Genomic DNA, 72,089 nt, shown 5'->3' on the forward strand with positions numbered 1-72,089 from the left:
GTGGCGCTCTCTGGAGTTCTTAGTTGTGTCAAGAGAACTGAAGAAATATAGTGAAATAACTAAAAGAAAACAGCGCTTAATTTATTTTCTTTGGAATTAGAAACAGTGGCTAGGCAGCCAGATGTACTTATAAAAACTCCTCTTTGCAATCCATAATTATCAGATATACGTTGAGAAGAAATACAGGACACAGACATTCAAACCATGCTGACCTACCAAACTTTTTTATAAGATTCCCCACAATGTGTCACCATTCTCTCTATATGCATTAATTTTTAATACTTAATCCAACCCTCTCCTCCAGCTAGATGAGTCTCCTCACTTTTTCTTTACATTGTTTTTTTTTGTTTTTGTATATAGACACTATATTTTATTTTTTGTAACTTCCCTTAACTCAAAACCAACATGACCATTGAAGCCTCATACTTCTATGAACATTATTGATTCTTCCATTCCCAAGTTTATATTCTTAAGGTCAGGTGAAAAAAGTCATAGCACATTTGGGGAACCACCCATAGGTTTGCATGCATATAGTACATGGTGTGACTAGGGCTGATGGGAAGTAAGATTGGAAAACTAAGCAGAAACTTTGTCTGACATAGTAGAATATTTAGACATAATCATAGAGGTGATGGGTAACCTTTAAAGTTTATAAGCATGATAGCAATGTGATATTATTTCACGGTAGAGAACTCTGGGTGGTGTTGTTGACAATGGATTGAAGGAAAAGGTATAGATGAGGAATAACACAAGGATATCTGTTAGGACAAAGCTGTGGTAATCCAAATTCTAATTCTAAAGGGCAAACGTTTGTTTGGTAGTTCAGACTCTAATTCAAAAAGGATTGATATTAATCAGTAAGTAGTAAGAATGGAAGAGAGAGGGCACATTTGAAAGCTATTAAGGCAAAAGTTGCTGGAATTACTGGATTATTTGATGTAAGAGGAAAGAAAGAGAAAAAAGATTATTTCTCCCAGCTCACTGATGTGGGGAGATGGTGGTGTCATTGACCAAATTGACAAATAAAGAAGGAGAAGAGGGAGGTGAGGGTAATGTAAGTTTGTGAATAACTAAGATAAAGACTTCTGAGAAACTTTTAGGTGATGATGTCCAAAATTCATCTAAGATAAACCCTAAGCTTTAATAAAATACAGATGAAGTAGAAAATGCACAGTGTTAAGAATTCCTTGTATTTTATAGGGTTAGCAGTTGCTTGAATCATCATCACAATATTGGATCTTAAAAAAATTACTCTTTAAAGTCAACATTACATGCAACAGTAGTCTCACTATATATAAAAATAAGGAAACAAAACCTCAAAGACAAAATTTGTTCTTTAAAACTTTAGATATAATAACTGAAGAACTTTGAACTTGATCACTTGTATTGCTGTGATGAGTTCCAGAAAGTAATCCCATGGCTTGGATATAGTGTTTTAACAGACAGTATTCTACTTATTATTTTTTTAAATTTAAATTCTTTATTGTTTAAAGTATAACATGAGTCTTCTTTTTCCCCCATTGACCTCTTTCCAGCCACCCCAACCCCCCATCACGTGCCCTCACCCCACTACTGTCTGTCTCCAGTGGTTATGCTCATATGCATGCATACAAATCCTTTGGTTGATCTCTTACCCCCTCACCCCCACCTTCCCTCATAGATTGTACAGTCTGTTTGATGCTTCTATGTCTCTGGTTCCATTTTCATCAATTCATGTTGTTCATTATATTCCACAAATGAGTGAGATCATGTAATAGTCATCTTTCCCTGATTGGATTATTTCCCTTAGCACAATGCTCTCCAGTTCAATCCATGCTGTTGCAAATGGTAAGAATTCCTTCTTTATTACAGCAGCATAATATTCCATTGTGTAGATGTACCACAGTTTTCTAATCCATTCATCTGCTAATGGGCACTTAGGCTGTTTCCAAATCTTAGCTGTTGTAAATTGTACTGCTATGAACATAGTGGTGCATATGTCCTTTCTGATTGGTGTTTCTGGTTTGTTGAGATATATTCCTAGAAGTGGGATGACTGGGCCAAATGGAAGTTCCATTTTTAATTTTTTGAGGAAAAGCCATACTAATTTCCACAATGGCTGCACCAGTCTGCATTAGCACCAGCAGTGCAAGAAGGTTCCTTTTTCCCCGCATCCTCGCCAGAACTTGTCATTTGTTGATTTGTTGATGATAGCCATTCTGACAGGTGTGAGATGGTACCGAATTTTCGTTTTGATTTGCATTCTCAGATGATTAGTGGCTTTAAGCATGTTTTCATATGTCTCTTGGCCTTTTGTATGTCCTCTTTCAAAAAATGTTTATTTGGGTCTTTTGTCCATATTTTGATTGGATTGTTTATCTTCCTTTTGTTAAATTGTATGAGTTCCCTATAAATTTTGGCGATTAAACGCTTATCAGAGATAACATTGGCAAATATGTTCTCCCATGCAGTGGGCTCTCTTGTTGTTTGTAGATGGTTTCTTTTGCTGTGCAGAAGCTTTTTATTTTGATGCTAACATCCTCAACAAAATTCCAACAAATTGGATGCAGCATTACATTAGAAAGATCATACGCCATGACCAAGTGGGATTTATTCCAGGGATGCAAGGCTGGTACAATATCTGTAAATTAATAAATGTGATACATCACATAAAGAAATTCAGAGACATTTTTTTTCTGGTTTTTTTTTTTTTTTTTTTTTTGAGGTAGGTTGTAGAGTTATAAACTTCCCTCTCAGGGCTGCTTTCACTGTGTCTCATAGATTTTGGATTGTTGTGTTTTCATTGTCATTTGTTTCCAGGATGTTTTTAATTTCTTCTTTGGTCTCTTTGATAACCCAATCATTGTTTAATAGCAAGCTATTCAGCTTCCAAGTGTTTGAATTTTTTGATTGTTTTTATTGTTGTTTATTTCTAATATTATGCCATTGTGGTCTGAGAAGATGCTTGATATATTTCAATCTTCTTGAATTTGGAGAGACATTACCTGTGATCCAATATGTGGTCTATCTTTGAAAATGCCCCATGTGCACTTGAGAAGAACGTATATTCCATGGCTTTAGAGTAAAATATTCTGAAGATGACAATTAATTCGATCTGATCTAGTGAGTCATTTAGGATTGCTGTTTCTTTGCTGATTTTTTGTCTAGAGTATTTATCCAGTGTTTTCTGTGAGTATTAAAGTCCCCTACTATGATTGTATTGTTGTCGATCTCTCCCTTGATATCTTCCCAGAGCTTTTGTATGAATTTGGGTGTTCCAGCATTGGGTGCATATATGTTTATCAGGGTTATATCCTCTTGTTTTATTGATCCCGTTAGTATTATGAAGTGGCCTTCCTTATCTCTTGTTATGGCCTTCACTTTGAGGTCTATTTTGTCAGATATAAGTATTGCTACCCCAGCTTTTTTCTTATTTCCATTCGCCTGAGAGATATTTTTCCATCCTTTCACTTTCAGTCTGTGTGAGTCCCTTGTTCTGGGTGGGTCTCTTGTAGACAGCATTATATATGGGTCAAGTTTTCTTATCCATTCAGCCACTCGATGTCTTTTGATGGGAGCATTTAGTTCATTTACATTTAAAGTTATTATTGATAGGTATATTTTTGTAACCACTTTTATTTATTGTGCCTTTGTTCTGTCTTCCATTTTTATTTCTTCTTTTTACACCAGTCCCTTTAGCATTTCTTGCATTGCTGGCTTGGTAGTGATAAATTCCCTTAGCTTTTTGTTGTCTGTGAAGCTCTATTTCCCCTTCAGTTTTGAATGATAGCCTGGCTGGATAGAGTATTCTTGGATTCAGTCCCTTGCTTTGTGTCACTTTGTAAACTTCCTTCTATTCTTTTCTGACCTGATGTGTTTTCTGTTGAGAAATCATTTGATAATCTAATGGGAGATCCCTTGTACGTATCCTTCTGTCTTTCTCTTGCAGTCTTTAAGATTCTCTTTGTCCTGAATGTTTGCCATTATAATTACGATGTGTCTTGGTGTGGGTCTTTTCAGGTTCATCTTATATGGAACTCTCTGTGCTTGTGTGACTTTTTCTTCCCCAAATCAGGGAAGTTTTTTGACATTATTTCTTCAAATAGGTTTTCTAACCCTTGTTCCTCTTCTTGTTGTTCTGGCACCCCTATTATTCTAAACCACATAATCATATCAATTGATGCTGAAAAGGCATTTGACAAAATCCAACACCCTTTCCTGATAAAAGCTCTCAGCAGAGTGGGAATAGAGGAATCATACCTCAACATAATAAAAGACTTACATGACAAACCTTCAGCTAACATCATACTCAATGGGCAAAAACTAAAATCATTACCCCCAACAACAGGAACAAGACAGGGATGCCCACCCTTACCACTCCTTTTCGATATATTACTGGAAGTGCTAGCCATAGCAATCAGACAAGAAGAAAAAATGAGAGGCATCCAAATTGGAAAAGAAGAAATAAAACTGTCATTATTCGCAGATGACATGATGTTGTACTTAGAAAACCCCAAAGACTCCATCATAAAACTGCTAGAAATGATAAATGAAGTCGGCAACATATAACAATACAAAATTAACACCCAGAAATTGATAGCTTTTTAAAAACTATACTTCATTGATTTTTTTACAGAGAGGAAGGGAGAGGGAGAGTTAGAAACATTGATGAGAGAGAAACATCAATCAGCTGCCTCCTGCACACCTCCCACTGGGATGTGCCCGCAACCAAGGTACATGCCCTTGACTGGAATCGAACCTGGGACCTTTTAATCCGCAGGCCAATGCTTTATCCACTGAGCCAAACATGAATTTAGCCATCTATGAATTTTTTATACACCATTAATGAACTCACAGAAAGAGAAACTAAAAAATCAATCTCATTTACCATTGCAACAAAAAAATTAAGATATCTAGGAATAAATTTAATAAAGCAGGTAAAGGACCTGTATTCAGAAAATTACAGGATGCTGAAAAAAGAGATAAAGGAAGACATAAACAAATGGAAGAACATTCCATGTTCATGGATTGGTAGAATCAACATCATTAAAATGTCCATAGTACCCAAAACAATCTATAGATTCAATGCAATCCTCATTAAAATACCAACAGCATATTTCAAACACCTACATAAAACTCTCCAAAAATTCATTTGAAATTTAAAAAGATCCAAATAGCTACAGCAATCTTGAGAAAGAAGAACAATGTTGGCGGGATCACAATACCAGATATCAAGCTATATACAAAGCCACTGTTCTCAAAACTGCCTGGTACTGGCACAAGCACAGACATACAGACCAATGGAACAAAACAGAGAACCCAGAAATCGACCCAAGCCATTATGCTCAATTAATATTTGACAAATGAAACAAGAGCATACAATGGAGTCAATACAGTCCCTTCAATAAATGGTGTTGGGAAACTTGGACAGATACATGCAAAAAAATTAAACTAGATCACCAACTTACACGATACACAAAAATAAATTCAAAATGAATAAAGGACTTAAACGTAAGGCGGGAAATCATAACCATCTTAGAAGAAGCCATAGGCAGCAAAATAGCAGACATATGTCTTAGCAATATCTTTACTGATACTGTTCCTAGGGCAGTGGTTGGCAAACTGCGGCTCGGCAAACCACGGTTCGCGAACCACATGCGGCTCTTTGGCCCCTTGAGTGTGGCTCTTCCACAAAATGCCGACTTCTGCGAATGGGCCACGAAGTTTCAATCGCACTGTATGTGCACGCCCACACGTGGTATTTTGTGGAAGGGCCATACTCAAGGGCCAAAGAGCCGCATGTGGCTCGCGAGCCGCGGTTTGCTGACCATGGTCCTAGGGCAATGGAAACTAAAGAGAAAATAAACAAATGGGACTGTATCTACTTACTTTTTAACCATTTTTAAAAATTTTCAATTGCAGTGGACATACAATATTATATTACTTTCCTGTGTGTATTGCAGTGATTAGATATTATGTAATTTGTCATCATTCTGATAAGTCTTGTACACATCTGGCACAATACATAATTATTAAAATGTTATATTCCTTATATTATCTATGCTACACTTTAATTCATCATAACTGCTCTGCAACTACAAATTTGAATTTAATCCTTTCCCCATTTACACCTAACCCCCTATACCCCTCCCATATGGCAACTGTCAAAATGTTTTCTGTATCTGTGAGTCTGTCTATTCTGTTTATTAGTTTATTTTGTTCTTTACATTCAATTGTTGCTAGATATGTATTTATTGCCATTTATTGTTCATATTTCTCCTCCTCCTCCTCCTTTTCCTCCTCCTCTCCTCCTCCTTAAATAATATTCTTCAACATTTCATGTAATACTTGTTTGGTGGTGATGAGCTGCTTTAGCTTTTTCTTTTCTGTGAAGCTCTTTATCTGACCTTCAATTATAAATGACTAGAGGCCCAATGCATGAAATTTGTGCAAGGGGCTCAGCCATCACAGCTCTGGCTGCCTCAGGCAGCCCTCGGAACCCCTTGCAGCCCCGGCTGGCCCTTGCAGCCCCTCACAGTAAAGTTGTCCTGTAGTTCAGTTGTAATTTTGATGTGGTTGCCCTCGCAGCTTGTCCAGAAAGTCATCCATATGGTTGTTCTGTTGTTAGGTCTAAGTAGCATATTAGCTCTTTATTATATAGGATAACTTTGCTGCATACAGTAATTTTGGTTTTAGGTCCTTGTTTTACATCACTTTGAATATTTCTTGCCACTCTCTTCTGGTCAACAAAATTTCTGTTGAGAAATCAGCTGAGATTTTTATGGGAGCACCTTTGTAGATAACTATCTGCTTTTCTCTTGCTGCTTTTAAGATTCTTTCTTTGTCTTTAACCTTTTGAGTTTTAATTATGATGTGCCTTAGTGTGGGCCTCTTTGGGTTTATCTTGGTTGAGACTCTCTATGCTTCCTGGAGTGGTATGTCTATTTCCTTCACCAGATTAAGGAATTTTTCTGGCATTTTTTAAAAATAGGGTTTTAATTCCTTGCTCTCTCTCTTCTCCTTCCAACTCCTGCATGATGTTGCTGCACTTGAAGTTGTACCAGAGGTTCCTTAAACTATCCTCATTTTTTTAAATTCTTTTTTTATTTTTGCTGTTCTTATTGGCTGTTTTTTCCTTTCTTATATTCCAAATCACTGATCTGATTCTTGGTTTCATCTTCTCCACTGTTGATTCCCTGTAAATTAGTTTTCAGTTCAGTTAGTCTTGTGGATTTCATGTTCTTTTTTATGTTGTTGAAGTTCCTCTACCCTTTCCCTAAGTTCATTGAGTATCCTTACAACCAGGGTTTATAAATCTGCATCTAGCAAATTGCTTGTCTCCATTTTGTTTAATTATTTTTCTGGAATTTTGTTCTGTTCTTTCATTTGGGACATGTTTCTTTGTGTCCTCATTTTGGCAGTCTCCAGGTGTTTGTTTCTATGTATTAAGTAGAGCTGCCGCATGTCCTGGGCTTGGTAGAATTTTCTAAAGTAGTAGGTGTCCTTTAGGGCCCAGTGGCATAGCCTCCCCAATCACCAGAGTTGGACACTCTCAGTGGGCATCCCTATGTGGGCTGTAGTTGAGCCTTGATTGATGTTGGCATATCAGTGGGATGAATTTACCTCAAGCCAATTGGCTGCAATGACTGGCTAGGGTGACCATAAAGTAGCCTGGATGACATATGTTTCAGTTCTTCTTTGAATGGATCTGGTGCCTTTGAGTTTCTTCCTCAATGCTAGAGCTCATAGGGTGTGAGTCCAAGTAGATTCATGCACAGCCCCTTTAAGAAGTACTGCCTGAGACTTCAGAAGCCCTCTCTTCCACTCAGCAACAATTCCTGCTGGTTTTTACAGTCAGAAATTATGGGGACTTCCCTTCCTAGCATTGGAACCCTGGGGTAGGTTGCCTGGTGTGAGTCACTCATCAGAGGAGACCTCCAAATGTGAGATATCCCTCCTGTGATGTATCCACCCCATGGGAGTGTCAGACCCACCTGTCCCTCATCTCTGCCCCTTCTACCAGTCTTGATCTGGCCTCATCTTTATAACCTTGGTTGTATTTCAAACTATTCTAAATGATGGTTTTTCTGTAGTTTAATTGTAATTTTGATGTGGTTGCAGGAGAATGCTAGTACTGTATCTACCTATACTGCCATTTTGACTGGAAGCCCCAGAAATTTGATTTTCTTTGACTTCCAGAACCCAGACAATGTGTATCTTTATATTCAGATAAATAATACATACAAACATCAAGAAAAAATTAACAAATTATATCTTTGCATAAATCAGCTACTTTTCCAGCCTGGTTGCTCAGTAGATTGGAGTGTCATCCTATACACCAAAAAGGTTGTGGGTTTGATGCCCAGTGGAGTGTGTGAGGGAGACAACTTGTCAATGTCTCTCTCTCTCTCTCAAATTAATAAGCATACCTTTGGATAAGGATTAAAATAGCAAACCACAACAAATTTTTTTTTAAAAAAAATCTAATCTATACTAATAGAAGGGTAATATGCTAATTAGGGTGGATGTCTTCTGGACGACCATTCGATCGTCCTTCTGGGCAAAGCCACAGCAGCTGCCTGAGCCACTGGGGGGGGGGCAGCCTGAGGCTCAGGCAACCATGGTAGCTGCCAGTGGCAGAGACAGTGGGGTTATGGGAGCAGCACCTTCCCCTGATCAGCCAGGTCACTTCTGGCAGAGGGAGGCCAGACTGTGGCTTAGGTTGGGGGCTGAGGCAGAGGCAGTTAGGGGTGCAAGGTAGAGGCAGGGGGGAAAGGTGGGGGTGATCAGGCCAGCAGGGGGGCAAGGTAGGGGTAATCAGGCTGGCAGGGGGGCAAGGTTGGGGTGATCAGGCTGGTAAGGGGCCAGTTAGGGGCAATCAGGCTGGCAGGCACGCAGTGGCAGTTAGGGGCAATCATACAGGCAGGCAGAGTGTTTAGGGGCAATCAGGCAGGCAGGCAGGCGAGTAGTTAGGCGCCAGTGGTCCCGGATTGTGAGAGGGATGTCTGACTGCTGGGATCGGGCCTAAACCGGCAGATGGACATCCCCCGAGGGGTCCCAGATTGGAGAGGGTGCAGGCTGGGCTGAGGGACCCCCTCCGCATGTATGAATTTTGTGCATTGGGCCACTAGTATGAATATAATTATCTTTATAGAATACTGTGCTTTGTCTGCATAATCAAAAATTACCTAAAAAATAAGTTTCCTATTTTTCCGCAAAAATATGCTTAAATACACAAAACATAAAATTTACTATCTTAACCACTTTTTTTCAGAATAAAATGTAGCTTTATTAAATGTACAGTTCAATGTATTAAATATATTAATAATTCTATCCACCATCACCATGGTCCACCTCCATATACTTTTCATTCTGTAAATCTGAAACTATAAATATTAAATAATAACTCTACTTTCCCCTTGCAACTGCCATTCTGCTTACTATATCTCTATGATTTTGACTACTCTAAGTACCTTAGATAATGAAATGGTATGGTTTTTTGTCTTTTTGTAACTAGCTATTTTAACTTAGCATAATGACCTCAAGTTCTATCCGTGTTGTAGCATATGACAGAATGTTATTTCTTTCTAAGGCTGAGTAATCCTTTATTGAACATATATACCACATTTGAAAGTTGGGTTGCTTACATGTTTTAGCTTAAGTGAATAATGCTACTATTAATATGGAGGTAAAAATATCTCTTTGAGACTCTACTTTTAACTCATTTAAGTATATATCCAGAAATGGAATTACTTCATCATATGGTAATTTCACTTTTTATTTTTTGAGGACTTGATATATTGTTTTCCCAGTGGCTGTAATATTTTACATTCCCACCAATAGTGCACAATGGTACCAATTTCTTCAAATACTGGCCAACACTTGTTATATGATGTTTTGATAGGTGCAATCCTAATGAGTGTGAGGTGGTATCTCATTGTAGTTTTGATTCTCATGTTCCTAATTAGTGATGTTGAGCATTTTTTTCATATACTTATTGGCCATTTTAATATATTACTTGGAGAAATTACTACTCAAGTCCCTTTCCCATTTTTTAATCAAGTTATTTGAACTTTTTGGTGAGTGGTAGGAGATCTCTATATATTCTGGATATTCATACTTTATCAGATTCATTATTTACAAATATCATCTTCCATTCTGTTAGTTGCCCTTATACTTTATTGATATTGTCTTTTGACCTACAATTTTTAAAAATGCCAGTCTTTTGCAGTGAGGGTTCAGGAATCTGGAGAGGAGGCTGGGACATAAAAGGATACACTAGACAAGAAATATAAATTTGGAAGGCATGGGGAACCAGTCAGAAACCTCCTCTCTAATGGAGTGGCTCTCTGAATCTCTGGACCCACGGCCTTTTATTTACTATAATATACATTTGCCCTTTAGCAAAGCAAACAGACATTTCAATGGTAAGGTTTGGTAAACAGTAAAAGATTACCAGGTTATGGGATCACCTTCAGCCATTTGGCCAGCAGCAGGGTAATATAATGCTGATTTTCAGCCCTGCTGAATATCAATGTCCATCAGCCTTCTGAAGGACTTCTTACATAATTATGACCTGCTGGTCTTAGCCTCCAGCAAAAAAAAAAAAAAATTATGAATACTAATTTATCTGTTGTTTCTTTTATTTCCTTTGCCCTAAGTATTATATCCAAGAACTCACTGCTAAATTCAATGTTGTGAAGCTTGTGCCCTGTTTTATTCCAAGAATTTTATGGTTTTAGGTCCTACTTTAATCTATTTTGAATTAGTTATTGTATATGGTGTTAGGTAAGGATACAACTTCATTCTTTTGCATGTAGATATCCATTTATTTCCAGCAATATTCTTTGAAAATAAAGTTTTTTTTACAATGAAATTGTCTTGGCACCCTTGTTAAAATTATTTTAACATGTATGCAATAATTTATTTGGGGGCTCTTATTCTTTCCATTGTTCTAAATGTTTGCTTTTATCCCAGTATCACACTGTTCTCATTACTGTCACTTTATACTAAGTTTTAAAATCAGGAATTGTGAGTTCTCCAGCTTTATTTTTTTCTCAAGATCATGTTAACTACTTAAGTTACCTTGAGGTTCTACATGGAATTTAAGATGTGCTTTCTATTTCTGCAAAAACACCATGTGGCATTTTATAAAGAGACTAGAGGCCCAGTGCACAAAATTAGTGCACTGGGGAGGGGTCCCTCAGCCCGACCTGTGCCCTCTCGCAGTCCAGGACCCCTTGGGGGATGTCCAACTGCTGGCGTAGGCATGATCCCTCTCACAATCCGGGATCCCTCGCTCCTTACCGCCTGCTTGCTTGTTCTTTACCACTTGGCTCACTGCTTCTTAGTGGCAGGCTCCTTAATGCTTGGCTTGCTGTTCCTTAGTGCTGCCACAGAGGCAAGAAATGCTTCCACTACCACTGCTGCGCTCACCAGCCGTGAGCCCAGCTTCTGGCTGAGTGGCTGCTCCCCCTGTGGAAGCACACTGACCACAAGGGGACAGCTCCTGTGTTGAGTGTCTGCTCCTGGTGGTCAGTGAGCATCGTAGCGACTGGTCGTTCCACCATAATGGCCACTTAGGCTTTTATTATATTTACTAAATGCCTGGTGCACAAAATTTGTGCATGGGGGGGTTGTAGCCCAGCTTGCACCCTCTCCAATCTGGGACCCCTCAGGGGTTGTCTGACTGCTGGCAGTTGGACATCCCTCTCACAATCTGGGGCCACTGGCTCCTAACCACTCTCCTGCCTGCCTGATCACCCCTAACTGCCTCTGCCTCGGCCCCTGCCACCATGGCTTTGTCTGGAAGGATGCCCAGAAGACATCTGGTCTAATTAGCATATTAACTTTTTATTAGTATAGATTGCATTGAATCTCTAGATTATTTTGTGTAGTGTTGACTTTTTAACAATATTAAGTCTTATAATCCATGCATATGACATGTGTTTCCATTTATTTATGTCTTCTTTAATTTTTTTAGAAATGTTTTGTAGTCTTCATTATACAAGTATTTAATCTCCTTTATGAATTTCTAATTATTTTATTATTTTTATGGAGTTGTTTTATTAAATTTCTTTTTAATTGTACATTTTTAGTGTATAGAAATGCAATTAGCTTAGCCAGTTTGGCTCAATGGATAGAGCATTGGTCTGCAGACCAAAGGGTCCCAGGTTCAGTTCTGTTCAAGGGCACGTACCTGGGGTGCAGGCTCTTCCTTGTCTCAGGCCCTACTTTGGGACTGTGCAGGAGGCAACCAGTCAATGTGTTTCTCTCACATTGATTTTTTTTCTCTCTGTCTCTCCCTCTCTCTTCTACTCTTCTTAAAAATCAATGGAAAAATATCTTCTGTGAGGATTAGCAATAAAGAAATAAAATAAATTTAACTAACTTTATGTCCACTTTGTATCCTCTTTCTTTGTTGAATTTATTTATTAGGGTAAACACTGACAGTTATACATGTTCTATTCCAATTTATTTGCCTTTATTTCTTTTTACCCTCACCTTTTTTTTATTGTTTAAAGTATTACAAATAGTAGTACATATGTCTCCTTTTCCCCCCATTGACCTTCCCCCAGCCTACCCTACCCTCCGGCACATGCCCTGACCCCAAAACCCCAGTGTCTTGTGTCCATTGGTTATGCTTATATGCATGCATACAAGTCCTTCAGTTGATCTCTTACACCCCTCCCCTGCAACACTTCCCAGCCTTCCCACTGTAATTTGACAGTCTGTTCGATGCTTCTCTGCTTCTGTACCTACCTATTTGTTCATCAGGTTATAATGTTCTTTATTATCCATAAATAAGTGAGATCATGTGGTATTTTTCTTCCATTGCCTTGCTTATTTCACTTAGCAAAATGCTCTCCAGTCTCATCAATGCTGCTGCAAATGGTAATAATTCCTTCTTTTTTATAGCAGCGTAGTATTCCATTATGTAGATGTACCGCAGTTTTTTAATCCACTCATCTGCTGATGGGTATTTAGGCTGTTTCCAAATGTTAGCTATTGTAAATTCTGCTGCTATGAACATAGGGGTGCATATATCCTTTCTGATTGGTGTTTCTCTTTTCTTGGGATATATTCCTAGAAGTGGTATTACTGGGTCAAATGGGAGTTCCATTTTTAAATTTTTGAGGAAACACCATACTGGTTTCCACAATGGCTGCTCCAGTCTGCATTCTCACCAGGAGTGAAGAAGGGTTCCTTTTTCTCTGCATCCTCTCCAGCACTTGTCATTTGTTAATTTGTTGATAGCCATTCTGACAGGTGTGAGGTGGTACCTCACAGTTGTTTTGATTTGCATCTCTCAGATGATTAGTGACTTTGAGCATGTTTTCATGTGTCTCTTGGCTTTCTGAATGTCCTCTTTTGAAAAGTGTCTATTTAGGTCCTTTGCCCATTTTAGGATTGTGTTGTTTATCTTCCTTTTGTTACTTTGTATGAGTTCCCTGTAGCAGATCAAACTCTTATGGGAGATAGCATTGGCAAATATGTTAAATAAGCCCATGCAGTGGGCTTTCTTGCTTTTGTTTTTGTTTTTTTAATTTTATTTTATTGTCTATAGTATTACAGATGATAGTACATATGTCTCCTTTTTTCCCCCCATTGACCTTCCCCTGGCCTCCCCTACCCCCCAGTACATGCCCTCACCAACCCCCCCACAGTGTCTTGTGTCCATTGGTCATGCTTATATGCATGCATGCAAGTCCTTCGGTTGATCTCTTACCTCCCCCCACCCCCAACACTCCCCATCCTTCCCACTGTAATTTGTCAGTCTGTTCCATGCTTCTCTGCCTCCCTCTGTATCTCTCTTTTTGTTCATCAGGTTGTAATGTTCTTTATCATCCATAAATGAGTGATATCATAGGGTGTTTTTCTTTCACTTCTTGGCTTATTTCACTTAGCATAATGCTCTCCAGTTCCATCCATGCTGCTGCAAATGGTAAGAATTCCTTCTTTTTATAGCAGCGCAGTATTCGATTGTGTAGATGTACCATAGTTTTCTAATCCACTCATCTGCTGATGGGCACTTAGGCTGTTTCCAAATGTTAGCTATTGTAAATTCTGCTGCTATGAACATAGGGGTGCATATATCCTTTCTGATTGGTGTTTCTGGTTTCTTGGGATATATTCCTAGAAGTGGGATCCCTGGGTCAAATGGGAGTTCCATTTTTAAATTTTTGAGGAAACACCATACTGTTTTCCACAATGGCTGCCCCAGTCTGCATTCCCACCAGCAGTGAAGAAGGGTTCCTTTTTCTCCGCATCCTCTCCAGCACTTGTTGTTTGTTGGTTTGTTGATGATAGCTATTCTGATAGGTGTGAGATGGTATATCATTATTGTTTTGATCTGCATCTCTCAGATGATTAGTGACTTTGAACATGTTTTCATATGTCTCTGGGCCTTCTGTATGCCCTCTTTTGAAAAGTGTCTATTTAGATCCTTTGATCAGTTTTTGATTGGATCATTTATCTTCATTTTGTTAAGTTGTATGAGTTCTCTGTAAATTTTGGAGATTAAACCCTTACTGGAAATATCATTGGCAAATATATTCTCCCATGCAGCGGGCTTTCTTGTTGTTTTGTTGATGGTTTCTTTTGCTGTGCAGAAGCTTTTTATTTTGATGTAGTCCCATTTGGTTTTTTTTCTCCTTAGTCTCAATTGCCCTAGGAGTTGTGTCTGTAAAAATATTGCTACGACATATGTCTGCTATTATGCTGCCTATGGAGTCTTGTAGGATTTTTATGGTTTCCCGCCTTACATTCAAGTCCTTTAGCCATTTTGAGTTTGTTTTTGTGTATTATGTAAGATGGTGATCTAGTTTCCTTTTTTGCATGTATCTGTCTAAATTTCCCAGCACCACTTATTAAAGAGACTGTTTTGACTCCATTGTATGCTATTGCCGCCTTTGTCAAATCCATTCATTTATTTTTGTTTTTACTTCCCTTGCCTTTAGTATTAAATTCATAAAATGTTTTTATTTTCATTTAGAAGTATTTATTTATTTTATTTATTTATTTTTAACTCTTTATTGTTTAAAATATTACATATAGTATTTCATATTTCTCCTTTTCTCGCCATTGACCTCTCTATAGCCACCCCAACTTCTCAGCAGAAGCCCTTAGCCCTCTAGTGTCTTTGTCCATTGGTTATTCTTATGTGCATGCATGCAAGTCTTTGGTTGATCTCCTATCCCCCCTCCCCTGCTTTCACTCTGAGGTTTGATGGTCTGTTTGATGATTCTTTGTCTCTGGAGCTATTTTTGTTTATCAGTTTATGTTGTTCATTATATTCCACAAATGAGTGAGATCATGTGATATTTATCTTTCTCCAAATGGCTTATTTTGCTTAGCATAATGCCTCCATGTTCATTCATGCTGCTGTGAATGGTAAGAGTTCTTTCTTTTTTATAGCAGTGTAGTATTCCATTGTGTAGATGTACCACAGTTTTTTAATCCACTCATCTGCTGATGGGCACTTAGGCTGTTTCCAAATCTTAGCTATTGTAAATTGTGCTATGAATATAGAGTTGCATATGTTGTTTCTGATTGGTGTTTCTGATTTATTGGGATATATTCCTAGAAGTGATATTTCAAGGTCAAATGGGAGTTCCATTTTTAATTTTTGGAGAAAACTCCTTACTGTTTTCCACAGTGGCTGCACCAGTCTGCATTCCCACCAGCAGTGCATGAGGGTTTCTTTTTCTCCACATCCTCACCACACATGTCATTCTTGACTTGTTGATGATAGCCATTTGAGAGGTGTGAGATGATACCTCATTATTGTTTTGATTTGCATCTCTCAGATGATTATTGAATTTGAGCATGTTTTCTTATGCCTCTTAGCCTTCTGTATGTCCACTTTTGAAATATGTGTACTTAAGTATTTTGTGTATTTTTCATTGGATTACTTATCTTTCTCTTGTTAAGCTGTATGACTTCCCTATAAATTTTAGAGATTAAGCAGTTATCAGATATGACATTGGCAAATATATTCACCCATGCATTGGGCTTTCTTGTTGTTTAGTTGATGGTTTCTTTTGCTGTGCAGAAGCTTTTTATTTTGATGTATTTCCATTTGTTTATTTTCTCCTTAGTTTTCCATTGTCCTAGGCAATGTATATTTAAAGATATTGCTACAACATATGTGTGATGTTTTGCTACTTGTGGATTTTTCTAAGATTTTTATGGTTTCCTGTCTTACGTTTAAGTCCTTTATTCATTTTGAGTTTATTTTTGTGTATCGTGTAAAATGGTAATCTAGTTTCATTTTTTGCATGAATCTGTCCAATTTTCCCAACACAATTTATTGAAGAGACTGTCTTGACTCCATTGTATGCTCTTGCCTCCTTTGTCAAATATTAATTGAGCAAAATGGCTTGTATTGATTTGTGGGTTCTCTGTTCTGTTCTATTGGTCTATATGTCTGTTCTTGTGCCAGTACCAGGCAGTTTTGAGAACAGTGGCTTTGTAATATAGCTTGATATCTGGTATTGTGATCCCTCCAACTTTGTTCTTCTTTCTCTAGGTTGCTGCAGCTATTTGGGATATTTTTTATTCCAGATGAATTATTGGAGAGTTTGTTACAGTCTGTGAAATATGCCATTGGTATTTTAATGGGGATTGCATTAAATCTATAGATTGCTTTGAGTAGCATGAACATTTTAATGATGTTGATTCTACCAATTCATGAACATGGTATATTCTTCCATTTGTATATGTCTTCTTCTATATTTTTTTCAATTTCCTGTAGTTTTCTGAATACAGGTCTTTTACCTCCTCTGTTAAGTTTATTTCTACATATCTGAATTTTTTGGTTGCAATGGTAAATTGGATTTTTTGTTTTTGTTTGTTTGTTTTTCTTTCTGTGAGTTCATTATCAGTGTATAAAAAAGCCATAAATTTCTGGGTGTTAATTTTGTATCCTGCTACATTGCCGAATTCATTTATTAGGTCTAGTAGTTTTTTGATGGAGTCTTTAATGTTTCGATGTACAATATCATGTCATCTGTAAATAATGACAGTTTTATGTCTTCTTTTGCAATTTGGATGCCTTTTAATTTTTCTTCTTGTCTTATCAATATGGTTAGCACTTCCAGTACTATGTTGAGCAGGCGCGTTGAGCATGGGCATCCTTGTCTTGGTCCTATTCTTGGGGAAAATGGTTTTAGTTTTATCCATTGAGTATGATGTTGACTGTAGGTTTGTCATATAAGACTTTTAGTATGTAGAGGTATGATCCCTCTCTTCCCATTTTGCTGAGAGTTTTTATTGGGAAAGGGAGCTGGATATTGGCAAATGCTTTTTCTGCATCAATTGATATGATTATTTAATTTTTATCTCTCTATTTGTTTACATGATGTATCACGTTTATTGATTTGTGGATATTGTACCATCCTTGCCTCCTTGGAATAAAGCCCACTTAGTCATGGTCTATGATCTTTCTTTTTATTTATTGTCTAAAGTTTTACATATGTCTCTTTTTTCCCAATTGACCCCCCCCCACCTCACCCAGCCATTCCAACGCTGGGCAAGCCCCCACTGCCACGGTGTCTGTGTCCATTTGTTATGCTAATATGCATGCATGCAAGTCCTGTGGTTACTCTGTAAACCCCACCACCACCACCACCTTGCCTGCTATTTGTCTCTGGATCTCTTTTTGTTCATCAAAGTATGTTGATCATTATATCCCACATATGAGTGAGATCATGTGATAATTATCATTCTGCGACTGGATTATTTCATTTAGCATAATGCTCTCCAGTTTCATCCATGCTGTTGCAAATGGTAAGAATTTTCTTCTTTTTTATGGCAGCATAGTATTCCATTTTGTAGATGTACCAGATATTTTTAATCCACTCATCTGCTGATGCACACTTAGGCTGATTCCAAATCTTAGCTATTGTAAATTGTGCTGCTATGAACATAGGGGTGCATATTGCCTTTCTGATTGGTATTTCACGTTCATTGGGATATAGTCCTAGATGTGGGATCACTGGGTCAAATGGGAGTTCCATTTTTAACTTTTTGAGGAAACTCCATACTGTCTTCCATAGTGGCTGCACCAGTCTGCATTCCCACCAGCAGTGCCTGAGAGTTCCTTTTTCTCCACGTCCTCCCCAATACTTGTCATTTGTTGCTTTGTTGATGAAGCCATTCTGACAGGTGTGATATGGTACCTCAGTTTTATTTTGATTTGCATCTCTCGGATGATTAGTGACTTTGAGCATGTTTTCATGTCTCTTGGCTTTCTGTATGTCCTCTTTCAAAAATTGTCTACTTAGGTCCTTTGCCCATTTTTTTATTAGAGCATTTATCTTCCTTTTGTTAAGTTGTATGAGTTCTCTGTGAATTTTGGAGATTAAACCCTTATCTAAAATAGCATTGACAAATATTTTCTCCAGTGCAGTGGGCTTTTTTGTTGTTTTGTTGATGGTTTCTTTTGCTTTGCAGAAGATTTTTATTTTGATGTAGTCCCATTTGTTTGTTTTCTTCTTAGTCTCCATTGCCCTAGGAGCTGTGTTAGTAAAGATATTGCTACGACATATGTCTGCTATTTTGTTGCCTATGGATTCTTCTAAGATTTTTTTGGTTTCCAATCTTACCTTTAAGTCCTTTATCCATTATGAGGATTTTTGTGTGTATGTTGTAAATTGGTGGTTTAGTTTCTTTTCTTTTTTTGCATGTATCTGCCCAATTTTCCCAATACCATTTATTGAAAAGACTGCCTTGACTCCCTTGACTCCATTGTATGCTCTTGCCTCCTTTGTCAAATATTAATTGAGTGTAATGGCTTGAGTTGATTTCTGGGTTCTTTGTTCTGTTCCATTGGTCTATATATCTGTTCTTGTGCCAGTTCCAGGCTGTTTTGAGAACAGTGGCTTTGTAATATAACTTGATATCTGGTATTGTGATCCTTCCAACGTTGTTCTTGTTTCTCAGGATTGCTGCAGCTCTCCATTTTTTTTATTCATTATAAATTTTTGGAGAGTTTGTTCTAAGTCTGTGAAATATACTGTTGTTATTTTAGTGGGGATTGCATTGAATCTATACATTGCTTTGGGTAGTATGGACATTTTAATGATGTTGATTCTATCAACCCATGAGCACAGTATATTTTTCCACGTGTTTATATCTTCTTTTATCTCTTTTTCCAACATCCTATAATTTTCCAAATACAAGTCTTTTACCTCTTTAGTTAAGTTTTTTCCTAGGTATCTTAATTTTTTGTTGCTGTTGCAATGGTAAATTGGATTTTTTTTATAGTTTCTCTTTCTGTGCGTTCATAATTAGTTTATAAAAATGCCATCATTTTCTGGGTATCAATTTTGCTCTGCTGGCAAATTCATTTATTAAATCTAGTAGTTTTTTGATGGCGTCTTTAGTTTTTTCCATTTAGAATATCTTGTCATCTTCAAAAAATGACAGATTTACCTCTTCTTTTCCAATTTGGATGCCTTTTATTTCTTCTTGTTTGATCGCTATAGCTAGCACGTTCAGTACTACGTCGAACAGGAGTGGTGAAAGAAAAATACCACATGATCTCACTCATTCATGGATAATAGAGACCATTATAAACTTTTGAACAATAATAGATACAGAGGCAGAGCTGCCTCAAACAGATTGTCAAACTGCAGCGGGAAGGCAGGGGAGGGTTGGGTGGCAGGAAGGAGGGGGGTAAGAGATCAACCGAAGGACTTGTATGCATGCATATAAGCATAACCAATGGACATAAGACACTGGAGGGTAGGGGAGGCCAGGGGATTGTCAAGAGCGGGGGGGAAAAAGGACACATATATAATACCCTTTGTAATACTTTAAGCAATATAAAAAAATAAATAAATAAATAAAAAGGTTGATAAACCTAAAAAAAAAAGGAGAAAAAAAGAAAGTGGGCATCCCTGTCTTGTTCCTGTTCTTAGGGAAAATGGTTTTGATATTTGCCCATTGATTATCATGTTTGCTGTAGGTTTGTCATATAAGGCTTTCATTATGTTAAGGTATGATCCCTCTAATTACACTTTGCTAAGAGCTTTATCAAAAAAGTGTGCTGGATTTTGTCAAATGTTTTTTCTGCATCAATTGGTATGATCATGTGATCTTTGTCTTTCAATTTGTTTATGTGATGTATCACATTTATCGATTTGTGGGTATTGTACCAGCCTTACTTCCCTAGAATAAATCCCATTTGGTCATGGTGCATAATCTTTTTAATGTATTGCTCAATGCGATTTGCTAATATTTTGTTGAGGATTTTAGCATCTATGTTCATCAAAGATGTTGGCCTGTAACCCTCTGTCTTTGTAATGTTTTCATCTGGTTTTGTTATTAGGGTAATGCTGGCTTAATAGAAAGAGCCTTGGAGTGTTCCTTCCTCTGGAATTTTTTAAAATAGTTCTCTGAATTCTTGGTAAAACTCTCCCTTGTAGCCATCTGGACCAACACTTTTGTTTGCTGGAAGTTTTGTTTTTGTTTTTTTTTTTTTTATTGCTTCAATTTCATCAGTAGTTATCAGCCTATTCAGATTTTCTGATTCTTCTTGTTAAGTGTTGGAAGATTGTATTTTTCTAGGAATATGTCCATTTCACCTAGATTGTCCACTTTGTTGGAGTAGAGTTGTTGGTAGTATTTTTTTTTTTACAACTGTTTGTATTTCTGTGGGATGGGTTGTTACTTCACCTCTTTCATTTCTGATTTTGTTTATTTGGTTCCTCTCTCTTTGTTTCTTGGTGAACCTGGCTAGAGGTTCATCAATCTTGTTTATCCTTTCAAAGAACCAGTTCTTGGTTTTATTGATCTTTTTGTATTCTTTTTTTGGTCTCTATGTCATTTATTTTCTGCTCTGAGTCTCCTATTTCTTTTCTTCTACTTATTATTATACTGAATAAAAGTGGTGAAAATGGACATGCTTGTCTTGTTGCTGATCTTAAGGGAACCATTTTTAGTTTTTGCCGATTTAGTTTGTTCCTCCATTCCCACTTTGTTTAGATTGTTTTTATTATAAATGGGTGCTGAATTTTGTGAAATGCTTTTTCTGTGTCTATTGATATAATTATGAATCTTTTTTGTAAGAGAACATTTATTTGGTAATTACAGAGGTAGAAAAAGTAATTGCTAGATGATATGGGCTGAGCAAACAAGTTATAGAGGAAAAGGAAGAGCTCTTGGAGGAAGCTAATTGTAAGGTGCCTTGGGGGAAGAGGGAGAAGGGAAATTGAAAGTCATGGGAGTGCTCCCAGGAGGGAGAGTGCACTGGGTCCTCCATCCTAAGGGTGTTAAGGATGGAGATTTTAGGGAATATCCCAGGGAATTAGCTTCATAGATTATTCTGCAGTTTTCTAGGTGTGTCCTTTCAGGGTTGTGGTCTCTGCTGATTCATTAGCTGGCACTAGGGCAGGGAGTCATTATTCAATGCTGCTGGTCCTGAGGCTGGTTTTGTTGCTTATCTGTGCTTGGAGGTAAAATAGAACTGAGGCCTAGATGTTATCTCGGGGGGTCCAAGTCACATCACCAGCGATATGCTAGGGGAGGAAAAGTTACCCTGGGGTGAAGTCCCACTCTGCAATTGATTGTCCATTGCTAGGCACCTAGGGCTTTCCATCTTGGTGACATTCTGTACCTGATCCCTCATCCTTTCTCTGCTCATGTCTAACTGCCTAAAGCACCCACCCCCTCAAAGATTTTGGCTGTGAAATCTTTCAGATAATAGGGGTATAGGATTTCTACTGTAGCAGCTTCCTGCTGAAAAGAGGCAAAGGTTTTCTTCAGAGCCAAGAGATCCTTGTTCTCTATCAGAGGGACTATGAGGCCTGGGCACAGAAAGATGTGGTGATGGTGACTAGAGGTGGTATTCCCTGAATGCGAGTAGGGCTTGTAACCCAGTGGAGACAATCTGTGTTATAAATCTTAGTATTATTGGGGCAAAAGCTAGAACAACAAGAATTATGACAATGGTCCAGGGGAAGGAAAAGCGTTTTAGTTCTAGAAAAATGAAACGTTAGTTTGGTGGGTTGTAGCCAAATACTTAAGAAAACAAAATAAATTCAGGGTCCAGTTCAATTTACAGTTAAAAATAAAATTTTGACGATAATTAATTGAATTAGAGTCTAATATTCACAACTGTGTGTTATAGAGTCTGTTGAAACACATTTCCCCCCTAAAATCACCTTTTTTTTATTACATTCAGGCCAAATCAAAACTAAATGCAATAAATAAATTGGTCTGAATTTGGTCTTTGATTATATGAGTCTTATACTTCATTTCATTTATGTGGTGTATTATGTAATTTATTTGAAAAATATTGTACCAGCCTTGCATCCCTGGAATAAATACACTTGATTATGGTGTCCAGTCTTCTTACTATATTGTAGAAATTAGTTTGCAAATACCTTTTTTGAGGATGTTTGCATCTATGTTCATAAGAAATATTGGCCTATAATTTTCTTTGTAGTGTCTTTATCTGGATTTAGAGTTAGGATACTGTTGGCCTATAAAATGAGCTTAGGCATATCACATTTTCTTGAATTTTTTGGAATAGCTTGAAAGGAATAGGTGTTAGTTTTTGCGGTGAACATTTGGCAAATTTTACCTATGAAACTATATGGTCCAGAAAATTTGTTTGTTGAAAGTTTTTTTTTTTAAATTACTGCTTTGATTTTTTTGTTTTCGCATTCAGATTTTCTATTTCTTTTAAATTCAGTTTTGGAAAATTGTACATTTCTAGGAATTTACCTGTTTCTTCCAGATTGTTCAATTTCTTAGCATATAATTGTTCATAATATTTTCTAATAATCCTTTGTATTTCTGTGGTCCCAGTTGTCACCTCTATTTTTTAATTTCTAATTTTATTAATTTGGGTCCTTTCTCATTTTTTTTTCTTGATAAGTCTGTTTAAAGGTTTATCAATCTTGTTTATCTTTTTAAAGAAGCAGCTCTTGGTGTTTTTTTCATATTTATTTTTAGACAATTTTATTTATTTATTCAGTTAGTTAGTTTTTTATTTATCTCCTAACTTTTATTATTTACTTCCTACTACTCACTTTGAGCCTTTTGTGTGGTTTTTTGTTTGTTTTTTGTTTTTTTGTTTTTTTCCTTTATAGTTCCATTAGAAGGAAGATTTTCTTGTGTATTTGAGAGTTTTTCTTATTTTTTGAGATAGGTATGTATTACTCTCAATTTTACTCTTAGGTCTGCTTACAGTGAACACGAGATTTTGGTAGGTTTTTATTTTTTAATTTTGATTTGTCTCTAGATATCTTTTGATATCATCCTTGATCACATTGTTAAACACCATTTATTATTTAATAACATCTTGTTTAGCCTTCATGTGTTTATTTTCCATTTTATTTTATATAATACACTAGAGGCCCAGTGCACAAAAATTTGTGCACCAGGGAGGAAGGGGGGGGGGGGTTCCTCAGCCTGGCCTGTGCCTTCTCGCAGTCTGGGACCCCTCGGGAGATAACGCCCTGCTGGCTTAGGCCTGCTCCCAGGTGGCAGAGGGCAGGCCCAATCCTAGGTGCAGCCCCTGGTCGGGCTCAGAGCAGGGCCGATTGGGGAGTTGGGGCGCCTACCCCTGTCATGCACAGAGCAGGGCAGATTGGGAGGTTGCGATGCCACCCTCAGTCACGCTCAGGGTAGGGCCGATTGGGGGGTTGGGGCACCGCCCCCTGTCACACTCAAGGCAGGGTCGATGGGGAGGTTGCGGCGCCACCCCCTGTCATGCACAGAACAGGGCCCATCAGGGGGGTTGGGGCTCTGTACCCTGTCACGCATAGAGCAAGGTCAATCAGGGGGTTGGGGAGCTCCCCCCTGTCATTCACAGAGTAGGGCCGATCAGGGGGTTGAGGAGCTCCCCCCTGTCACTCACAGAGTAGGGCCGATAGGGGAGTTGGGGCACTGCCCCCTGTCACACTCAGGGCCACGCAGATCAGGGGGTTGGGGCGCTGCCCTCTATCACCCACAGAGCAGGGCCGATCAGATGGTTGGGGCGCCGCCACTCTCACACTCAGGGCAGGGCTGATGGGGAGGTTATGGCTCGACCCCGTCACACAGAGCAGGGCCCGTGGGGGGGGAGGGGTTGGGGCACCGCACCCTGTCACACACAGAGCAGGGCCAATGAGAGGGTTGAAGCGCCGCACCCTGGCACACACAGAGCTGCAGGGCGATCAGGGGGTTGGTGAGCTCCCCCCTATCAGGCACAGAGCAGGTCTGATCAGGGGGTTGGAGCGCCTTCCCCTGTCACGAACAGAGCAGGGCAGATAGGGAGGTTGTGGCCCCGCCCCCTGTCACACACAGAGCTGCAGGGCTATCAGGGGGTTTGGGCGTGGCCCCCTGTCACACTGATCCCAGTGCCGGGAGGCCTCGCGGCTCTGCTGATCCCGGTGCTGGGAGGCATATTACCCTTTTACTATATAGGATAGAGGCCTGGTGCATGGGTGGGGCTAGCTGGTTTGCCCTGAAGGTGTCCTGGATCAGGGTGGGGGTCCCCACTGGGGTGCCTGGCCAGCCTGGGTCTGGGGATGATGGCTGTTTGCAGCTGGTCACACACCATTCAGGTGGGGGTCCCCACTGGGGTGCCTGGCCAGTCTGGGTGAGGGGCTGAGGGCTGTTTTCAGGCTGATTGAAGCTCCCAACTGCTCCTTACATATGGTCTATCCTGGAAAATATTTCATGTACAATTGAGCACCATATATATCCTAAAGCTTTGGGGAAAAATGTACTGAAAATATCAATTTCATCTGGTCTAGTCTCATTTTTAAGCCACTGATTTCTTGTTCATTTTCTGTTTGGAAGATCTATTCATTGATGACAATGGGGAGTGTTAAAATCCCCCACTATGATTGTATCACTATTTCTCCCATTATGTCCACTGAGATTGGCTTATATATTTAGGTGCCCCTAAGGTTGGGAGTATAAATGTTTACAAGGGTTATATATTTTAATATTTGATTAATTTTTCTATCATTATATAATGTCCATTTTTATTACATGTAGTGGAATTCATTCTTTTTTTAATATATATTTTTATCGATTTCAGAGAGGAAGGGAGAAAGAGAGAGAATTAGAAACATCATGATGAGAGAGAATCATTGATTGGCTGCCTCCTGCATGCCCCCACTAGGCATCAAGCCCACAACCTAGGCATGTGCCCTTGGCCAGAATCGAACCTGGGACCCTTCAGGCCGCAGGCTGATGCTCTATCCACAGAGCCAACCAGCCAGGGCAAATTTATTCTTAAGTAAAATAATACATGATTAACCAATAGTGTTATTTTGATTTACTTTGATAAATTTCTTTCATAACCAGTTTGAAGTTAAAGATTATATACATATATATATATATATATATATATATATATATATATATATATATATTTCAAAGTATTACAAATGTCCCCATTACCCCACTCTGGCCCCATCCACAGGCCTTCCCTGCACTATTGTTTACCCATGATTTATGCATACATGCATATAAGTTCTTTGTTTAGTCTCTTCCCACTCTCTCCCCACCCTTCTGAAATACATCAGTCTGTTACATCTTTCATTGTTTCTGGATCAATTTTCTTCTGCAGATTATTTATTTTTTTCCTTTTTAAAATTTATTATTATTTTTAAAATAAATCTTTATTGTTCAGATTATTACAGTTGTTCCTCTTTTTTCCCCCCATAGCTCCTCTCCATCCTGTTCCCACCCCACCCCATGCCCTTACCACCCCACCCCACTGTCCTCATCCATAGGTATACGATTTTTGTCCAGTCTCTTCCCGCACCCCCACAAACCCTTCCCCCTGAGAATTGTCAGTCCACTCCCTTTCTATGCCCCTGATTCTATTTTATTCACCAGTTTATTCTGGTCATTAGATTTTTTATTCACTTGATTTTTAGATTCACTTGTTTATAGATATGTATTTGTTGTCACTTTATTGTTCAAAATTTTTATCTTTACCTTTTTCTTCTTCTTTCTCTTCTTAAAGAATACCTTTCAGCATTTCTTATAATACTGATTTGGTGTTTATGAACTCCTTTAGCTTTTTCTTATCTGTGAAACTCTTCATCTGACCTTCAATTCTAAATGATAGCTTTGCTGGGTAGAGTAATCTTGGTTGTAGGTTCTTGTTATTCATCACTTTGAATATTCTTGCCACTCCCTTCTGGTCTGCATAGTTTCTGTTGAGAAATCAGCTGACAGTCATATGGGTACTTCCTTGTAGGTAACTAATTGTTTTTCTCTTGCTGCTTTTAAGATTCTCTCTTTGTCTTTTGCCCTTGGCATTTTCATTATGATGTGTCTTGGTGTGGTCCTCTTTGGATTCCTTTTGTTTGGGGTTCTCTGTGATTCCTGGAATTGTAAGTCTATTTCATTAACCAGGTAGAGGAAGTTTTCTGTCATTATTTCTTCAAATAGGTTTTCAATATCTTGCTCTCTCTCTCTTCTTCTGGCACCCCCATAGTTTGAATGTTGGTTCGCTTGAAGTTGTCCCATAAGTTCCTTACACTATCTGCATACTTTTGGATTATTTTTTCTTTTTGCTTTTCTGGTTGGGTGTTTTTTGCTTCTTCGTATTTCAAATCTTTTACTTGATCCTTGGGATCCTCTAGTCTGCTGTTGGATCTCTGCATGTTATTCTTTATTTCAGTCAGTGTATGCTTAATTTCTACTTGGTACTTTTTCATATCCTTGAGGGTCTCACTAAATTTCTTGGAGGTTTTTAGAAGATTCTTGAGTAACCTTATAACCATGATTTTGAACTCTATATCCAGTTGTTTGCTTTCCTCCATTTCTTTCATTTGTGACATGTTTCTTTGTCTCTGCATTTTGACTGCTTCCCTATGTTGATAGAGTGACTTTGTGTGCTAGGTGTCCTATAAGGTTCAGTAGCTCAGCCTCCTTAATTACCTGAGGTGGAACCTCTTGGTGCACCCCTTTGTGGGATGTGTGCACAGTCTTGTTGTAGTTAAGCCTTGATTGTTGTTGGTATCACTGGGAGAAATTCACCTCCAGGCCAATTGGCTGTGAGGACCAGCTGTGTCTACAATGGGAGAACTGCTGTGCTGGAGACACCCTTATGGGGATGGACTTGCTTCAGTGGGGCTTTGGTGCTCACTGAGTCTGCCCCTTGAGTGTATCGCTTATGGTTGTGAAGAGTTGTAATCTGGTGTGGTCTCCCACTGACCACTGGGTACAGTGGTTCTTGGATCTCAAAGGAGTTTCAAAGTCAGCCACTGCCTGAGGCCACCCAGCAGGAGCTACAGCGAGATCTGCAGATTCCTCCTCTTTGTTTCGGGTTTGGAGGTTCCCAGATAAGGCGCAGCTGTGAAGCAATGCAGGCTGCTGATGAGCCTGAGGTTTCTTTTGGAAGCTGGGGAGCTCTCTGACCCACCTGCCGTTTGTTAGGTTTTACATTGCAAAAGGACAGGCCATTCACATGCAAAAGCCTCTGCTCACAGCTTGGGTGGGGTTGTAAATTGGGTGGGATGGGGTCTCAGGGAATCACCAGGGCAGAGCAAACAGCAATGGCTGCCAGTCAGCCCTTCCCTGGAGAAGTCCCCGGTTCTCTGTGTCCCGTGGACCCGTGCAAGAACAATGATCACTGCAAGCACCTCTGAGAGAAAACTGTCCTCGTGTTCTGGCCTGATGCCAGTCCAGTTTCTCCCCATATGAATATGGGTTCCCAGAGCCTTGCCTGGAACTGGAGTTCAGAGCAATTGGGAGCTTGTATCTCCCTCCCTATTGAAAAAGACAACAGTGCACCCAGTTTCCAGAAAGTTTTATGTGCGCCTCTGTACCTCCGCACTTCCACACCTTCTCACCTCCTACCAGTCTCAATGCACTTTTCTCTTTCCTTCTAGTTTTAGAACTTCCACTCAGCCAGCCTTCTCATGGTTCTGGATGATATCTGTTTTATCTTTTAGTTGTAGTTTTGATGTGGTTGTGCAAGGCAGCAAGTACAGGTGTTTATGCCTCCATCTTGGTTCCTCTCCCTGATTATTTTTTTATTAGATTCCACATATAAATGAGATCATGTGATACTTGTCTTTCTCTGACTTGCTTATTTTGCTTAGTATAATACTGTCCAGGTCCCTATATGCTGTCTCAAAGAGGGAGATAGCCTTCCTTTTTATAGCTGGATGGTATTTCATTGTGTGAATATATCAGTTTTTAATGCATTCATTTACTAATAGGCGCTTGGGCTGTTTCCATATCTTAGCTATTGTAAAGTGTGCTGCTATAAAAATAGGGGTGCATATATTCTTTCTGATTGGTGTTTCGGGCTTCTTAGGATATATTCCTAGAAGTGGGATCACTGGGTAAAATGGCAGCTCCATTTATAATTTTTTTAGGAAATTCCATAGTGTTGTCCATAGTGGTTGTACCAGTCTGCATTCTCACCAGCAGTGTACTAAGGTTCCTTTTTCACCACATCCATGCCAGCATTTGTTGTTTGTTGATTTATTAATGGTATCCATTATGGCATGTGTGAGTTAGTAACTCACTGTTATTTTAATTGTCATCTCTCTGATAATTAGTGATGTTGAGAATTTTTTCATAGGTCTCTTGGCCTTTTTTATGTCCTCCTTAGAGGAATATTTACTTAGGTACTCTGCCAATTTTTTAATTGGGCTGTTTGTCTTCCCTTTTTTCAATTGTATGAGTACATTATATTTTTTAGAGATTAACCTCTTATCTTTTGTATCATTGGCAAAAATATTCTCCCATACAGTGGGTTCCCTTTTCAATTTGATGCTGTTTTCTTTTGCTGTGCATAAGCTTTTTAGTTTGATATAGTCCCATTTGTTTATTTTTTTTCCTTTGTTTCTCTTTCCTTAGTAGATGTAACTGTGAAAATTCTGCTATGTGACATGTCTGATATTATGCTGCCTTCTATTTCTTCTAAGATTTTATGGTTTCATGAATTACATTTAGGTATTGTATCCATTTTGAATTTATTCTTGTGTATGGTGTAAGTTAGTGTTCTAGTTTCATTCTTTTGAATGTAACTGTCCAATTATCCAAACACCATTTATTAAAGAGACTTTCTTAATTACATTTATGCTCTAGCTTACATTGTCAAATATTAATTGAACATAATTACTCAGGTCAATTTCTGTGTTCTCTATTCTGATTCATTCATCTAAATGACTGTTCTTGTGCCAGTACGAGGCTCTTTTGATTACAGTGCCTTTGTAGGATAAATTGATATCTGGTATTATGATCCCTCCCACTTTGTTCTTCTTTCTCAGAATTGCTGAGGCTATTCAGAGTCTTTTGGGGTTCCATATGAATGTTTGTAATATTTGTTCTAGAACTGTGAAATATACCATTGGTATTTTAATAAGGATTGCATTGAATTAATAGATCACTTTGGGTAGCATGGCCATTTTAATGATGTTAATTCTACCAATTCATGAACAGGGTGTATTCTTCCAGTCATTTATATCTCCTTCTATCTCTTTTTCAACATCCTGTAGTTTTCCAACTACATGTAATTTATCTCCTTGGTTTTTATTCCTAAGCATATCAATCTTTTTGTTGCAATGGTAAATAGGTTTATTTATTTATTTATTTATTTGGTTTTTATTTCTGAGAGTTCATTACTTGTGTATAAAAATGCTTTCGATTTCTCACTGTGAATTTTAAACCGGCCTACATTGCCAAATTCATTTATCAAACTAGTAATTTTTTGGTGGAATCTTTAGGTATTCTATGTGCATTATCATGTCATCTGCAAATAGTGACAATTCTACTTCCTCCATTCCAATTTGGATGGCTTTTATTATTTCTTCCTGTCTGATTGATGTGGCCAAGACTTCCAGTATTACGTTGCATAAGAATGATGAAAGCAGACATCTCTGTCTTATTCCTGCTCTTAGGGGAAATGGTTTTAGTTTTTGCCCATTGAGTATGATGATGGCTGTAGGTTTGTCATACATGGCCTTTATTACGTTGAGGTATGATACCTCTATTCCCACTTCGATGAGAGTTTTTATCAAAAATGGGTATTGGATTTTCTCAAATGCTTTTTCTGCATCTATTGATATGATCATGTGGTTTTGGTCTTAAAATTTGCTGATGTGGTAAATCACATTTATTGACATGTGAATACTGTACCAGTCTTGCATTCCTGGAATAAATCCCACTTGGTCATGGTGTATGATCTTTTTTAATATATTGCTGGGTCCAATTTGCTAATATTTTGTTGAGAACTTTAGCACATCTATATTCATCAAGGATATTGGCCTGTAATTCTCTTTCTTTGTAGTGTCTTTGTCTGGTATTGGAAATAGGATAATGCTAGCCTCATAAAAAGATCTTGGAAGTGTCCATTTGGATTGTTTGTAATAATTTCAGGATAATAGGTGCTAGTTCTTCTTTGAATGTTTGGTGAAACTCACCTGTAAAGCCATCTGGACCAGGGCTTTTTTTCTTTCTTTTCTTTTCTCCTTTTTTTCCTTTTTTCTGGGAGTTTCTTTTTATTACTGCTTCAATTTAATCAGTTGCTATTGGCCTATTCAGGTTTTCTGATTCTTCCTAATTCAGTTTTGGAAAATTGTATTTTTCTTTTTTCTAATATATTTTTATTGATTTCAGAGAGGAAGGGAGAGGGAGAGAGAGATAGAAACATCAATGATGAGAGAGAATCATTGATTGGCTGCCTCCTGCAAGCCCCACACTGGGGATAGAGCCCGCACCCCAGGCATGTGCCCTTGGTTGGAATCGAACCCAGGACCCTTCAGTCCACAGGCCAACGCTCTACTCACTGAACCAAACTGGCTAGGGCTGTATTTTTCTGAATTTATTTACTTGGGTCCTCTTTCTTTGTTTCTTGATGAGTCTGGCTAAGTTCATGAATCTTATTTATTTTTTCAATGAACAAACTATAAGATTCATTGATCTTTTGTATTTTTTTTTTTTTGGTCTCTGTGTCATTTATTTCCACCTGACCTTTATTATTTCCTTTCTTCTACTTACTCTAGGCTTTTCTTATTGTTCTCTTTCTAGTTCTTTTAGTTGTAGTGTTAATTTCTTAGAACTTTTTCTTGATTCTTGAGTTACATCTGTAATGCTATGAATTTCCCTCTCAGAACTGCTTTTCCTGTGTCCAATTGCTATTTGGTTATTGTGTGTTCCTTTTAATTTGTTTCCAGGAAGTTTTTTTTATTTCCTTCTTGATTTCATTAGGAACCCATTCACTATTTAATAACATATTATTTAGCCTCCTTGTGTTTGAATTTTTTGAGTGTTTTCTGTGGTTTATTTCTAGTTTTGTGCCATTGTTATTCATAAAGATGCTTGATATGACTCCAATCCTCTTGAACTTAAACAGACTCATTTTGTGTCCTAACATGTGGTCTATCTTTAAGAATGTTCTAAGCACATTTGAAAAGAATGTATATACTGCAGCTTTGGGGTGGAATGTTCTGTAAATTTCAGTTAAATCCATCTGATCTAGTGTGCTATTTAAGGTCTCTGTTTCCTTGTTGATATTATGTCTCAAAAGTCTATCTAGTGAAGTCAATGAGGTGATAAAATCCCCTACTATGACTTATTGCTGTCAATCTCTCCCTTCAATTCCTCCAAGAGCTTTTTTATATATTTAGGTACTTCTATATTAGGTGCATTAAATGTTGTTGGAGTTTAGTATTATGTAATGGCCCTTTTTGTCTCTTGTTGTGGCCTTCATTTTGAAATCTACTTTATCAGATAAAAGTATTGCTACCACTGCCTTTTATTTTTCTCTTTTCCATTTGTTTGGAAAATGTTTTTTCATCCCTTCACTTTCATCCTGTGTGAGTCTTTTGTTCTGAGGTGGGTCTCCTATAAACACCACATATGTGGGTCATGTTTTCTTATCCAATCAGCAAATATTCACAAAGAAAAATTAATTCTTTGTAGGAGTCTTGCTGTGAGTATATTAATCAAAGATCCTGTATACCTTCACCAAAAGATATAACATTATACTTTTGACAATAGAGAACATGGTGTTCTTGTTTTTATTATAGTCCAAGTTTTCTAAATATATTCAAAATAATTTTTCTACTGAAATGTATATTCTATTTTTTCTCCTTCAAATCCCTTTCAATATCTTACTAATTTCTTTTTAGACTTGATATATTTGATCAGTAGTGATTAAATATTAGAGCTCAATCTTGCATTTTCCCATAATGAGCCATAGACCAATTTTGAGTATTTATGATAAAAGGGATAAAAATTACTTGTTTAGTTCTCTAAACTAGTAAACAGGTAAACAGTAACAGAATTACTGGTGAAAACATTTTAAAGCATCTAGATTTCAGCATTAATTAATAGTATTTAACTTTCTACATTGAGTGCCTTTTTTTGTTTAGTTGTGTGCCAAGGAGGCATTATAATGTTATGATTAAGAACATGGGCTCTTAAAACAAAATGCGTTCAAAACCTAGATCTACCTTATACTATCTATGTGACTTTAAGCAAATCACTTTTTACCTAGGTGACTCGCTTTTCTAATCTGCAAATTTAGAATAATAATACTTACCTATTATTTGGAATAAATATGGCAATACATATAAGGCACTTAGAAGTGTTTAGCATAAAATATACAATAAGGGGTGACTACCCTTATATTTAAGGTAGAAAAGGAATTTATGACATAATCCCTACCAAAAAGAATTTAATCTACCTGAAGAGATAGACTATCCATGAATAAAACTATTAGAAGACTAAAAAATATATATTGAGTACTAGTATTCAGTACAAACATTATTAGAGACATCAAGAATCAAAAATATGGAAGATAAATATTTACTGGACTTTTTATAAACCTCATGGAGAAAATGAATAACAGTCTTTAAGCATCTACTGAGGAATAGAGAATTATGATCTGGATGGGAAAGTAGCAATGAAAACAGTGTTCCAGGGATTTATATAGCTTGTATTGAGAAGAGCATATTGCCTTAAAAAAGATACTTGATGAAGTTACCAATAACAAAGGAAGAGATAAAGGTAATACCAAATTATAGATAACTTTAAATGCTAGTCTAAGAAATTCATATTATTGTGCCTTTTCACTTGAGGGATGATTACATTCTGTTTTGTAGCTATTTGTGCATATAATTTATTTTCCTTAGTTGAGTGTAAGTTTTGGGATAGCAGAAGCATACTTATTTAATTTTTATATCCCACTTTATCTCTCTTACTTTGATCCACTATACACACACACACACACACACACACACACACACACACACACACCACAGTACCTAACACTATGTCATGTAGCAAGTACTTATTGAATATGTATTGAAAGTGTAAATGAACCAGTTAATTGATGCACAAATTATATAGTGATTAATAGGGAGTCACTAATTTTTTAAATAAGGTTATTGCTTGTTTGTGAGCACTGCTTTAGGAACATTTATCTGGTGGTATTTTACAGGCATGATAGAGCGTGAGTCTAAAGGCAGGCAAATTAGCTAGTAACTATATGTTTGTTATTTTAAAATATTCCCCAAATTTTTATTGTACACATTTACATGAACAAATGTACAACCATGGAAGACAACGATGTTGTATTCCCTTTCATTGTGATGAAGTGGGTGATGGGCTGTACAGTATGGGCTTTAGAATAGTGATACTCCTTTGCTGATAGATGATAAACTAAACTAGAGTTAGTATTCACTGGAAATGTTATGATAGGGAAAACATTAAAAAGTGCTTTTCTTTAAGACAGTACTCTTGACTAGTATGGTTGCCAAAAATGTGTTTTTCCTCTATATAACTGACTAATTTGGGCAAGGAGGTATCCATTAAAGCTGAAGTCCATTATATAATAAAGTCAATTTTTCGAATGCAAAAAAAAAAATGTGTTTTTTTCTCACATGACAGCAGTGTCAAGCTGACTTACCTTTTCTAGTAGGCTTGGAAAGAGGTTTTCTTTTTTTACTCAAGACCTCCAAGTTCTAGTCTCTTCTAAAATTGGTTCAATTTATTATTTAATCCCTTACATCAATTCATGGATAAAGATACATAAATTAACTATGTTACCCCCTTCTCTTTTCAAATATATATTTTAATGATTTTTTTACAGAGAGGAAGGGAGAGGGTTAGAGAGTTAGAAACATCGATCAGAGAGAAACATCAATCAGCTGCCTCCTGCACACTCCCTATTGGGGATGTGCCCGCAACCAAGGTACATGCCCTTGACTGGAATCAAACCTGGGACCCTTCAATCCTCAGGCCGATGCTCTATCCACTGAGCCAAACCAGCTAGGGCTGTTACCCCCTTCTTGTCAAAGCTTTCAGAATCCCGGGGTTGTTACTACTGAAACGGTTATCAGAGAACGAAAAAACACATGAAGAACATTCTAGTACCTATAAGAGCAAACTTGGGTAGTGTTTCAAAAGCATCTCAGATTTTATCATATGACTTATGTATTTCTTGACACACCCAATACCTACAATGAACCTCCAACTAGGGAGTGTAACCAGCTTACAGAAGGCACCTATTAAATAATACTTACTGATTCTCAGAGGATATTCAGTGTATAGGTAACCATGAATCTATACAACACAACAATGCATGGGTACCTTAGAGAATGTAGTATCGAAATATATGAAATATAGTAACAGGCAATGAATATTCCATGGACATGGTCTCTATCCTTAAGGGATAAGAGACAAAATTGAAAGGGAAGACATATTGATCTGATGCATAATTATATATAAAAATATTGACACATTTTTTATAATTTTAGGGATGTGAAATAACAACAGGTGATTCATGTATAGACAACATTGTCTAGAGAGTACAGTCAGCTTTTATCTGATGGTTTCCTAAAAATCTTCATAAAAGCTCTAGAGGTGAAATTGTCCAGGCTACTCAGACACATAAGTCACTAGTATCCTTCTCAATGATGAGGCTCCATAACACCTATTTCATCAAGTGATAGAAACCAATTTGTATTATTTTATTGGTGTGATTGTCAATGTGAGGAGCATATCACCTCAGAGGCTTATTGCATCTGTGTACATTCTCCCTCAATTTTAATCTATCTCTTCTAATGAGTCACTGGTACTGTTAGAAATGAGTCATGTCCATCTGATATAGTAGGGCAAAGGGAACGCAGATTGAGAATTACTACTTCATAGACTAAGTTAAGTATTAAAACCTTAATCATAAATGTGTTTTTTTAATTTGATTTTCTTGTTTAAAGTATTACAAATAGTAGTACATATGTCTCCTTTTTTCCCTATTAACTTTCCTTTGGCCTCCCCTACCCCCCCCCCCAGGCACATGCCCTTACCCCACCACAACCGCAGTGTCTTGTGTCCATTGGTTATGCTTATATGCATGCATATAAGTCCTTCGATTGATCTCTTACACCCCCAACACTCCCCAGCCTTCCCGCTATAATTTGACAGTCTGTTCGAGGCTTCTCTGCTTCTGCATCTATCTTTTAGTTTATTAGGATATAATGTTCTTTATTATCCATAAATGAGTGAGATCATGTGGTATTTTTCTTCCACTGCCTGGCTTATTTCACTTAGCATAATGCTCTCCAGTTCCATCCATGCTTTTGCAAATGGTAAGAACTCCTTTTTTACAGCAGCGTAATATCCCATTAGAGTAGATGTACCATGGTTTTTTAATCCACTCATCTGCTGACGGACATTTAGGTGGTTTCCAAAGCTTCTGCAAAAAAAGAAACCACCAACAAAACAAAAAGAAAGCCCACTGCATGGGAGAACATATTTGCCAATTTTATCTCTGATAAAGGTTTAATCAACATTTACAGGGAACTCATACAACTCAACAAAAGGAAGATAAAAAACCCAATCAAAAAGTGGGCAAAGGAACTAAATAGACATGTTTTGAAAAAGGACATTCTGAAAGCTGGGAGACATAGGAAAACATGCTAAAAGTCTCTAATCAACTGAGAGATGCAAATCAAAACAACAATGAGGTAGTGCTGCTATGAACATAGGGGTGCATCTATCCTTTTGATTGGTGTTTCTAGTTTATTGGGATATATTCCTAAAAGTGGGATCACTGGGTCAAATGAAAGTTCCATTTTTAGTTTTTTGAGGAAACTCCACACTGTTTTCCACAGTGGCTGCACCAGTCTGCATTCCCACCAGCAGTGCACCAGGGTTCCTTTTTATCCACATCCTCTCCAGCACTTGTCATTTGTTGATTTGTTGATGATAGCCATTCTGACAGGTGTAAGATGGTACCTCATTGTCATTTTGATTTGCATCTCTCAGATGATTAGTGACTTTGAGCATGTTTACATATGTCTCTTGGCCATCTTTCTGTCTTCTTTTAAAAGTATCTATTTAGGTCCAATGCCCATTTTTTTATTGGATTGTTTATCTTCCTTTTGTTCACTTGTATGACTTCCCTGTAAATGTTGAAGATTAAGCCCTTATCTGAGATAACATTGGCAACTATGTTCTCCCATGCAGTGGGCTTTCTTGTTGTTTTGTTCATGGTTTCTTTTGCTGTGCAAAAGCTTTTTATTTTGATTTAGTCCCATTTGTTTATTTTCTCTTTAGTTTCTATTGCCCTAGGAGCTGTATCAGTGAAGATATTGCTTTGGCATATATCTGATATTTTGCTGCCTTTGAATTCCTCTAATATTTTTGTGGTTTCCCATCTTATGTTTAAGTCCTTTATCCATTTTGAGTTTATTTTTGTGTACGGTGTATGTTGGTGGTCTAGTTTCATTTTTTTGCATGTGTCTAACCAAATTTCCCAGCACCATTTATTGAAGAGACTGCCTTGACTCCATTGTATGTTTTTGCCTCCTTTGTCAAATATTAATTGAGCATAGTGGTTTGGGTCGATTTCTGGGTTCTCTATTCTATTCCATTGGTCTATATGTCTGTTCTTGTGCCAATACCAGGCAGTTTGAGAACAGTGGTTTTGAAGTACATCTTGATATCTGGTATTGAGATCCCTCCTACTTTTTTCTTCTTTCTCTGGATTGCTGTAGCTATTCAGGGTCTTTTTTTTTTTTTTTATTCCAGATGAATTTTTGGAGAGTTGTTTCTAGGTCTGTGAAATATGCTGTTGTTATTTTAATGGAGCGTTCATTAAATCTATAGATTGCTTTGAGTACTATGGACATTTTAATGATGTTGATTCTACCAATCCATGAACAAGGTATGTTCCTCCATCTGATAATGTCTTCCTCTATCTCTTTACTCAACGTCCTAAAGTTTTCTGAGTAGAGGTCTTTTACCTTCTTAGTTAAGTTTATACGTAGGTATCTTAATTTTTTGTGTGCAATGGTAAATGGGATTTTTTAAAAAAATCTCTCTTTCTGTAAGTTCACTATTGGTGTATAAAAATACCATAGATGCCCTAGCCGGTTTGGCTCAGTGGATAGAGCTTCGGCCTGGGAACTGAAAGGTCCCGGGTTCGATTCTGGTCAAGGGCACATGCCCAGGTTGTGGGCTTGAACCCCAGTGGGGGACTTGCAGGAGGAAGCCGATCTATGATTCTCTCTCATCATGGATATTTCTATCTCTCTCTCCTTCTTCCTTCCTCTCTAAAAATAAAGAAAAATATATTTTTTAAAAATGCCACAGATTTCTTGGCATTCATTTTGTATCCTGCTATATTGCTGAATCATTTATTAAGTCTAATAATTTTTTGATGGAGTCTTTAGGGTTTTCTACGTACAGTAACATGTCATCTGCAAATAATGACAATTTCATTTCTTCTTTTTCAATTTGGATGCCTTTTACTTCTTCTTCTTCTCTGATCACTGTGGCTAGCATTTCCAGTACTACGTTGAACAGGAGTGGTAAAAGCAGGCATCTTGTTCCTGTTCTTAAGGGAAATGGTTTTAGTTTTTGCCCATTGAGTATGATGTTGGCTGTGGGTTTGTCATATAAGGCTTTTATTATGTTGAGGTATGATCTGCCTATTCCCACTTTGTTGAGCGTTTTTATCAGAAAAGGGTGTTGGACTTTGTCAAATGCCTTTTCTGCATCAGTTGATATGATTATGTGATTTTTATCTCTCAATTTGTTTATGTGATGTATCACGTTTATTGATTTGCAGATATTGTACCAGCCTTGTATCCCTAGAATAAATCGCAGTTGGTCATGGTGCATGATCTTTCTAATATAATGCTGGATCCAGTTTGCTAGAATTTTGTTAAGGATTTTAGCATCTATGTTCATAGGGATATTGTCCTGTAGTTCTCTTTCTTTGTGGTGTCTTTATCTGGTTTTGATGTCTTTATCAGGGTAATGCTGACTTCATAGAAAGGGATTGGAAGTGTGCCTTCCTCCTGAAGTTTTTTGTACCAGTCTGATAAAAAAAAAATGGTTTTAGTTCTTCTTTGAATGTTCAGTAAAACTCCCCTGTGAAGCCATCTGATATAGGGCTTTTGTTTGCTGGAAGCTTTTTGATTACTGTTTCAATTTCATCAGTAGTTATCAGCCCATTCATGTTTTTTTATTCTAACTGATTGAGTTTTGGAAGATTGTATTTTTCTAGGAATGTGTCCATTTTGTTGAGGTTGTCCAGTTTGTTGGAGTAGGATTTTTTTTTTTTTTTACAATTCTTTTTATGTCAGTGGAGTCAGTTGTTACTTCACCTCTTTCATTTCTGATTTTGTTTATTTGGGTCCTCTCTCTTTATTTCTTGTTGAGCCTGGCTAGAGGCGCATCAATCTTGTTTATCCTTTCAAAGAACCAGCTCTTTGTTTCATTGATCTTTTGTATTTTTTTTTTTTTGGTCTCTATGTAATTTATTTCTGCTCGGATCTTTATTATCTCCTTCCTTCTTAGTACTGTGGGCTTTTCTTGTTGCTCTCTTTCTAATTATTTAAGTTGCAAAGTTAGATAATATATTACCATTTTTTCTTGTTTTCTGAGGTAGGCCTGTAGAGTGATGAACTTCCCTCACAGGACTGCTTTCTTTGTGTCCCATAGACTTTGAATAGTTGTGTTTTCATTGCCATTTTTCTCCAGGATGTTTTTTTATTTCTTCTTTGATCTCTTTGGTAACCTAATCATTGTTTAATAGTAATCTATTTAGCCTCCAAGTGTTTGATTTTTTTTCATTGTTTTTGTTGTAGTTAATTTCCATTTTTATGCCATTGTGGTCTGAGAAGATGCTTGTTATGATTTCTATACTCTTGAATTTATAGAGACTTTTCCTGTGTCCTGATATGTGGTCTGTCTTTGAAAATGTCCCATGTGCACTGGAGAAGAATGTATATTCTGTAGCTTTGAGTGAAATATTCTGAAGATGTCAATTAAGTCCATCTGATCTAGTGAGTCATTTAGGATTGCTGTGTTTTGTTTTGTTTTGTTTTGTTTTGTTTTGTGCTTGCTGATTTTTTGTTTCGAGGATTTATCCAGTGGTGTCAGTGGGGTATTAAAGTCCCCTACCATGACTTTATTGCTATCAATCTCTCCCTTTATATCTTACAAAAGTTCTTTTATGTATTTTGGTGCTCCTGTATTGGGTGCATATATGTTTACCAGAGTTATATCTTCTTTTTGTAATGATCCCATTAGTATTATGAATCAGCCTTCTTTATCTCTTGTTATGGCCTTTACTGTGAGGTCTACTTTGTCTGATATAAGTATTGGACCCCCAGCTTTTTTTCTCATTTACATTTGCCTGTAAAATTTTTTCCATCCCTTCACTATCAGCCTGTGTGAATCCTTTGTTCTGAGGTGGGTCTCTGGCAGACAGCATATAAATGAGTCATGTTTTTTTATCCATTCAGCTACCCTATGTCTTTTGATTGGAGCATTTAATCCATTTATGTTTAATGTTATTATTGATAAGTACTTGTTTGTCGTCATTTTTATTCTTAATGTTTGTGCCTCTTCTTCCTTTCTCTTTCTTCTTTTTACAGCAGTCTCTTTAACATTTCTTGCATTGCTGACTTGGTGGTAATAAAATCTATTACCCCTTTTATATCTGTGAAGCTCCTGATTTCACCTTCAATTTTGAATGATAGCCTTGCTGGGTATAATATTCTTGGATTCGATCCCTTGCTTTGCATCACTTTGTATATTTCATTCCATTCTCTTCTGGCCTGGTGTGTTTCTGTTGAGAAATCTGTTGATATTATAATGGGAGATCCCTTGTAGGTAACTTTCTGTCTCTCTCTGGCATTCTTTAAGATTCTTACTTTGTCTTGATGTTTGCCAATTTAATTATAATGTGTCTTTGTGTTGGTCTTTTTGGATTCATCTTGTTTGTGACTCTATGTGCTTCTTGTACTTGTGTAGTTTTTTTCTTGCCAATATCAGGAACGTTTTCTGTCATTATTTCTTCAAACAGGTTTTCTATTCCTTGATTCTCATCCTCTCCTTCTCATACCCCTATTTTGTGGATGTTGTTTCATTTTGTGTTGTCCCAAGCTCCTTTAGGCTTTCCTTACTTTTTAAATTTTATTTCCAGTTGTTTCTGTGTTTTTGTGTTTTTTCCTACCTTGTCTTCTAATTTGCTGATGTGGTCCTCAGCCTCTTCTAGTCTACTGTTTAAGCCTTCCATTGTGCTCTTTATTGCAGCTATGTAAATCTTCATTTCCTCTTACTTCTTTTTCATGTTGGTGACATTCTCATTTACCTCCTTATAATTCTCATTGAGTTGTGTGCATTTGTCATTGAGTTGTGTGTATTAGTCAGCCATTTGAGCATCCTTATAACCATTACTCTGAATTCTTTCTCTGACATGTTACTTGCCTCCATTTCATTTAGCTCCCTTTCTGGTGATCCCCTTTTTCCTTCCTTTGGGGATTGCTTTTTCTCCCCCCACATTTTGCTATAACATTTTGTTTCTGGGTCCTAGATCCAACTGCTTTGCTTCCCAGGTTCTTTTGGGGATGGTGCTACTGGTGTGATCTCTCAGGTCTCCTGGGCTTGGTAACCTAGCGTAGCTCACTACTTGAGCTATTTTTGTTCTCTTGATATACCTGTGAGCTGGAAAGGCACAACTGAGGTGTCCAGAAGTCAGCAGCCAGAGAGGGGGATGTCCCAATTTTTGTTGACTTGTGCCTTGGTTGAAATTGCGGGTGCCCAGCAGGGGCTCACAGAGGCACCCAGTAGCTGTCTGTCAGGGTGGTGGGGCTCAGGAGGCCTGCACTCTGGAAAGGTGTGACTGTGGTGTCCAGAGTTCTGTAGCTGTGTGGTTGGAAGTCTCACTTTTTGCTGCTGCTTCTGGGGTCAGATATGTGTGTGCCCAGTGGTGGCTTACAGGGGGTCTTGCAGTGTGTTTGCCAGTATGGCGCACTGATGCACTCTGAAGGGCCCTGGCGCTGAAGCCATGTGATCGAGGTGTCTGTGGGCAGGTATCCAGGAAGAGGGAATACAGAATTTCTACTGCCAGGGCAGTGCGCCCTTGTCTGTATAAGATCACACCCAGCGTGGGTTCCCAGCGGCTCCCAAGAGCGGCCTGTGGAGCAATGGGCTCAAGAGGCCTGCACGCTGGAAATGCGCAACTCTGCCAGTGCATTTGCTGGCATGGCATACTGACGCACTCTGAGGGGCCCTGGTGCTGAAGTTGTGTGGCTGAGGTGTCTGTGGGAAGTTATCCAGGAAGAGGGAATTCAGAATTTCTACTGTGGGTCCGTGTGTCCTTGTTTGTATAAAATCGCACCCAGGGTGGGCTCACGGCAGCTCCCAAGAGCAGCCTGTAGAGTGATGGGCTCAGGAGGCCTGTGCACTGGAAACATGCAACTGTGGTGTCCAGAGGTCTGCCGCTGGGGAGGGGAGAAGTCACACTTACTGCTGCGAGAGCAATGCACCTTTGGAGGTAGAGGTCCTAGGGTCTTTAGGTCTGCGGGTGGAGCAGCAGGATTTTGGCTGGAGTGGTTGCCAGGTCACAGGCAGTGTCCAAGGGCTGTCTTGGTGGCAGTGTTGATGAGTCCCAGAAGAGGTCTCTCTCCCCTTTAAGATGGCATAGGTTTTGTGCCCAAGTTCTGCAGCCTGGGAAGTGTCCACAGCGGTGGCAGTTTCTCCCTGTCCAAGAGAGCCTGTTCTTCCAGCCCCTGCTACTCCCACCGGACTCAACTCTCCCTCACTCACACACACACACACCACATATATCAACACACTCTCCTTTCACCCCCTCACTCACTCACATCCTCTCCCTCACCTCCATCCTGCCAACTGCTATCTTCTCTGGTTCTAACATATGTTTTCTTATATTCAATTTCTTGATCACTAGCAGTCAAGTTGCCTCTTGGTGTTCTGTTGTAGAGGGCAGATCTGAGGCTCTCTGAGGACCTTTCAGCTACTCTTCCTCCTTCTCTCCTACCCCAAGGTTGTCTGATCTTTCTCCAGTGTCTTTGGGAGAGAATCTTTAGGGTGGAGGGAGGCTAGCATAGCTAGGGTTACTGGGACCCTTACTTAGAGATTTCACCCTCAGGCACTCACTGAGGGGAAATTCATCTCTGCTTCAAAAGGAAACTCCTCAGTCTCTACCATATCCTCCAACTCTAGCTGCCCCTATAATGGTGCAATACAGGTACACATTGGATACAGCCTGCTGCCTTTTCTATATGGGCAGTTTCAGCTGCCCTGGGCTCAGTGGGGTTGATCAAAAGAATCTCAGATGAGCACTTCTCTTGCCCAGTCCCCAGGAGTGGGGCTAAGCATTTCCTCCTGGTCCCAAGGATTTTACACAGCGGAGGGTGTCTGGGGCTCCAGAGAGCTGTTTGAAGATTATTCCTGTTGACGGAACTGCTCCCAGCCTACAGGAGAGGTAGATGTCCTCCACACCACCCCCACCCTGGCTGAACTCATAGGGTGCTCAAATTAACCTCTCCACAATCCAGTCACAAAACCCAGTTCTTGCTGGTCTGTCTCTCCAATATACAACTTCCTGGTGGATGCCATCTAAAAATAAAAACAAACACAAAAAGAAATGCTTTGCAAGAACCTCATGCCCTTGAATCTCAGGTCCAAGTAGGAGGGGTTACAAAGTCAGTCCCATAAGGGACTCCCACCTCTCCACAAAGTTGATCTTAGTAAAGCTGGGGCTGAGAAACCAAGCTACTTTCACAATCCCAACTCTCTTAAGTGCAGGTTAAAAGTCCCCAATCTGCCCTGCCACCAGCTCCAATCCATCTCTGGCGGCACGAAAGTCATCTTCTCCTTCTCCATACCACACATTCTAGGTCTCTGTAAAATGCCTTTAAGGAAAGAAGAGGCTCTCTTTATGTCACTGTTGGGTGCATCCCACAAGCCCCTTTCTATTCTGGAGCCACACAGCCCTGCATAACCTTTCCAGGAGTCAGAGCCAGGGTTGAATCTCTCCTGATTGGGATGCCAACATTAGGCATACTCTTTCACTGGGAAGGTACGGACCCATTCTTCCACAAAGACAGTTTCCCCTGGATCCCTCTGCCTGATGCTGCACTGGATTTCCTTCCAGGCTCTGATATTCAGGATTTGGATCCCTGCACTAGATGCCAGGCTACACTCCCAAGGGGAGAGACCCTTGAAGCCACCATGGCAGAGGGACGCTCCCCATTTCCACAACTCCCCTCCTCTTACCAGTCTCTATGTTGTTTCTTCACTGGTACTTATACAAAATATGTCCAATCAGTTATTCTTCTCTTGTTTTACCAAGCTGACCACGCAATATTTTAGCTGTAAAACCAGTCTGTGACTGGGAGCAAGGGCACTCAGCCTCTTGTTAGATAGAGCACAGCCATCTTAGGTCTCCTGGTGGCCTCTTCTTTATATTTTTAGTTGTAGGACTTCCATTTAGTCAGATTTCAGGAAGTTCTGAATGATGCTTGTTCTGTAGTTTAGTTGTAATTTTGATGTGGTTGTGGGAGGAGGAGAGTACTGCATTTACCTACACTGCCATCTTCACCAGAACCAAAACTATAGTATTTTCAACTTATTTTCTACATTCGGTTTACATGAATGTAAAAATTTAAATTGTTATCCCATGGCACTAATTTTGCTATTTATTAATAAAGCCAGTTCTAGACTACTGCTGACATGCTGCCTCAATATCTTTCAGGCAATGTAGCCTAAACTATTGCTAAAATGCTAGCATGAGGGTGAAACTTTTTGAGAAACCAAATTGTGAGTCAGATTGCCAGTGTTTAAACTATTTTCTGGGAATAAATGAAAAAATTTAAAAACTTGTAGTATATTAAATAATTTTAATAGAAGATAAACTTGTTAAATACAGTACTAACAACAGAAAAAAGGGGGGAGTTTCCACATGCTAAAAATTAAATTACCACTTAAAGAAATTCCATATAGTACATAAATATTACTCCATATTTATATTCTGAATCCCTACATATGAATTTATTTTCTCATAATAATTTTGAGAAAATAACAAAATTTCTAATAGACATCATCTTCCAAGTCAGAACTCATTTCTCTTCCTCTTCCTCCCCCTCATCCTTCATCTGTTTGGATTAGTATTTACTGGCTTGATGTCAGAAGCATCTGTTGTTTTTTCCTATCAAAAGCAGAGATGCATTCATAGAGCATGACCCATGACCCAATGTATGTGCAGCATTTCTCACATTGGAAAAAGTTAGATAAATTAAAAATAACTAATAAATTATTATTAATTTACAGAACTCTGAGGTGTTAGGTGTTAATCAAGCACTACAACTCTCAGTGATCTTTCTTTTTTCTTAAAGAAACCAAAAGGAATGTCTGATAAAGTGAGTAGGGAGGCAAATTATTTCAATTTTATTATATTGGTTCATGTATTATAAAAAATAGGAAATAAATAAATATTTACAGCTATAATATAGCCCTTATAGCTACTGATGATAGTTAATAAATTAAAACTACACTGGGTCAACTTCCTACTATGGGTCAGGTACTATATTTAGCATTTTATGTATATCACATTTCAATTTTACATTATAATTACAAATCATTGTACTCAATTGCCTTAAAATTCAATTTTTACAAAATTCCAACAGTTAAATACTCTCAGAAACTATTACATTCTATTTGTTTTCTGTTTTCCAATTCAGTTATTTTTTTCCCTTTTTATTGGATTTATTATGGTGACATTGGTTAACAAAATTATACAGGCATCAGGTGCACAATTCTACAACACATCATCTGTACACTGTACTGGGTGTTCACCACCCCAAGTCATATTTCTGTCCATCACCATTTATCCCCACTCTCCTTAACTCCCTTCCACATGGCAATGACCATACTTCTGCCATCTATGTCCATGATTTTTTTTTCTCTTTTTTTTCTTGTTTGCTCAATCCCTTCACCCCTCTTACCCAGCACTCCCTGGACATCTGTCAACCTGTTCTCTATCGATGAGTCTGTCTCCATTTTCCATGTTAGTTAATTTTGTTCATTACATTCCACATATAACAGAGTAGTATTCCATTGTGTAAATGTAACACACATCCACTGATGGACAAGTGGGCTGCTTCCAAATCTTGGCTCTTGTAAATAATGCTGTAGTGAACATAGGGGTCCATATATTCTTTCGAATTAGTAATTAGGGCTTCTTCTGATAAATTCCCAGAACTGGAATCTCTGGATCATAAGACAGTTCCATTTTTAATTTTCTGAGATAATTCCATACTGCTTTCCACAGTGGCTGCATCAATCTGATTCCCACCAACAGTGCACAGGGTTCCATTTTGTCACATTCTGGCCAGCAAGACCTTTCAATCATTAGACTGATGCTCTAATGTAGTCCCAGGGCCAGCCTGGAAAAGCAACTAAATCAGAGATCATCCACCCAGCATTAACAAATTAGACACAGCTGAGGAGACAATTTGCCACTTGGAAGGCCAGAGGTCACCTGAAGAATGGTAGGAAAGAAGGTCTGGGCTGGAGAGGGACACAGGACCACCAGGCCAAGAGCGTAAGGAGGAAGCTGCACTGCACCAAAGCCACATCCCTTGGGGACATGCATAACATCTGACTGTGAAAAGGAAAAGTCACAGGGATGCTGGTGGCTGGGGAATCTAGATCTAAGACCATAGCCACGAAAGGCTACATTCAGAAAGGCGGCCTGTAAAGCAGCCCAAGCAGTGTGGTGCCAGCAGGAGAAAAACCTGCAGTTTCCTGGTTGTTTTGCCTGTTTTTATTCACTAAACCCAGTTCAAAGGACCTTTCAATTGCAAACACTCACCCAAGGCTGTAGCACAGGTAGAGGCACAGATTTGTGGAGCATGAGGAGAGGTTGTGGAGGGAAGCAGGGCAGGGATTCATGACCAGGAATCAGGCATTGGGACATTCACAACCTTCCAAACCTGAGCGGCCATTTCTCTCCTGAAGATCCAGCCCTACTCAGTAGTCTCAAGGCAGGTAATACAGCCTGCCACACCCTGATTGCATGTGAGCTATACAAAGGACACAAAGGCTCTGAATAGCCCCAAGGAGCCCTCAGTGACTGGGTTGGAAGAGGAGGCGGGTCTGCCCCACTATTCTGAGAACCAGACTGATTAAAAACTCTAGGATTACAGCCAACACCACTGGTCTGCATACAAGGATCACTAACCAAGGACAGAGTAATGTTTTGGTACACTTACCGAGGAGTAGCTCTGGGTCAGGGAAGAAACATCTATCTGATTTCTGGAAAGGGAAACAACACCCACCCCCAACCTAAAGCCCTGTCAGAAACAGACACTTGAGTGATTAAGATTGACAGCTGGCAGTTAGGCAAAGTGGGCAGATTGATCTGGAAGCTTGCAGCCAAGGTCTGTGGAGACAGACATGAACAGAGGAAAGGTGGATCCTTTGGAGCTTCAACATGGTGCTAAACACCAAAGACAGTGCCTGAGAGTGGTCAGCACCTAACTACCTAACAGGAAGCCCAGAATTGGCAGACAGAACAGAAGAGAGGGGTCCTTAATCATCCCCCAAGGGGCATTAAAACTCAGTTGAAGCAATGGATACTTCATATTTTTATTTTATTTTTTTGTTTTTTAGTATTATTTTTCTTTATTCTATTTTTATTGTATCTTATTTGTTTTTATCACTTTTTTTCCTCCCTTCTCCCTTTTTCATACTTTTTTTTTCTCCTGTCCCAATTAGTTTCTCTCTTTCCCTTCTTTTTACCCCTTGTTAAAAATTGATCTGCTGTACTGATGTGTTATTATTCTCGTAGTGTCTGTTGGTTTATTCATATATCTAATGTTCGCTTTCCTGCTCCTACTACATCCCCTCTTCAATTTTCTCTTTCTTCACTAGTCTTTTTCCCCCCTCTTCTCTCTTGGTCTTTTCTTCTCTTAATTTTTCAATTAATTTCATTTTCTAAATTCAAGCATATTTGCTCTACTCTATTATCATTTTCAAATAAATAAATAATTAAATAGATAGATACATTTTTTTAATTTTTAATTTTTCTTTTTATTGAACTTTCCTCCTTATCCAATCATTTGCTTTTTATCTCATATATAATAAACCATGGGTTTTTGCATATTAATCCAATTCCTTAACCTTATATTCCATATTTAAGCTCTGCCTCTACAGATTCTGCCCACCCTTTTATCTGGGTATTTTTTTTAATTAATTATTTTTGAATTGATTAAGGTATTACAAGTGTCCTTAGCTCCCCATTGACCCCCCAAACCCCCCAATCATGCCCTCACCGCCCTGTTGTCTGTGTCCATTGTTTAGGCTCATATGCATGCATACAAGACCTTTGGTTGATTTCACCCCCTTACCCCCTCCTTCCCCTATCTTCCTTCTGAGGTTTGACAGTCTGAAAGATGCTTCTCTGTCACTGGATATGTTTTTGTTCATCAGTTTATGTTGTTCATTATTTTCCATAAATGAGTGAGATCATGTGATATTTACCTTTCTCTGACTGGCATATTTCGCTTAGCATAATGCTCTCCAGTTCTATCCTTCTGTTCCAAATTGCAAGAATTCTTTCTTTTTTACCACAGCATAGTATTCCATTGTGTAGATTTACCACAGTTTTTTAAGCCACTCATCTGCTGATGGGCACTTAGGCTGTTTCCAAATGTCAGCTATGGTAAATTGTGCTGCTATGAACATAGGGGTGCATGTATCCTTTGTGATTGGTGTTTCTAGTTTCTTGGGATATATTCCTAGAAGTGGGATCACTGGGTCAAATGGCAGTTCCATTTTTAGTTTTTTGAGGAAACTCCATACTGTTCTCCACAGTGGCTACACCAGTCTGGATTCACACCACCAGTGTCCAAGGGTTCCTTTTTCCCCACATCCTCACCAGCACTTCTCATTTGCTGATTTTTGATGATAGTCATTCTGACAGGTGTGAGATGGTACCACATTGTCGTTTTGATTTGCATTCTCGGATAGTTACTTTGTGCATGATTTCATATGTCTCTTGGCCTTTTTTCTGTCTTCTTTCAAAAAGTATCTATTTAGGTCTGTTGCCCATTTTTTGATTGGGTTGTTTATCTTCCTTTTGTTCAGTTGTATGAGTTCCCTGTAAATGTTGGAGATTAAACCCTTATCGGTGATGACATTGGCAAATATGTTCTCCCATGCAGTGTGCTTTCTTGTTGTTTTGTTGATGGTTTCCTTTGCTGTGCAAAAGCTTTTTATTTTGATGTAGTCACATTTGTTTATTTTCTCTTCAGTTTCCATTGCCCTAGGAGAGTGCTGGCGAACCTTTTGAACTCGGCGTGTCAGCATTTTGAAAAACCCTAACTTAACTCTGTTGCTGTGTCACATATAGAAATTTTTTGATATTTGCAAACATAGTAAAACAAAGACTTATATTTTTGATATTTATTTTATATATTTAAATGCCATTTAACAAAGAAAAATCAACCAAAAAAAATGAGTTCGCGTGTCACCTCTGACATGAGTGTCATAGGTTCGCCATCACTGCCTAGGAGCAGTGTCAGTGAAGAAATTGCTTCGGCATATGTCTGAGATTTTGCTGCCTGTGCATTCCTCTAGTATTTTAATGGTTTCCTGTCTTATGTTTAATTCCTTTATCCATTTTGAGTTTACTTTTATGTATGGTGTAAGTCAGTGGTCTAGTTTCATTTTTTTGCATGCATCTGTCCAATTTTCCGAACACCATTTATTGAAGAGGCTGTCTTGATTCCATTGTATGTTCATTCCTTTTTTGTTGAATATTAATTAAGCATAGTGGTTTGGGTAGATTCCTGGGTTCTCTATTCTATTCCATTGATCTATATGTCTGTTCTTGTGCCAGTACCAAGCTGTTTTGATAACAGTGGCTTTGTAATACAGCTTGGTATCTGGTATTGAGATCCCACCTACTTTGTTCTTCTTTCTCAGGATCGCAGCAGCTATTTGGGGTCTTTTTTTTTTATTCCAAATGAATTTTTGAAACGTTCGTTCTAGATCTGTGAAATATGCCATTGGTAATTTAATGGGGAGTGCATTGAATCTGTAGATTGCTTTGGGTAGTATTGACATCTTGATGATGTTGATTCTACCAATCCATGAACATGGCATGTTATTTCATCTGTTTATGTCTTCCTCTATCTCCTTTTTCAGTGCCCTGTAGCTTTCCACATATAGGTCTTTTACCTCCTTGGTCAAGTTTATTCCTAAGTATCTTAATTTTTTTGGTGCAATGGTAAATGGGATTGCTATTTTAATCTCTCTTTCTGAAGTTCATTATTAGTATATAGAAATGCAATAGATTTATTGGAGTTAATTTTGGATCCTGCTACACTGCCAAATTCATTTATTAAGTCTAATAATTTTTTGATAGAGTCTTTAAGGTTTTCTATGTACAGTGTCTTGTCATCTGCGAATAAGGAAAGTTTTACTTCGCCTTTTCCAATTTGGATACCTTTTATTTCTTCTTCTTGTCTGATCACAATGGCTAGTACTTCCAGTACTATGTCAAACAGGAGTGGTGAGGGTGAGCATCCCTGTCTTGTTCCTGTTCTTAGGGGAAATGGTTTTAGTTTTTGCCCATTGAGTATTATGTTGGCTGTGGGTTTGTCATATATGACTTTTATTATGTTGAGCTATGATCCTTCTATTCCCACTTTGATGAGAGTTTTTATCAAGAAAGGGTGTTGGATTTTGTCAAATGCTTTTTCTGCGTCAATTGATATGATTATGTGATTTTTATCTCTCAATTTATCCTTGTTAAGTATCACATTTATTGATTTCTGAATATTTTACCATGCTTGCATCCCTGGGATAAATCCTACTTGGTCATGGTGTATGCTCTTTCTGATGTAATGCTGGATCTGATTTGCTAGAATTTTGTTGAGGATTTTGGCATCTATGTTCATGAGGCATATTGGCCTATACTTGTTTTTCATTGTGTTGTCTTTTTTTTTTCTGTTTTTTGTATTAGGGTGATGCTAGCTTCATAGAATGAGCTTGGAAGTGTTCCTTCCTCTTGAATTTTTTTGAATAGTCTGAGGAGGCTAGGTTTTAGTTCTTTATTGAATGTTTGGTAAAACTCCCCTGTGAAGTCGTTTGGCTCCAGGCTTTTGTTTGCTGGAAACTTTTTGATGAATGCTTCAATTTCTTCCATACTTATCGGCCTATTGAGATTTTTTGAATCTTCCTGTTTGAGTTTTGGGAGATTTTATTTTTCTAGGAATATGTCCATTTCCTCCAGGTTGTCTACTTTGTTGGAGTAGAGTTGTTCATAGTATTTTTTAACAATCCTTTGTATTTCTGTGGGGTCTTTTGTTAATTCACCTCTTTCATTTCTGATTTTGTTTATTTAGGTCCTCTCTCTTTGCTTCTTGGTGAGCCTGGCTAGACGTTCATCAATCTTGTTTATCTTTTCAAAGAATCAGCTCTTGGTTTCATTGATCTTCTGTATTGTTTTTTTTGGTCTCTATGTCATTCATTTTCACTCTAATTTTATTATCTCCTTCCTTTTGCTCACTCTAATTCTTTGAGTTGTAGAGTTAGATGATTTATTACCATTTTTGTTTGTTTTTTGAGGTAGGCCTGTAGAGCTATAAACTTACCTCTTAGGACTGCTTTCATTGTGTCCCATAGATTTTAGATTGTTGTGTTTTCATTGTCATTAGTTTCCAGGATGTTTTTAATTTCTTCTTTGATCTCTTTGGTAACCCAATCATTGTTTAATATATGCTTTTCAGCTTCTAAGTGTTTGAATTTTTTGAATTGTTTTTATTGTAGTTTATGTCTAATATGCCATTGTGGTCTGAGCAAATGATTGATATGATTTCAATCTTATTGTATTTGGAGAGACTGCTTGTGACCCAATATGTGGTCTATTTTTTTAAATGTCCCAGGTGCACTTGAGAAGAACATATATTTTGTGACTTTGTGGTGAAATGTTTTAAAGATGTCAAATAAGTACATTTGATCTAGTGTGTCATTTAGGATTGCTGTTTCTTTGCTGATTTTTTGTCTAGAGGATTTATCCAGTGATGTCAGTGGTGTATTAAATTTCCCTACGATGATTGTATTGTTTCAGTCTGTCCTTGATATCATCCAGGAGTTTTTTTATGTATTTTGGTGCTCCTGCATTGGGTGCATATATATTTATCAGGGTTATATCCTCTTGTTTTATCAGTTCTTTTAGTATTATGAAGTGGCCTTCCTTATCTCTTGTTATGGCATTCTCTTTGAGGTCTATTTGTCAGATATATATCTTGCTACCCCAGCTTTTTTTTTTTTTTTCATTTTCATTTGCCTGAAAGATATTTTTCCATCCCTTCACTTTCAGTCTTTGTGAGTCTCTTATTCTGAGGTGGGTCTCTTGTAAACAACATATTTTGGGTCATGTTTTTTTGTCCATTCAGCCACTAGATGTCCTTTGATTGAAGCATTTAGTTTGTTTACGTTTAAGGTTATTATTGAAAGGTACATTTGTGTAGCCACATTTATTTTTTGTGCCTGTTTTATTTCTTCCCTTTTTATTTCTTCATTTTACAGCATTCCCTTTAGCATTTCTTGCATTGCTGGCTTGGTGTTGATAAACTCCCTTAGCCTTTTTTTGTCTTTGAAACTTATTTCCCCTTCAATTTTGAATGATAGCCTTGCTGAATAAAGTATTCTTGGATTCAGCCCCTTGCTTTGCATCACTTTGTGAATTTCCTTCCATTCTTTTCTGGCCTGATGTGTTTCTGTTGAGAAATCATTTGATAATCTAATGGGAGATTTCCTTGTATGTAACTTTCTGTCTCTCTCTTGCAGCCTTTAAGATTCTCTCTTTGTCCTGAACATTTGCCATGGTAATTATGATGTGTCTTGGTGTGGGTCTTTTCGGGTTCATCTTGTTTGGGACTCTCTGTGCTTGTGTGACTTTTTTTTCCCCCTCCAAAACAGGGAAGTTTTCTGACATTATTTCTTCAAATAGGTTTTCTAACCCTTGTTCTTCTTCCTGTTTATCTGGCACCCCTATTATTCGTGTGTTGCTTTGTTTCATGTTTTCCCAAAGCTCTCTTAGGCTCTCCTCTTGGTGTTTAATTTTTTTCTCCAATTGCAGTTCAGTTTGGGTGTGTTTTGCTTCCCTGTCTTCTAATTCGCTAATTTGGTCCTCCACTTCTCCTAGTTTACTGTTGCAACTTTCCATGGTGTTTTTTATTGCAGCTATATCATTCGTTATTTCTTCTTGATCCTTAGATCAGTTGTTGATTTTTTCATCCATCTGGTTTATGAACAGTATGACCCTTAGTCTGACTTCTTTTTCTGACATATTGCATGCCTCTATTTCACTTAGGTGGTTTTCTGGAGATTTCTCATTTTCTTTCCTTTGGCGGTTTCTTTGTCTACCCACTTTTGTTCTCACTGAGGACCTAAGAATCCAGTCATGTAGGGGCTTCTCTTTGGGTGGCAATCTCTCCTCGGGCAGTGGCTGCTCCTCGGTTGGTCGCAGCATTGGCTGATCCTCAGTTGGCAGTGGCTCCTCTGGTGGGTGTTGTTCTCAGCAAGGGTGGCTCCTTTGGTTAGTGGGGGGAGGCTGTTCGTGCAGCTGCTGCTCCTCAGACTGGGGCAGGCTACTCATGCAGGTGCTGCTCCTGGGATGGGGGCGGAATGCTCACAATCTGCTGCTCCTCAGATGGGGGTGGACTGCTCGTGAGGTGCTGCTCCTTGGACAGTGCAGGTTGCTCACAGGGCTGATACTCTTCGTATGGGGCCAGACTGCTTGCGCAGCTGTTGCTCCTTGGATAGGTGCAGGTTGCTTGCAGGGCTGCTGCTCCTTGGACAGGTCCGGGCTATTCGTTAGGCTGCTTCTCTTCAGGCAGGGGTGAGCTGTTTGAGTGACTGCTGCTCCTCAGATTGGGGCAAGCTGCATGCGCAGCTGCTGCTCATTGGACATGGGTGGGCTGATTGTGTGGCTGCTGCCCCTCAGAAATGGGCAAGTTGCTCATGAGGTTGCTGCTCCTTGGGCAGGGGTGAGCTGCATCTGAGGCTGCTCCTCCTCATACAGGGATGAGCTCCTCATGCAGGTGCTGCTCCTTGGATGGGCACTGGTTGTGTGCGGCTGCTGCTCCTCAGACTGGGGCAGGCTGCTCGTGTGGCTGCTTCTCCTCAGTCAGGTGTGGGCTACGCACATAGCAGCTACTCCTTAGATGGGGTGCAGGCTGCTCAAACAGCTGCTGCTCCTTTTACTGGGGCAGGCCGCATGAGGTGGCCACACTTCCCCCTTGGGTAGGCTGCTCTTGGGGCTGATTCTCTTCAGAAAGGAGAGGGCAGCTCATGTGTCTGCTGCTCACATGGTCACAGTGCCCTGGGCAAAAGCATTGGGCCAATCAGAGGAGAATGCTCTCTGGAACTCTCAGGATCCTGCGCCTGGGGTGGCTGAAGTCTTGGTGACCATGGAACCACAACCGAGGCAACAGGTCCCTGGTCAGGGTGGCTATAGAGTCCCAGGTGTTATCTGAGGGCACCCTTAGTGGAGATGAGGCTGGGCTCCTAGTCACAGTAGCTCTCCCCTTCAAAAAGGGGAGGCCTCTGAGGAACAGCCGGCTGCTCTGGGAGTGTTTGCAATGATAGCAGAGGCTGCTTAGTTAGGCGAGCCTGGTCAGCCTGCCCCCGAAGGTCCTGCGGGATCTAACCATGCCACACACACACACACAAACACACACACACACACACACACACACCCCACATGATGACACACTCCTCTTTTGCTCCCTCATTCACTCATGCTCTCCCCCTCACTGCTGCCTTCTTCCTGCCTCTGTAGTTAGGTCTGGAGTGTTATTGACCCGTATATAGATGGATTCTCCTTTCTGGGTGTTTGGTTGTGTGACTCGCTCTCCAGCACATTGGCCAAAGAGCATAAAATTCACCTCGACAAGACACGACATAAAGAGAACAAAACACGAATGTGCTCGAACACTGATAAGCCCAATATAAGTGATCACCAGAGAAAAGAGAATTAGGGGAGAGAAAAGAGAGCACAAATAATATAAAAGAGAGAAAAAATCATATGAGAGAAAAGAAACAGAAGAAAAAGAGAGAAAAAGGGGAAAAATATACAAATATAAATATATAAACATATAAATATCTAATCTAATAAAAGAGAAACATGCAAATTGATTGCACCTCCGCTATGCCCCAAGCCACGCCCTCAAGCCAATCAGAGCAACCATATGCAAATTAACCCAACCAAAATGGCTGCCGGCAGCCATGGAGCTAGAGCAAGCAGGAGGCTTGGTGGCCCGATGATGGAGGAAGCCAAGCTTCCCACCTGCCCTGGCCTGCTGTGGACTCCGCTCAAGGCAACAAAGTTTCAATTATAGAAGACAAATAAATCCCAGATACCTGCTTCCAGCCAGCCTCCACTGGGAGCTTGGATAGCTGGGGGTCGAGGCCAGCCTGCAAACAGCCATCAGCCCCTCACCCAGGCTGGCCAGGGACCCCAGGGGGGACCCCCACCTTGAAGGGGCTGTGGCCAGCCTGCAAAGAGCCATCAGCCCCTCACCCAGGCTGGCCAGGTACCCTAGCAGGACCCCCACCCTGATCTGGGACAACCTTCAGGGCAAAGTAGCTGGTCCCCACCCATGCACCAGGCCTCTAATAATCCTATATAATAAAAGGATAATAAGAAAATTGACCCTAACAGCAGAATGACCGGGAATGATTGGTCACTATGACACACGTTGGCCACCAGGGGGCAGACGCTCAATGCAGGAGCTGCCCCCTAGTGGTCAGTGTGCTCCCACAGGGGGAGCTCTGCTCAGCCACAATCCAGGCTGACGGCTGCCAGTACAGCGGTGGTGGTGGGATCCTCTCCCACCTCCTCAGTAGCGCTAAGGATGTCTGACTGCAGCTTAGGCCTGCTCCCCGCTGGCATGTGGACATTCCCTGAGGGCTCCCGGGCTGCCAGAGGGATGTCTGACTGCTAGCTTAGGCCCGATCCTCCGGGGAGAAGGCCTAAGCCAGCAGATGGTCATCCCCTGAGGGGTCCCAGACTGAGAGAGGGCACAGGCCAGGCTAAGGGACCACCCCCCAAGTGCACAAATTTTTGTGCACTGACTCTCTAATATATATATATATATATATATATATATATATATATATATATAGATATATATAGATATATATAGATATATATATATATATATATATATATATAGATATATATAGATATATATAGATATATATAGATATATATAGATATATATAGATATATATAGATATATATATATATATATATATATATATATATATATAGAGAGAGAGAGAGAGAGAGAGAGAGAGAGAGAGAAAACACCAGAGAACAAACAGGTAAACCAAACCCTACAAACACCAAAGATGGTGGGGGCAGAGTCTTATATACAGAAAGTAAGGTTAAGAATTAGATGAATGTGGGGAGGACCTCAGTTCAGTATAGAGGAAGTAGAAAGAGAATGAGTGGAAAAGAAGAAAGAGAAAGAGAAGAAAATAATATTAATAAAAAATTTTAATTGATTAAAAATAGGATAAAACAAATAAAATAATTTAGAATGATAGGAAAATAATGTGAAAAGAAATAGGAAATAAAGAAATAAAAAAGTGATAACAAAATAATAATAAAATAAAAATAAAAATGTAAAAGTGAAGTGTCATTCCTTTGGCTTGTTTAAGATCCCACTCTTCTGTACTGTCTGTGGCTTCTCCATTTCCTGTTGCTGGGAACGAAGGCCTCTCTTTAGGCCAGTCCCTATGGACTCTCAGGGACTATTCAGATTTGTTTTTCCTTTGTATCACTCAGGGTGTAGTCTTGGCGTGGCTGTATTGGCTGCCTGGAGACTGCAGGGAGGAGCTATCTCTTCAGGAGAAAATGGCTGCCCAGGTTCTGTGCATCAGGCATGACTCAGTGCCAGACTCGTGGCCACCTCTCCTGGGCCCTCTCCTCACCCCAGCCTCTCCCCAGACTCTACAAGTCCACAGTTTCTCCTGCACCCCAACCATGGGTGAGTGTCTGTATATGAAAGGTCCTATAAACTAGGTTCAGCAAAGAAAAGCAAAGACCACAAAGAGGGGAAAGAGCTGCAGTTTTGTGAGCCCCTCTCTTCCTGGCTCCAAGCCGTCTGGGCAGCCATCCTGAATGACCCCTCTGGACTCAGTCTATAGTGACTGTGGACCCATATGTAGAATGCCCTGCCACCAGCAGTCCTGCAGACCTCCTTTTCACAGTCAGACACTGTGCCTGACCCAAGGGATGTGCCTCAGTGCCATGCAGTCCCCCCCCCACACACCCCGACCCTCTGGGTTTGGAGGTTCTGCAGCTCTCCCTAGCCCAGATCCCTGAATTTTACAGTTTTCCAAATGTCCTCTGCCCTTCTAGGCTGCAAATTGTCTCAACAGTTGTGTCTACTTCACCAATTAGGGTTGAATGTTATTTGATTTAGTTGTTCATTCTGTCTGCTCTGGGACGAGGCTCCGGACATGTCCGTCTATTCTGCTGCCATTTTGTCCCTCCCTAATCCAGACTTTCTTTGGGGGGGGGGATGTCAGTCCTCCTGAGATTCAGCTTGTGTTATTGCTGGTTGTGGACAAGACTGTCTTGACCACTAGACTGCAAGCTCACTGTGTGCAAGACCCGTGGTTTGCCTCTGGATCCCCCAGCCCTGGCAGAGAGCTTACAAATAAGTGGAGAAAGAGACAGAGATAAACGTGTAAAGAGATGAAAGTGGGGCAGACAAGTGGAGAGGGGCTAGAAACTGGGCTTCCACTTGAATCTTGGCTCCTTCTGGGTGTTTTTTGTTTGTACATTTTAGTTTGTTTTGTGGTGTATTTGCCATATTTTTATCCTTTTTTCTTTTTCTTTCCTTTTTTACATTTCTCTATATCATTTTTGCTCTCTTTTGTCTCTCCTAATTCTCTTTTCTCTGATGGTCACTTATATTGGGGCTATAAGTGTCTTGTGTATATTCATGTTCTGTTCCTTTTGCGTCATGTCTTGTGTTGTATTTTGTGCAGTTCAGTCAGCTCCTCCACAACAGTTAGCACAACGTGGTAGAGAGTGAGCCACATAACCAGATACCCTGAAAGAAGACTCCATCCACAAATGGGACAACAATATTCAAGACCCAACTACATCAATAGAACCCAAATATCTCAAGTAGGGAGCATCCCTAGAATACCCAGCCCAAAAGTCCTGAGAGGCTGAACCATTAGGTCCAAAAAAACATCTACTACATAAGACAAATTCAAAAAATCTGGGTGGCATAGCAGTTTGTTCTAATACATAGAAATAATCACAAAGGAACAGAAAAAAAAAAAAACATAGGAAAGAAAAGGAGGACTCACCAGAAAAGGAAATTGATAAAATGAAGGCAAGCAATTACTCAGAAAAAGAATTCAGAATAATGGTTATAAGAATGCTCAAAAGTCTGGATGAGAAATTCACCATGTATAAGAATCAAGAGGAAATGAAGACTGACATAGCTTCAATAAAGAACACAATGTAAGGTTTCAACAGTACACTAGAAGAGGCTGAAGACCGAATCAGTGAGTTAGAACAGCTGTCGCCAACCTTTCAGACCTCAAAGACCACCAGTAGTCTGCGGACCACCGGTTGGCAACTTCTGAGTTAGAAGACAAGATAGGTAAAATACCCAAGCATAGGAGCACCTGGAAAAAAAAGTTTAAAAACAGAAGGAGAGTCTAAGGAAGTTTTGGGACAACATCAAACAAAACAACATCCACATTATAGGGGTGCCAGATGAGAGGAAGCTGAGCAAGAAATAGAAAACCTGTTTGAAGAAATAATAACAGAAAACTTCCCTGATTTAGGGAAGAAAAAATTCACACAAGGTCAAGAAGCACACAGAGTCCCAAACAAAATGAACCCAAAATGACTGTTACCAAGACATATCATAATTAAATTGGAAAACATCAACAACAAAGTAGGAATCTTAAAGACTGCCAGAGAGAGACAGAAGTTATCCATAAGGGATCTTCCATTGGACTATCAACTTATTTCTCAACAGAAATACATCAGGTCAGAAGGGAATGTAATGAAAAATACAAAGTGATGCAAAGCAAGGAACTGAATCCAAGAGTAATCTAACCAGCTCAGCTATCATACAAAATTGAAGGTGAAATCAGGTTCTAATGGTGAGGCCTTTGAAAGGGAGGTATAAAGTCTCCATTCTTCCTCCCTTGGCACTGCTAGGGACAGGATCATTGGGGAGATCTCCTTACTTAGGCGAAGCTGTGCTGAGCCATCTGGAGTAAAAGTGATTTCTGCCCCCATTTTGGCTAAAAGGTCTCTACCCATTAGAGCAGTGGTTCTCAACCTTGGCTGCACATTAGAATCACCTGGGAATCTTTTTAAAATCCTGATTTCTGGGCCTCATCCTCCGGAAATTCTGTTTCTTTGTTATGGGGTGGGGCCACAATATTAGTAACAAAGAAACAAAATTTCTGGAGGATGTGGTCCAGAAATCAGGATTTTAAAAAGATTCCCAGGTGATTCTAATGTGAAGCCAAGGTTGAGAACCAATGGGCTAGGGCCGTGGTCGGCAAACTGCGGATCGCGAGCCACATGTGGCTCTTTGGCCCCTTGAGTGTGGCTCTTCCTAAGCCTTAGGAGTACCCTAATTAAGTTAATAACAATGTGCCTATCTATATAGCTTAAGTTTAAAAAATTTGGCTCTCAAAAGAAATTTCAATCATTGTACTGTTGATATTTGGCTCTGTTGACTAATGAGTTTGCCGACCACTGGGCTAGGGCAATAAGAAAAGATTTTTCAGTTCAAAGTACAGCTATCATACAACCCAGCAATTTCACTTCTGGGTATTTATTTAAATAAATAAATAAATAAATAAATAAATAAATAAAAGCATGAATTAGAAAAGATATATACAGTCCTATATTTATTTCAGCATTATTTAGAATAGCTACAATATTGAAGCAACCTAGGTGTCCATCAACAGATGAATGGATAAAGATGTAGTACTCATATGCTATGGAATATTATTGGCCATAAAAAATGAAATCTTGTTATTTGTGAAAACATGGGTGTGTTTAGAGGATATTATCCTAAGTGAAATAAGTCAGACAGAGAAAAACAAATATCTCTTTATTTCACTGATGTGTGGAATGTGAAAGATAAAACAAACAAGCAAAACAAAAAAAGACTCATAGATACAGGGTACAAAGTGATGGTTTCTGTGGGGGACATGGCAAAAAAAAAGGGAGGGTTAACATGTACAAATTTTCAGTTATAAAATAAGTCATGGGGTGTAATGTATTGTATAGAAAACTTAGCAAGATATATGAAGATGTACACCTGAAACAAATAAAATATTTTTTTGTCAACTGTAATTTAAAAAAATAAAAAGTGTGGGGTTTTTTTTTTAAACTAAATTCATAATGAAAAATACTGCAAGCCCTAGCCAGTTTGGCTCAGTGGATAGAGCATCGGCCTGTGGACTGAAGGGTCCCAGGTTCAATTCTGGTCATAGGTACTTGCCCAGGTTGCAGGCTCGATCCCCATTAGGGGGCACGCAAGAGGCAGCCCATCAATGATTCCCTCTCATCATTGATGTTTCTATCTCTCTCTCCCTCCCTCTTCATCTCTGAAATCAATAAAAATATATTTTTTAAAAATACTGCAAGGAAAATAATTTATTTAAAAGAAAACCTTCCCAGCTTGTAACTGTCCGTTACAAATAATCTGATTTTAAAATCTAATTGAAATTCCTCTTTATAGAGTGAATTTGTTACCCAAAGTCCTATAAATGACACTGATGTACATGTAAGCAAGCTATAGGGGGTATAGTGTACTAGGCACTAGACTGAGAGTTAACAGAATTTAGTTTTAGTACTGCATTATCAGCAAGTACCTGTGTGATCTTGGAAAAGTGAATTTAAGTCAGTGTTTCTTATTTTTCTTCATCTATAAAATGATGGATTTGTAAAATTGTGATTTTTTTCAAGGCCCTTCCAGCACTAACTTTTTTTTCACCATGTTATTATTTTTTTTATAATGTTACATGCAATAAACATCAATATTTCAAGAAAATGATTTTAAATATAATAAAAATTAATATGCAATAAACATTAATATTTCAAGAAAAACTATTTTAAATATAGTTACATGCAATTAACATTTCAAGAAAAACTATTTTAAGTATAATAATATTACATGCAATAAACATCAATATTTCAAGAAAAACTATTTTAAATATAATAATGTTACATGCAATAAACATTAATATTTATTATTATAAATATTTCAAGAAAAGATATTTTAAATATACTAATATTACCAAAACTGTACTAACATAGTATAATATCACAAAAGTTGCAGGAAATAACAAAAATCTGCAAATGACAAGATTACTTCTATTATATTCTAAAATATTTTTTTTCTCTGGCTCTATTTTTGTTCATCAGTTTATGTTGTTCATTATATTCCACAAATGAGTGAGATCATGTGATATTTATCTTTTTCTGACTGACTTATTTCACTTAGCATAATGCTCTCCAGTTCCATCCATGCTGTTGCAAATGGTAAGAGTTCCTTCTTTTTTTTACAGCAGCATAGTATTCCATTATGTAGATGTGCCACAGTTTTCTAATCCACTCATCTGCTGATGGGCACTTAGGCTGTTTCCAAATCTTAGCTATTGTAAATGCAGCACTAGCTTTTTATAAATCCAACAAATACAGTATAGATATATTTATTGACTAAGTTAAAACTCCCAGTTATAAAATAAGTAAGTCACAGAGATGTAAGTACAGCAGAGGGAATATAGTCAATAGTATCATAATAACTTAGTACAGTAACAGATGATTGCTAGATTTTTTGTGGGGATCACTTTGTAAAGTATTTAAATATTGAGTAACTATGTTGTATACCTAAAATTTATACAACATTGTATGTCAACTATAACTTAATTAAAAATCAATTTGGACTTTTCACTAATTTATAATATTTCCTATGATTATCATGAAGAAATTAGAGTGAAATAATAATGTCAACAAGGTTTTGAAATTAATAATAATGACACCACAATATGAGCATGGAACCCTCTCCCATTCCCCCACAGTCAGCTGTTGCTGATGCCTCATTGTAGTCACATTTCATGTTTTCAAGCTGCCTTATTCCTTAACATTATAGCTAATATTTTTCAACATAACTGTTAGTAATGTGATCACCAACAGTAATAAATAAAACTTCTAAGGTTTTACATGACCATTTCCCACTATTCTGCAAGAAAATTCTATTATGTTGCCTTTGCTTAACAAGAATGTTCGTGCAACGTATAACTGAACTGATAAAATATAGCGCATTAAAATATAAAACACTATGAATCTTAGTAAGTGAATAATGATAACAGGACAAGTTTAAGATCACTGTAACTTAACTCCAATGTAAAAGATAATAGGAGACAGTTCATGAAAAAATTTGCTTGAGCATGATAATAACTTTGCCCTTTCATATTTATGTTAACAATTCTCATTCACCAGTTTCAATCACCCAATTCAAGCTCAGCAGAGATTAATAGATTCCATTTAAAATGTGACTTTAGGACTGGGAACTTCCATTAAAGCCAGGTTTGAGTCATTATGAGGAGTTATGCAAACTTCCTGAATTGTTTTCCTTATTCCTGTTTTAATAAAAGTAATTGAGTACATTTCCACATTTGTGGTAATTTTGATCTTATATTCTGAAAATGGGTAATTTTCTGATTTTGGTTTAGTCATTTGCACCAAATATTGTGCATCATTCCATTTTAAGACGTGATATATTGCATTATGTGATTAAAATTCTAGCAATAAATCACAAGAGTAATATTACTAATTGAAATCCATTTGTGACTATGTGTTGATAAAGCAACTTGGGTTTGCTGACTGCAACTTTGATATTCTGACTGAGTGATTACATTCCAGGAGCATTTTATTTTATTTTATTTTATTTTAAATTTCTTTATTGATTAAGGTATTACATATGTGTCCTTATCCCCCTATTACCCCTCCCACCCACCCCCAACTCATGCCCTCACCCCCCTGTTGTCTGTGTCCATTGGTTAGGCTCATATACATGCATACAAGTCCTTTGATTGATCTCTCCCCCTTACCTCCACCCTCCCCTACCTTTCCTCTGAGGTTTGACGGTCTGATCGATGCTTGTCTGTCTCTGGATCTGTTTTTGTTCATCAGTTTATGTTCTTCATTATATTCCACAAATGAGTGAGATCATGTGATATTTATCTTTCTCTGACTTGCTTATTTCACATAGCATAATGCTCTCCAGTTCCATCTATGCTGTTGCAAATGGTAAGAATTCCTTCTTTTTTACCACAGTGTAGTATTCCATTGGGTAGATGTACCACAGTTTTTTAATCCACTCATCTGCTGATGGGCACTTAGGCTGTTTCCAAATCTTAGCTATGGTAAATTGTGCTGCTATGAACATAGGGGTGCATATGTCCTTTCTGATTGGTGTTTCTAGTTTCTTGGGATATATTCCTAGAAGTGGGATCACTGGGTCAAATGGGAGTTCCATTTTTAGCTTTTTGAGGAAACTCCATACTGTTCTGCACAGTGGCTGCACCAGTCTGCATTCCCACCAGCAGTGAAGGAGGGTTCCTTTTTCTCCGCATCCTCACCAGCACTTGTCATTTGTTGATTTGTTGATGATAGCCATTCTGACAGGTGTGAGATGGTACCACATTATCATTTTGATTTGCATCTCTCGGATGATTAGTGACTTTGAGCATGTTTTCATATGTCTCTTGGCCTTCCTTCTGTCTTCTTTCTAAAAGTATCTATTTAGGTCGGTTGCCCTTTTTTTTTTTTATTGGGTTGTTTATCTTCCTTTTGTTAAATTGTATGAGTTCCCTGTAAATGTTGGAGATTAAACCCTTATTGGAAATAACATTGGCAAATATGTTCTCCCATGCAGTGGGCTTTCTTGTTGTTTTGTTGATGGTTTCTTTTGCTGTGCAAAAGCTTTTTATTTTGATTTAGTCCCATTTGTTTATTTTCTCTTTAGTTTCCATTGCCCTAGGAGCAGTATCAGTGAAGAAATTGCTTCAGCATATGTCTGAGATTTTGCTGCTTAGTCTTAATATTTTTCTTTCTGGTGACTGTAGAAAACGGTGTTATATATTTAATTAGTCTTGGCAAAAATAGGTAAAGTATTTAAATATGCATAGACTTGTAGAAATACTTATGTAAAATTTATGTGACATTGATTTGTAGGAACAAAGACTGGCTTTAGAAATTCACAGCAATATATACAAAAAAACTATGTAAATAAAAATCACTTCCCCCAATAAACAGTCTTAAAATTATCATTACCTCAATGCATTCCTTTTAATACAAGTTAAAATATGATATGCACCCACTTGGAGTGACTATATTCACTTCTTGTTTTGCTAAGTCCATCTAGAGTTATGGATAAGAATATGAACTCTGGACTCAGACTGGTAAGATCTGAATCCTGGTTCAATCACTTAACACCTTGCGACCTTACAAATTACTTCACTATTCTATCCTTATTTTCTTTATGTAATAAGAAGATAATAATATCTAATTCATAGATGTACTGTGAAGATTAAATTAATTAACATGTGTGAAGAACTTAGAATAGTGACAGGTCATAGCAATCGCTCAATGCACACCATATATTATCTACTTTTTATTCACCAACTTCCTCTCTCTTTACCCCAAGAAAGCTGAAAGGAAAATATATCTACCTTTCTTGTATCTATGGTACAATGCAAGATTCATCTTAGACAAAGTTATGAATTCAAAATTTATCTTTGAGGAATTTCTGCTTCCAACCATGAGGAAGTAATTGGTACCAGACAATCTCTCCCACTATAAACAATTACAAAACTGGGCAATGTATTTGAAGCAACTGTTTTGAACTGTGGATAACAAGCAATACATAACTGTGATCCCTGATAGAAGGGAAACTCATAGGGTGAATGCAGGCTACACCAACTCTCTGTCTGGAGACAATGTTCTAACAGAAGCTCAGAGAGCTGGAGGTCATGTAGTACACAATGGTCACAATGAGCATAGATGGCAGAGATAAGAGTTTGGGACAGCTGAAGCATATGGAAACTGTGAGGATTATTAAATAAGAAGGGAACTGTGCTGAAATTGAACCCCAAATTCTGTTTGGGGGGCCTCCCCTGAATTTCTGGTCATGGGCTGGAACATACATGTGGAGAGTGGGACCACCTGCAGCTTGCCATACTTTAAAAAGACTTTATTTTAGCTGTTAAAAATAGGTTACAAGAGTTAAAAAATTAAATGAAACAATAAATCCTCTACAGAAAAAAAAGAGTTAAAAGAAAATATGTGAACTGATAATAAATACCAGCAAATAAATTTAAACTATTTAAAAAACCAAGGGGAAATCATAGAATTGAAAAGTACAGTAAATAGTATAAAAGATTCATTGAAAGGGTACTTGAAAGCAGACTGCAGATGGCAGAAGACTTGGTAAACATTAAAGGGAAAATTATTGGATGTTGTTCTCTCACACCCATGTTTCTCTCTCCCTCTCCTTTCCTCTCACTCTAAAAATCAATGCAAACATATTTTTTAATGATGAAAAAAGAACTGAAGAAATTAACAAGGTTTCAGGGACCTTAGGCACAAAACAAAATGATTATAAAGTATGTCTAATTAGAAAAGAGAGTGATTCTGAGGCAAAACAAACAAACAAAAAACCTTGAAAAAACAGACAGAAACTCCCCAAATTTGATGAAAATACCAACTAACAAAATTCAAGAAGCAAAATAAACTTCAAGCAAGATAAAAATAGAGAAACCAGCAGATCTAGACACATAATCAAACTGGTAAGAATCAAAGATGAAAAGAAAAATCTGAAAACCATAAGAGGATGAAATGCATTACATCCAACCGAAGTTGGTAAATATTTAGGCTTATAGGTCTCCTCTGTGGCATATTCCTTGCTTTTTAAAATAACTCCTTAAAACTATAAAAAAAATTCTTTTCTATTGACCATATACTAGTAAAAAGTGGCATGGATCATATTTTGCTGACCACTGATGTATAGGAGGATTAGTATAAGATATACCACTTCTCATCAGAAACCAGGGAAAACAGAAAATACTAGATTGACAACTTTAAAGTACTGAACGAAAAAGAATACTATCAAGTTGAATATGTAGTAAAAATATCCTTCAGAAATGAGGATGACATGACAACCAAACTTTATATTTGGTGCTATCTTCTCCCTCTGCCTTCTACTGTTCAAACATTATACTCATTTCTCTTGTTTAGACACTCCACTCAAACCCCACATATTTTATTGAATTTATTGGGGTGACATTGGTTCACAAAATCACTCGGGTTTCAAGTGTACAAATCAACAAAAATAATTTGCACATCTCATTGTGTGCTCACCACCCCAAGCAAAGTCTCTTTTCATCCCCATTCCTCCCACATTTGCCCACCTCCACCTGTTGCCTACCCCACTTTCCCTCTGGCTATCATCACACTCTTGTCTGTGTCTATGTGTTACATACATACATATATTGCTTAATCCCTTCACCATCTTTTATACAGCCGCCAACCCCTCTCCTTCTGACAGCTATCAGTCTGTTCCATGTATCCCCTACATATTGATACCATTTTGCTATTCTCTAACTGCTCAGGTCCCTCACATGACACACCACATCACAATTTACTCTCCCATTAATGTGCCATTTTTCATACATCACCTTGAAGTTACTCTATTTCATGCCCCATCCTCTCAGAATTTACTTTTATCTATCAAATTTAGGCTGAGGTTTTATAGTAGCCCCTCTCTTACTGTGGAAATAAGTTACAAGCCCACTAGTGGATGCCTGAAATTGTGGATAGTACCGAACCTTATTTATACTATGTTTTTTCTATGCATACATACCTATAATAAATTTTAATTTATAAATTATGCACACTAAGAAATAAACAATGATAACTAATGATAAAATAGAACAATAATAACATATTGTACTAACAGTGTGTGAATGTGGTCTCTCTCAAAATATTTTACTTTACTAACCATTTACTTAAATGAAGACTTCTCCTTAGCATATATGAATTGACAAGAGTATTCTTGTACTCTGAGACCATTATTAAGTACAAGAAGGATTACTTGAACACAAGCACTGTGATGCCACAATAGTCAATCTGATAACCAACATAACTAATATGTGGCAAATGGGTGGGTAGTGTTGACAATTACGGATACACTGGGAAAAGGGATGGTTCATATTCTGGTAACATGGAGTGAGACAGCTTGAGACTTTATCACACTACTCAGAATGGGGCACAATTTAAAGTTATTAATTTTGTATTTCTGTAATTTAACATTTAATGTTTTCAGACCATGACTAACAATGGGTAATGCAAACCATGGAAATTGAATCCACGGAATATAGGTGGGTGGGCTACTGTAATGGAGTTTTGCTGGCTAATATTAATTGAATACAGCCTAACACCTTAAGAAAATAACAACTTTGTTTCTGTTGCATTGTGACTCATTAAAGAATCCTCTGTTGTTTTTTCCATAATGGCCATCTGGTGATGGTACAATACAAATCACAAGTCCATTATTGTGGAGATCTCAAGTATATGAAGGCATGCAAAATAATGTATTATCTCCACAATTAAGCAGGTATTTTGTTAACTACTGTGTGACTAAGTAACAATGGTAAGCTTTTCAAATCAGGCAGTTACAAATAAAAAATACTCATTTAAATGTCCCATTGCTTAAAAGGCTAATAAGATCTCTGCAGATAAGCACACTACATAAGTGCTTGCTGTTCAAATAATGTGTTTCAAAGATTTTGCCAAGTGTGATGTCTGTGCAGTAGAGATTTAAATTCATATTAATAAATGAATCTCTTTAAAATACCATTAAAAGGTAACAGAATTTTTTCTTTGTCAGAATTCTTACTTGCTTTTTAAAATTATTATTATTATTAGCCATGGATGTTTCCCCCCAACTGTTACAAGGAAAAGAAAGAGAAAGAGAAAGATAAAACATGTCAAAAAGTCTCTCTCAGGCTCATTCTAGCGCTCAACACTTTTTTTCTTCTTCTTCTTAGACAATGGGTATTGCCAAAAATTACAAAATCACTAGATTTTCTGAATTCAAATATAAATGTATGCAAATATAAAAAGTATTAGATTCTAGAAATGCCATTTAATTTCAATATAGTTTCTAAATGCTTCAAATAAGTCTTAACTATTTTTTATCTAACATAATTTTGTTGTGAAATTTCTCACTCTTTAGTTAGATGTGATCTGAAATGAAACTATAATTGTAGTTTGTTTATTTTTGGTTTGTTTCATTCTTCTTTACTTTTCTCCTCTTCCTCCTCCACCTCCTCCTCCTTCTCTTCCCCTTCCTTCTCCTCCTTTTCTTCCTTCCTTTTCTTCTTCCCTTTCTCTCTCCCTTTCTTCTTTCCTCCACATATTCCTTTACTTTCTGGATCCTTTGAAATTATATTGCAGATATCACCCTTAAATCTTTTATATATATATATATATATATATATATATATATATATATATATATATATATACTAGAGGCCTAGTGCATAAAATCTATGCACTAGAGGCGGGGGGGGGGGCCTGTCCCCTCTCACAGTCCAAGAGCCCTCAGGGGAGGGAGGTAACCCAGCAATTAGAGGAAGGCGATGCCCCCATCACACCTCTGCTGCTGCCACTGTCAGCAATGCAAGCCTCACCCAGCCCTGGTTACCTGATCCTTGGGTAGCCCTGGGTAGCTGGGCAGCCACCATCCGAGGCTTGCCTGCACCTCAGGGTGCAGCCATCTTTGAGGGTGTGTCAGTCCATTAGCATATTTCCTCCTTATTAGCTGTGGGTGCCGCCATCTTTGCGGCAGCATGAGGGCCAATTAGCATATTCCCTCTTTATTAGATAGGATCTTCTGGTGTCTATGACATCTTTCTAATTAACCACAGTACTGTTATTAACCCCAGATGAGATTTTCAAATGTATAGTTTATTTTCAACTTCTCAATTTTTCTCAAAAATGTTCTTCAGATCTGTTATTGTTCAAATTCAAGATCCAATTATGGTATCTTTGGTTCTCATGTCTCTTTACTCTCCTTTAATATGAAACAGTCTCTGTGACTTCGTCTTTCAAGACATTGACCTTTTCAATTAATCAATGCTATTTGCCTTGTAAACTGTCCCACAGTCTGGAATTATCTATTTGTTTCCTCATGATTGGATTCAGGCTAAACATTTAGCAAGAAATCTATGTAGACAGCATGTGTATTTTCCATTGCATCACATTAAGAGAGACATTGTGTCAATTAGTTCTGTTAATTAATTTGGTTAAAAGATGCCCACCAGACCTCTCCTTTATATTTTTCTTTGTAATTAATAAGTAATCTGTGGAGTAATACTTCATGCACTTATAAATATCTTATTCCATAACTACCTGTTATCTAATTCTTTAAGTGATGATCTCTGCCTAAACCAACATTTTATTAGAAATCATAAAAAGGTTATTTTCTAATTAAAAAAACATTTTATTAATTAGCTAGCATTCTTTTATAAGAAAAAGATTTCCCTTTTCCCTCTCCTATTTTTGAATATGACTGAAGACTCATGGACTCTTACTTAATTGTGTTAAATTCCACTAAAATCTTTATTTTGTTTTTTATTTTCCATTTATTCCAAATTTTACTAATGGTGCCTCTTCCAGCTAGTTCTTGTGTCCTTTTGATATGCCCTAATAGTCTTTAGGCACTTCCTTGCTTCTTAAAATAATAATATGTTCCAGAATCACCTTGTTCTTTTTCTGTCTCAGACTTAGAATTGACCATTGCTCCAAAAAACCTTGGTCCCTTTTATTGGGGAATGGTATTTAGGATCCAAAATATAATCAATACATGTACTCATTTATATGGAAATGTTATTACTTGTAAGATCCTTTCAGCAAACAAATTTAGAGTGTGTGTGTGTGTGTGTGTGTGTGTGTGTGTGTGTGTTTAAATAATGGGTGCATACTGGTAATATTATTTCAAATTTAGTATCACAGAGTCCATTTTCATTTTCCCTATTCTAACTTTTTTTTTTTTTTTTACTTACCAACTATGGGATACTTGTTTCCCAAAACTATCAATGCATTTACTCATGCAATACGCAAAAAAATTATAGCTTAAAATACACACAAAATATAGTTTTAGGATCACTATACCAATACCAGTACAAACAATAAAACAATTGATAATAATTGAATATTTTCTGTTCTTATATTTTTAGAATATACATCCAACTAGGGGTGCATAATTAGAATGCAGTAATCAAAAGTTACTTAAATCATTATTTTTGTGTCATTGTGTTATTAATTTGATATAAATAAAATTTTCCCATTTGTATTCAGTTTGGGGCTTTCTTTTCAATTTTTTCTTTACTTTTTTAATATATAGCTATGTGCTTGGTAAAAAAAATCAAAATTATATAAAATATTTATTCAGAGAAGTCTCAATTTTATCACTATCATCTCTTCATTACGTATTCCTTCACTAGAGATATCCATTCTCATTCAATTTTGGGTTTTGCTTTCTTTAATTTCTTTTTTGCAATTATAGGCATATATACAAACATTCTTAGGAAACTGAATTTTGAGAAAAGTTATTATAAATATTTGAAATAGATTGTAACATAACTGATTTAAGTTATTTAACTTGTGCCAGTGAAGTTACCAAATGTCTACCAGTTATTTTCAGTTAAAAAAAAAAGCATGGTTTCTTCACTGGAAGAACCAAGATACCCATAAAAATGTCTTATTTTCCTTTTCTTGCCAACTTATTAGAAATATATACCAATTATGAAAATAATCTCCAGATGTACTTAAACAACTTAAAGTGAAACCTTTCTCTTTACTCAGAGACTCTCTTATCAATCTAAACATATATGTACTACCTTTCAGAGTTTTAAATATTCTAATAGCCAATCCTTTGTTGTTGTTTTTCTTTGTTTTCTACAGTCACTTGACAACTACTGTGGTATTTTGAGAGCTGAAGGGGGACCTTTGAGAGGAGCTATGCAGGAAACAACTAAAAGATCTTCTGAGGGACCTGCCAGGGGATCAGCAGCAGAATCTGCTCAGAAATCGCTTAAGGGAACTATTTGGGGACTAAAAGGAGGACTTCCTATGATATCTGGAGGGGGGCATGCTGTGAGTTCTGCAAGGGGACATTCTGTGAGTCCTGCAAGAAGAGGATGTGCTGAGAGATGTGCAAAGGGATATACTGTGAGTCCTGTAAGAGGTCTTTCTAAGAAACCTGAATGGGGACTTGCTGTGAATCTTGCCAGAGGTCGTTCTCTGAGTCCTGCAAGAGACCGTGTTGTGAGTCCTGCAAGAGACAGTGTTGTGAGTCCTGCAAGAGACCGTGTTGTGAGTCCTGCAAGGGGCTTTACTGTGAGACCTGAAGTGCAGCTTGCTCTGAGTTCTACAAGGAAACTTGCTGTGAGTCCTGCAAAAGGCTATGCTGTGAATCCTGAAAAGGGGCTTGCTGAGAGACATGCTAGAGAACATGCCATAAGTCCTACAATAGGACTTGCTCTGAATCCTGCAAGAGGCTATGCTGTGAATCGTGAAAAAGGGCATGGTAAGAGACATGCTAGAGAACATGCCATGAGTCCTACAATAGGACTTGGTCTGAATCCTGCAAGAGGCTATGCTGTGAATCCTGAAAAAGGGCTTCCTGAGAGACATCCTAGGGAACATGCCATGAGTCCTACAATAGGATTTGCTCTGAATACTGCAAGAGGCTACACTGTGAATCCTGAAAAAGGGCATGGTGAGAGACATGCTAGAGAACAAGCCATAATTCCTACAATAGGACTTGCTCTGAATCCTGAAAGAGGCTATGCTGTGAATCCTGAAAAAGGACTTGCTGAGAGACATGCTAGGGAACATGCCATGAGTCCTACAATAGGACTTGGTCTGAATCCTGAAAGAGGCTATGCTGTGAATCCTGAAAAAAGGCATGGTGAGAGACATTCTAGAGAACAAGCCATAATTCCTACAGTAGGACTTGCTTTGAACACTGAAAGAGGCTATGTTGTGAATCCTGAGAAAGGGCTTGCTGAGAGACATCCTAGGGAACATGCCATAAGTCCTACAATAGGACTTGCTCTGAATCCTGCAAGAGGCTATGCTGTGAATCCTGAAAAAAGGCATGGTGAGAGACATGCTAGAGAACAAGCCATAATTCCTACAATAGGACTTGCTTTGAACCCTGAAAGACGCTATGCTGTGAATCCTGAAAAAGGGCTTGCTGAGAGACATGCTAGAGAACAAGCCATAATTCCTGCAATAGGACTTGCTTTGAACCCTGAAAGAGGCTATGCTGTGAATCCTGAAAAAGGGCTTGCTGAGAGACATGCTAGGGAACATGCTATGAGTCCTACAATAGGACTTGCTCTGAATCCTGCAAGAGAGCGTTCTGAGAGACACAATAGGGGTCATGCCATGAGTCCCACTAAGAGATCTGCTTTGAGTTCTGCAAGAGGTCGTTCTATGACTCCTGCAAGAGGACATGCTGAGACACATACTAGGGGCCATGCTGTGAGTCCTATGAGGGGACTTGCTGTGAATCCTGAAAGAGGCTCTGTTGTCTTTCCTGCAAGAGGCTATATTGTGAATCCTGCAAGAGGCCGTTCTATGAATCTTACAAGAGAGCATGCTAAAAGACATGCAAGAGAACATACTATGAGTCCTACTATGGGACTTG

This window comes from Myotis myotis, unplaced genomic scaffold (genome assembly GCF_014108235.1).
Source record: "Myotis myotis isolate mMyoMyo1 unplaced genomic scaffold, mMyoMyo1.p scaffold_m19_p_4, whole genome shotgun sequence".
Classification (NCBI taxonomy): domain Eukaryota; kingdom Metazoa; phylum Chordata; class Mammalia; order Chiroptera; family Vespertilionidae; genus Myotis; species Myotis myotis.